A 60948-nucleotide genomic window follows, 5' to 3' on the forward strand; every position below is an offset into this window, starting at 1 on the left:
TGGAGAGTGGCAGTGAGGAAGAGCTTAGCTGAGTACAAGCCCTCGGAGAAGAGCTTGAAGAGGATGCTGAAGGCACAGGTTCCTCGTCGCAGAAGACGCCGAGGGTTGTCATTCTCCTTCAGCTCAAACTCTACCAGGTATCGCAATACCTGTCAAAACAAGAAAGTTGATCAAAACATCTTACCAAAAGACTATTCAACTGTCTTGTAAATGTGTAACACAAGAGACAGGAAGGGCTGCTGACCTGTAGCAGGTAGCTCTCGTCCTCCTGCATGATACAGTTGCCGTAAAGTGAGGTGAAAACTGTATGGATGACACCCTGGGTGTGCTCCTGGTTCAGCCTCTCTCCTGCCACCAGACAGGACGCTACCAGTCTGGGGTTCTCCCTCATCCTGGCCAAAAACTCCCCATAGATCGTCTCCTGGAAGCCCAGAGTCTTGTAGCCATCGACAAACTGTGTGTCTTCCAGCATTTTGGCATGTTGGCAGCATTCAGCCGGAGAGGCCTCCGCACTGTAAAACAGTGATTTCCCATTACTAACAAATATCATATAAAATCTCCCGTTCCACAATCATTCGATTATTTAACTATTTCTCCTTATGATGCCAAATGTCTCCCAAAGTACAACCACAGTGGGTCTTGGAAGAGTTTTGCATTATCTGAATGTTAGACAACACTCCATCAACATTTAGAAAAGCAAGTACATGCATTAGAGCAGGGGTTCCCAAACTTTCCAGGTCGTGACCCCCAAAATAAGGGTGACAGAAACTGGGGACCCCCCACTATTCTTTAAGGTGGTTAGTTAGGTATATAATGTAGCGACAGCCACGCACACACTAATAAACCTATCCAAAAACTAGGAACACAAAATAATACAACAATACATACTACAATAGTACATAAAAAATGTACACATTAATTTCATTTCCATTTCATTTAATGATACTGTCTTATATGACATTATATGTACTTTTTGTATATTTACAAAAATGAGTAAAAATATATGCTTTTTTATTTTTTATGGACGGCATCTCGCGACCCCCCTCTTGGTGGCTAGCGACCCCCCTGGGGGTCCCGACCCCCACTTTGGGAACCACTGCATTAGAGTACATGCTGTCTCTGCAGTCTCCTTTATAGGAAAACTGGTTGTAAATGAAGTGACAAGACGGAGTGCATTCACAAACACCAAACAACATCAAACTTAAACTTGTGTGTGTTGAAGGATTTTCACATTATTATCAGTTAAAAATGCTTATTAGAGCGTTATGTATTGCTGTATGTGATTTATTCAAAACTGACATTGAAAACAGGAAACTTTAATAAACCACAGACATGATTAACAGGAAACATTAGCTTTAAAAACTCCCTCCACAAATGTTTTGTTAGCCCACTGGAAATAAATACATAATACAATTTAGAGTTGCTATATAGATATTTTTTTTTATTTCAAAAAAGGATCCAGGCTAGTTGTTAGCCTCCTGACCCCAAAGCTTATCTTGGGCTAAAATAGCCAGCTCCTGGATCAAGATCTGTACTTTAATTCCCAACAAGGTTGAACTTATCCATTTAAACACCATATATCAAACAGTATATAATGATGGTGGATCATACCTGGTGAGAATGAGTCGATCAAGGTTGATCCTCTGCTGCTTGGCAATCCATGCGGCCCGGCACAGCCTCTCAGATGTCTTCAGCACATCGCTGTTGAGCTTTTGGATCAGCTGCTTTTCTGATGCCACGTACAGCCTCTCCTGCTTCAGGTGGTGGGCCAGAGTGTGGATGTCTGGCTTCACCATCTTCACCAGCTCACACGGGCCGAGGGCTAAATGACTGGAGCAACAATGGAACAAGATACAATGGAAACAGGTAAATGAAAGGAAGTGAGTACACAAACAATTTTGAATAAAAGTTGAAAGTCTCTAGTCTTTGATAAAGTACTCAGCACATGTTCACATCTTTTTTTACACAGCTGCACTAAGTCCACTTTGGGTATAGAGATGCTGTGCCCTTTAAGATTTCAAATCAGGAGGTTCATTTCAATATTTGTTTTATTATCATTGAAGGTTGAACATTTTTAGTTTTTAATTGTTGGGCAGACAAAACAAGTTATGTAAAATCAAGTCTTTGGAAAACATATTTTCTAGTATTCTAACTGTTGAATGGAGTTGACTTTACAGACGAGTTTATGAAGCAGAGTAGGTTACAAGAGAAGAAGCTAGTGGTTACATTTTTGCGAACTGCAGGAAAAACAAAAGTGAGAATATCACAGCCTCTGACGCATCAAACATGAGAACATTGTCATGCATCTCCTGTAGGTTCCCAAACTTTAAGGAAGTGAATAATAAAACCAAAAAGGAGTTTATTTAAGAAAGTTTCAGGAAGTAAGACGCTAGTTCACAAATGATGCTACGGTCATACAAAAAAATCATTTGCATTCCACGTGCTTCACATACTGGCCCGACAACAACAGCCAGAGCACCCTGTTCACAAGCTTGAGAAGACGCTTCATAGCAGAATATGCTAATCACTCTCTCCTTTTCCAGATATACACAGCCAAGACATACAAACCAAACCAAGTGCATAAAATTTGAATGATTTCTTGGTGAATCCTTTGCACAAAAGCCTCTTTGTGGCATTGCCACTAACATAGTAAACACAGATTTAACTGTGGAGTAACGGCCCTAGGAAGAGAATGAGACTAGACTGGAGAAAACTGCCTCACAGTGGGAATGGCTGCAAGGCAGTGTTACTGCACACAAGCTAAGGGACAACCACAACACTTGTGTTGATATGCCTGACAAATCAGATTGGTTATGCAGATTTAAACACAAACTGATGAGCTCCACACTGAATTTCATTGGCATTTCTAGAATAAATGGAGATAACCGATCTCCTTTTAATGTTATAAATAACTGTCTGTAATTATTGTAAAAACACCGGTAAGGTTTTAAATATCTGTCTCACATTAGAAGAAGAAGAAGAAGAATCTGGTAAGCTGTTAAATGTTTTGTCTGTGAAGGCTTCCTGGGGATAGAACTTCAGTTCAGGTCAAAATAAAAAGGTAGATTATGCCCAACATTCATAAGTAATAAAAGGTTGATATATTTTTAACAGTTGATAACAGTGTCAGTTGTCAAGAAAAGTCAATAACTGATCACGTTCTTAAACGTTTTTGGGTTTTTTTTTTAGTATTTAAGACCGTTAGGTGTTTATCTCTGCATAAAGCACATAAAAAGAAGCCATGAGAGCGCACACTCTTCACAAGGAGAACTCAGAATACATTTTGCACATCACAATAACTAGTACTTCTTCAGTAAACTGCATTACTCTTGAATGATAATTCATTACTTTAATATTTAAAACAAACATAATACAAAGAAAAACAATGGTTGACTTGATGATGAAAATATCAGTATACTTCACTTTAAGTTCTTCAAATGAGCTTTAATAAGCGATATACAAATGTTTATTAAATGTTTATAACAAACTACATTACAGTTATAAGCAAGTATGCAAGTTTAAGTGTTTGTCAAACACCATAACTCCTTTTGTGGAAACCCTTGAATGTAGACTTTTGTAAACGGAGTTAATGTGTAACAATATTGCTTACCAACAGATATAATTTCTTCATAGGAGAAGTTAAAATGGCTTGCAAACACAACACAATAACAAACAGAGAATGTCCTTAAGGTTCAGTAGAGTTCATTATAATGTATTACTTGTTCAAAAATACATTCATGTTTTGTATTGCTTGTGAATTCTTACTGGAGGAAGTTAGGTTGAGATGACAATATGAGTTCATTTAAGTATGTCTACTTTTTAATTTCAAAACTTCCTTCTTTTTATCGACGAATAATCTGCAGGTAATTGTCTCACTTGATCTACTGCTGGCTTGTCTTTAAAGGGAGATTTTTCAAACTACTTTCCTACTAAAAAAGGCAGACAAAAGCATCAAATATTCACATTAAAAGACTGAGAAAACACGCATTTCTGGCAGTTTCACTTAAAACATGAAACAGCCTTAGGCATGGAAGGTCTTCATTGATTTTTGGTCACATATTGACCAGTTGTTTCAGGTGTGCAATTTATGCCAATAACTAAAAAAAACCTTTGAAAGATTCTGGCATTACGAATCTGTCATTTTCAGTTAAGTACGATGTCATTCTAACTATTCTTCAGTACTTCATTGGAGCACTTCCATGAATATACTTGTGTTCTTGAACAAACACATTCCTCACATTCTTGGAAGGAAGTGAAAAAGCATCTAGCTGTGAGGTGGCTAGCAGGGATGTTTACTGCCATTTGTCGTGGCCTCCTGTGCCCATCAGCTTCAATACAATCCATCCCATTTATAGCTACCTGGTGAGTCAGACATGGAGAGAGCTGAGGAACTCGAAAGCAGAAGAGATACCAAACAACAGGCAGTGTGAGGGAAAGCGTCATCTGCAATCCTCTGCTTTCTGTGAGGGAAACAGTAGTTGCAAAAAGAAGGCCACTGACGGACAAGAAGACCTAATATTTCAACAATAGCGTTTGTGTTAGCACCATAGTTATAACAACAAGGAAGCATAAGACACAAGAGACGAGGCAAAAGAAAAGAGGATTTAAAATACCAACTACTTACATAATGAAGAATGAAAAAAAGGTCAGGATTATTTTTGAAAAGTTAAGCAAAAAAAACACTCACAAAAAATTCAAGTACATATCACAACAACTGAGAAAAAGGTATTTGGAACACAGCCCTCTCCTCCTACTATATGTTCTAAGACACACCCCCCCCCCCCCCCCCCCCCCCCCCCTCCTCCCACACACACACATGAAACTCTATACTTTTTATAGAGATCCAAAGGTTTTCACTTTCTACAAAAGGTATTCATGGTTTTGAGCCAACATCCTCTTCACACTTCCCTTTCAGATAATTTCTTACACTGCTCAGCAGTAAAATACTGTGTGTACATGAGTCTTAAGGGGCCTTTCTCGCCATGCGGGTTGGGTATTGAACCTCAAACTTTCTTACTTCAATCTTTCCATACCAATGGTGAAGGAAACTGACATTAAATGAAAGCTCATTCTGAGCATTTGTTCAGCTTTTCAGATTGGGTAAGTGGGCGAGCTGAGGGAATGACTCTGAATTAAAGAAACTGTAGTGGGGGTAAATACACAACAATCTAAGTCTTCATTGTTTCCACACCAAACTAAATATGAAGGGCGGAACAAGACCTGTATCATGAGGTTTGACCTTCAGTTGAGAACACAACGTTAAAGCTGATATTGCCACATAAACCTGACCTTTTTTTTTACTCTTTGTTAACTAAGATGTGATATCAATAACTGGATTGTATATTAAACTTTAGGGATACACATGTAATTTCAATAAACACAACACTGTATACTAGTTGTCCATCATATACTAATACTAAATATATAAGTGAAATGTCAGTACTGTCAGTACTTGTATCCCCTTGTATCCTTAACATTCATTATCTACTTTACTCCAATCATAACTTTTTGACAAGATGTGTGGATACAATTTTAACTGGTGGGAAATGTGCACATTAAGCCTGGCTTTCAGGCCCTGTGGAGGACCTATTTAGATGGGACGGACCTTGTCCTTTTGCCCAAAATATACAAAAACAAAATCCCTAACTTGTAACGCAGACAAAGTTCAGCAAACAGCACAAACAGACAAAAACACCAAAACAACATAGACTAATAAATCAGTAACTGCAGCATGGACAAACAAAGCATCAGAAAAATACAAACATTGGTAATGGGACAAACATATACAAATACAATCCATGAAGAAGTTAGTCCTCATGTGGTGAGCAGACAAGTTTAGTACTGCTGGTACACAACATGATCAGAATTAGCTTTATTGGACAATGAATTGGACTTAGACACTGTGCTCTCTATGTACTGAAGTATAACATTGCCCTAAATACAAGTGGAAGGTGGTGACTTTTTATATCTGAGTTGTAATTAAATACTATTTTCTTAATTTGAGTTTAAAGTCACTAAGCTGGTTATTTTCAGGAAAACATTCAAAACTAAAATGTACTCCATTACATGACAAAAAACTGTAATATGAAGACAGTGCAGACTTTAAAGTGTAACATTATTTATTTATTTTGTCTATGAATAATTACTACAGTAATTTGGGGAGAGACAATTAAGGTACTTGTGTAGCATCCGGAGTGAAGGGTTATATCCAGTATTTAAATATTTATGATGTTAAATGACAATGGGCTATGATTTTATTGTGTACTTAGCAACCGAGATTTATCTCAGCAGCCAGAGACACGACATGGGTTGGGTTAGAGAGTGTTTGTTACCGGATGTTAGTTTAGCATAGATTACCACCAGAGACAATCTGGATGTTACAAATAAAACACGTAAGTGACGTCAGGTTAGCTACACTTAAATGATATGAAGGAAACTGACACAACCAAACACAACCAGTTGAGTGTCTTGCACCAAACGAGTGATTTGAAGAAGGAACACAGACGTAAAGAGGTGAACTGGCTAACTTAGCAGCAGCTCGCTAACCTCACCCAAGTTAAGCGTTTGCAGGGTAAGCTAACAGTGTGCTAGTTCGCAGTTAGCCTAGCTGTAAGCTACGAGCTCCTGAGTGTTCAAATGGGATCAATACATCATGCTAACATGGATACAGTGACTTACCAAACGTAATCACCGTGTAGTTGTTGTTCACACTTTGTCCAAACACAGCTGATAATACGATTTCCTGAATCAGAGGGGTTGTTTGTTGGCGGCTAGCCGTCTCACAGCCAACAGCAGCGAACAGTGCTGTCATTTGCTGTCATCACGAGGAGACATGCGCAGTCCGCATGCGCAAAAGCTCGTTAAAGGGAGATTCCACACTTGTAAGGAAAACAGAGTTGGGTAGGCTTCTTTTAAATCAAAGTGCTGAAATTTACCATTTCATTCACACTGGAAGAATTTACTCTAAAATTCAGTTCAGCAAAAAAGATGTGTTTTTAAAATGTAAATACTTTGTTTTTAAGTTAAATATATTTAATTCTTAAAATATGAAGCCAGTGAGAAAATATAGAGCAAACTACTAAACTACTACTACTAAAATGTGATCAAAGTGATTGTGTAAATGTGATGTGAATAATAACAATCACCCCATAAACAATCAGTGACAGTGGAAAGTGCTAACAATCTATTTCATGTGCATATTCAGAATGAAAACAATGGCTACAATCTGTAGCTGTTCCCTCTGTTTACATTTTTTTTTGTGTACACCATTGTTAAAAGGCTATTCAGTATAGCTTAAATAACAGTAGAGGAACAAACCCCCCAAAAGACTAGTTTTTGAGATACCTCTATCCAAGGTAGAACAAAGCACAACCATGTTATTTCATAACTTGTATAACATGTCTAGTTTCTAACATGGATGGTTGTATAAAAAATATTTTACTTCACTTATTTTGTTGTTGTTTTTTAGGATCTTAACAAAGTGAAAACAGTGAAATTAAGTCTCCTCTGTAAGTCACACTATCCGCCTTATCATATGTATGTTTGGAAATCCAGAATAGAATGTCACCAATATTTTGAGGGGACATTTACAGAAAGTTGTTTTGTACAATTAAGCAAAGTTTTCATTTAGACCATTTTCAGTTTTTAAAATGTACACACTTAAACAAAAATGCATTCGAGGAGAATATTGAAAAATATAACAATAATTCAAAAGGTATGTATAAAAAATGTCATTTTTAATGTAAGGAGACACATCATCAACATTTGCCATTTATATTTTCTTAAAGGTCAGATATTATGAAATACACTTTACCATGGGTTTCTAACACTAATATGTCTCTAGTCTGCCTACACACGATGCAATTATAAGAAAAGTCCATCTTTTCTGTTTTTTGCCTGCTCCACTTTACAGAACATGTGTACTCAAACAGGCTGGTCTGGGGATTTTTCCTTCATGACATCACAAATGGCAGTAACCCCTCCCCCAGCCTCTCCCACAGCTAGGTGTTTGTTCTGCCATCTGAGCCTGTCTTCTCACTGTAAACAATTGGTCATGGTGCAAGAAAGCAGAAGCAAACTGAAACGGGCGTGCTCAACACAGCTCATTTACAATCTCACATAGAGCTGCTCAAAATATTAAGTCCTTTGAAACTTCTCCAACTAAACTCTGCACTGAGGATCACATTCTATATTTAATGCCACCTGCTCCTAAATTCTATACCATATTGCTCCTCTCAAGATAAAAAAAAAAAACAAAGCCTAAATCACTGCCTTGGCTTACTGAATCCACTAGAGCCCTAAGGAGGAGCTTCAGACAAGCTGAACGCAAGTGGAAGCAGGATGAGCTTCAAATCTCATATGAAATCCTAAAAGAGCAGCTCATCACTTACCAAATTGCAGTCAAGGCAGCAAGAGCAAAAAATGTCTCAGATATCATCTCAAAACATCACCATAATCCTAAAGTCCTATTCAATATTATAAACTCTCTCACCTGTCCCCCTTCTGGATCTTAGACACTCTTCTTAGTCGAGCAGAAGACTTTTTAAAGTTCTTCACTGAAAAAGTAGCTTGCGTTAAAAAAAATATCTCAGCCCCTACTAGGCACATCTCAGCCTCCCCGCCCTTCAACTGCTCTGCCCAGTTAAACTGTTTTGAGCCTATCACCTTAACCTCACTCAAAGAGACGGTTTTTAAATGAAATCGGCAACCTGCCCAAGTCATATAGTACCTACCAAGCTCCTCAAAGAGGCCTTTAATGTTACCGGCCCTTCGATCCTCTTCATTATAAACAGCTCTTTGTCAACTGGTGCGGTTCCTCCCTCTTTTAAACATGCTATAGTGCAGCCCTTGTTAAAAAAAACACTTTCCAACTACTAACCCATTCTAAGGTGCTGGAAAAGGTTATTCTTCAGAAATTGCTACCCTACCCTCAGCATAATAGCGTATTAGATACATTTAAATCAGGTTTCAGAGCAGCCCATAGCACAGAATCTGCACTTCTTAAAATCCACAACGACCTTCTCCTTACAATGGACTCTGGTAACTGTGCTTTCCTAATCTTACTGGACCTTACTGCAGCATTCGACACTGTCAACCATTCAATTTTAGTTCGCATGCAGCATTGGGCTGGTATTGGAGGCACAGCCCTGACTTGGTTTACCTCATATCTGAAGAATAGAACTTTCCCCGTAAACATGGCCAACACCACATCCTCCAAATCTGGTCTTACCTGTGGAATACCACAGGGTTCCATCCTAGGCCCCTTACTGTCCTCAGTATACATGCTCCCATTGGGTCAAATTATCAAGAAGCACAACCATTCATGCCACTTCAACGCAGATGACACTCAGCTTTATCTACCCGTCACACCAAACAACCTTGCAGAACTCACCTCTCTTACACAATGCCTTGAAGACATAAAACACTGGATGGCCTATAACTTCTTGTAATTAAATGAGTCAAAAACTGAAGCTGTTCTTTTTGGCCCCCCTGACGTCATCAAACAGGTTTCCAACAGCTTAGGACACTTGTCCAGCTACATCAGGCCCCACGCCAGGAATCTTGGCTTTATCTTCGAACACTGGTTTTACATTCAATTGCAAGGTAAATTAAGTAGTCAAATCCAACTTCTTTCAACACTGTACGATTTCAAAGTTAAAACCCATCCTCTCATTTAGTGGCTTACAGACAGTAATCCATGCATTCATTTCATCTCAAGTTGACTACTGCAATTCTTTATAAACTGGGATAAGCCAGCTGGTTCAAAATGCTGCAGCAAGGTTGCTGACTGGATCCAGGAAGAGGGAGCATATCAGTCCTGTCCTAGCATCCCTTCACTGGTTGCCAATACGATTCAGGATCGATTTTAAGATCGCAATGTTTGTTTTTAAAGCCCTGAATGGCCTGGCCCCCCTATACATAATAATAATAATTTATTGATCCCGCGAGGGGAAATTTGTTTTTACACTCTGTCTAGTAAACATGCTACACAAACATAGGCTGAAATACACAAACAGGATCCTATGGACATGCACTAATGGAGAGGTTTCGGAGTGAGGGGGCTGCCCACGACAGGTGCTCCTGGGCTTGTGTGTGTGTGGGGGGGGGGGGGGGGGTGCCTTGCTCAGGGGCACCTTGGCGGTGCTCAGGAGGTGGCCTGGCACCTCTCCAGCTACCAGACCAATTTCTGGACTTTGTCCGTGCCGGGACTTGAACTGGCAACCCTCCGATTCCCAACCCAAGTCCCTACAGACTGAGCTACTGCCGCCCACATTACTGACCTCCTCAGGCCATACACCTCATCTAGGCTCCTAAGATCATCAGCCTGCAGGCTGTCCCCCGCTTACGACTCAAGCTCAAAGGAGATCATGCTTTTTCAGTTAAAGCCCCTAAACTGTGGAACAGCCTCCCTCTTCCAATTAGGTCTGCATCCTCTATTGACTTTTTAAGTCCCGTCTCAAGAGGTATTTTTATATATTAAGTCTTCTGGTCCTGAATAGAGGGTTATTTCAGGTTGCAGTTGTTGCTTTCATTATCTCTTCTATATATTCATCTATTCAGATCATATTTTCTTTTGTGTTTTTTCGTGGATGCTATGAGCACCTGTAAATTGTTTTTAAATGTGCTTTGACTTTGACTTGACTTGCCAACACTGCCATCTTTATATTTTTGAATATTACTGAAAAATGGAAACTTTTCTTTCTTTTTATAACATTTTATTTTGCAATTTGAGTCTGTCCAAATATCCGACTGGTCAGGCCTGTGGCTGGTCAGGCCTCTCGCTGGACATCCCTATGACTGGACAGGCACTGCAATGGGCTGTCACTGCACAGGTCTCCTACTGCACAGGCCTGTCAGTGCACTGGGCCCTCACTGCATAGTCATTTCACTGAACTGTGCCCTCACTACATAGGTCTGTCAATGCAGAGGACTCTCACTGCATTATGCTTTCAATGCACAGGCATGTCTTTGCACAGCATTCTAGCTGCACAGCTAGCCCTCTCCCCAGAAATACTCTACCTTTGAAAGAAGGAGCTACCTCACATGGCTTGGCAGCACTGCACTGTGGATGCACAGGCCTGTCACTGCACAGGCCTCTTGCTGCACATGCCTAACACTGCACATGCCTAACACTGCACATGCCTAACACTGCACATGCCTAACACTGCATAGTCCTTTTACTGCACTGTGCTCTCAGCAAACAGGCCTGTCACTGCACAGGCCTATCACTGCACTACGCTCTCACTACATAAACATGCTACTTCACAGGCCTATTCCTGCACTGTGCTGTGGTTGCACAGGGCTGTCAATGTACGGCGTTTTCTCTGCACATGTCAGTCACTGCATAGGCCTATCCCTGAAAAGGCCTATCCCTGCAATGCTCTCTCTCTTCAAAGACCTGTCTATACATAAGCCTGTTAGTGCACTGTACTCTCACAGCATAGGCATATCCCTGCACTGCACTCTCTCTGTACTGGCATGTGTCTACATAGGCCTGTCAATACACTGGGCCTTCACTGTGAAGTCCTTTCACTGAACTGTGCCCTCGCCGCACAGGTCTGTCACTGCACAGGACTATCACTGCATTACGCTCATAATGCACAGGCGTGTCACTGCACAGGCGTGTCACTGCACAGGCATGTTACTGCACAGGCATGTCACTGCACAGCCCTTTCCCGAGACAAATAAGACATCAGCCAAACACCATAATGTCAGCCGTACATCATGAATTGACATAAAGCCAACGTCATTATTTAAAATCAACACAATATTGAAATAGGGTGTCAACCCAATGTTGAGATGACTTCAGCCGAACATCATAACATGATGTCAGCCTATAGTCAGGGAATTACATTGACCTAATGTCAGAAAAGTGACATCAGCCCATTGCCTAAGATCATAATGTAGCCCACAGGCATGTCACTTTACCAGCCTCTCACTGCACAGTCCAGGCATGTCAATGCACTGCACTTAAGTTGCACAGGCCTGTCACTGCACTCTGGATGCACAGGCCTGTCACTGCAAATGCCTCTTGCTGCACATGCCTCTCAGTGCACAGGCCTGACACTGCATTGTGCCCTTACTGCCCATTCCTTTTAGTGCACTACTTCCCCTTCTGTTCTCAGCAAACAGGCCTGTCACAGCACAGGCCTATCACTGCAGTACGCTCTCACTGTACAAGCATGTTACTTCACAGGCCTATCCCTGCACTGCACTGCAGTTGCACATGCCTGTCACAGCAAGTGGCTGTCACTGTAAAGACCTGTCACTGCACTGCGTTTTGTCTGCAAATGTCAGTCACTGCATATGCCTATCCCTGAAATGTGCTCTCACTGCACAGGTCTGTTACTGCACATTGTTATATCCCAACCGTGTCTGGTTGCCTGTATAACAATTAATAGTTGTACTCCAACTGCACGTGTTACCGTTTATTGGATAACTACAATAGCATGGTAACAGTGGCATTACTCTTAGTAACAAGGTAACATAGCCCCAGTCCCAACATTCAATGCACGACTCTTCTACGGAGGTCAAAGTAGGCCAAAATACATAACAGACATGCCTGCCAGTGCACTGTAATTTCACTGCATAGGCATATCCCTGCCTAGGCCTATCATTGCAATGCACTCTTTTTGCACAGCCCTGTCTCTACATAGGCCTGTCAGTGCAATGTAATCCCACTGCATGGGCCTATCCCTGCACTGTTCTCTCTTTGCACAGGCCTGTCTCTACATGTCTCCAAAAAGGTGTGAGGCACAAATTGCTCCAGCAGGTGTCACCTTTGGGTTCAGGTAATGCACCGTATACCAAGGGACTTTCTCAGAGGTTTCCGATGCTGGTAAACAGAGGAGCACAAAAACATTTTTACAGCGTGTTTTACAGAGTGTTATGTGGGTGATATTTGTATGGATATGTATGGACAATGTTGGAATCAGACAAGGGACTGTCTCGCTGCGAGGCCACAGTGCCAGCTCACATGATAGAATGATCTATCTCCCCAATAACCATTAGTAAATGATAATCTAATGGTAAACTATTAGTTAGTGCCTCAGTCGTTCCTCATTTGTCCCCCAATAACTATGCCAAGTTTCTTTTTCATTCAACAGTTGATGTGAAAACATTGTCTTTATCATATGTTGATAAATACATTTTTAGATCCGCAAAAAAAGTTCAGAATAAAAAATGTGGCTGGGAATTGCTCCATGGTCTTGGGTTAGGGTTAAGTCTCAGTCAGTCAGTCTTGGAGCACTCTGGTCTCGGATATGTCTTGGTCTCGGTTTGTGTGGTCTTGACTGCAACACCAGCCCAACATCATAAAAATGTTGTCATCTGAACGTCAATAATCACAGTCAGTCAACACATTGTTGGGATAGGTTGTCAGCCCAAGGGGGGTAAGTGAATTCAGCCAAACATTTTTTTTCTGTGTTTCTCTAATTTCTCGTCTTCTCTTTTCCATTCTTTTTCACGAGAAATGTTGACACCATAAATTGTTGCATTTTTGTGTGCCTTTGTATTCTCAATAATGGCAGCATCATGAATAAAACTTTGTTATAGTATAGTGTGTGTGTTTGTCTTTGTGTATTCCTATTTAGTTGTGGAGTATTGCTACAGTGCTGCATACACAATAAGTGTAACACTTGAATAATACCACTAGGTGGTGATCCAACACATACAACATTAAACTCTTGAGTGACAATCCTGAAACAGGAACACTAGTTGGCAATTAAAGCTCATGAATTGAATTTATTTTATTTTTCAATGATTAGGGAAGTTTTACAACTAAAACCACTCCCTTAAAAGAATTAACACTAAGTCAGGATATGGGGGGAGAACATGGGTTTTGGAGATATGATCAAGCAGCAACTAATAATTTGAGCAACAGAGTCAGAGTGAATCAAATGTATGTTGCTTTGCCAGTGTTGTTTCTCTTTGCTCTCCACCTCATTCACCATAAATCAAGTTTTCTGGAAAAAATGAGATCTGTTAACAGGAATAAAAGCCTACTTACTTATTCCAAAGAGATGTTTCCATGCCAGGCACTTAAGTATTAACGCAAAGTGTCAATACTATGACATCAGTTAGATCATCATAAAATAATAGTGCTTTTAAGATTTCTCTGCTTGAATTTTGTTTTTATACAGTTTTGCACTTTGATGCAAAGTAGTTATTCTATAATTTTTTACATGTTTAAAATGTTTTAAAGAAAGTATTTTAAGGGAGTGGATTAAGTTTTCTTTTTGCATGCATGCCATGAAACAATTTTTGACATCTTAAATATCCAAGGAAACTGGAAAAATACGGATGTCTGCAGATGTTGATCAGGATGTATTACTCTTATTGACGGCACTCCTTCACTCTATAATTACATCAAATGCCAGTAATCTGGAAGAGAAATGCAAAACCACAAGGTCACTCTTTAAATTCCATTTATTATATATTTTATATGGGTTATAAACATCACAAAATAGAAAGTCGTGGAAGGTCTTGCACAAAGATATATACCATCAAGTAAAAGAGCAATCTTAGATTAGTTTACATAGGCAATAGAAGCAAGCATATATTCATATCATCATATCTGTGTTCAGTTCTGCAGCTGTGTTAAGAACATTCTCATTTATAATTTAAGTTTTAGTGCAAACAAAGTCTTTGCAGCTCTTGGCTCCAAGGGATTATTCAATATAATAATAAAATAGGTTTTTAGAATATATATGGTAAGGTTGCTCTTTTATTGCATATTGTTTAAGAACATAATGTAGTACTATAGTTACAATAAGGTCTCATGATTTTCAAATGATCTTATATTCAATATATATACCTCTTACATTTCTAAGCATCAAATTCATAAACATAATAAATGTAATTTTAAGCAATATCAATATTAAAATACCTGAATTTAATAACATGCTTTGAGCAAAATAATAGTTCATTTACAATGGTATTTCAAACAGCCGAAGTCCAGAGCTCTCAATGCTTTAGAATAAGCTCAACATCTACATTACTTTGTGTCAAATGCATTTTTTTTTCGACTGAAGGCCACTTTCAAACAAAGCATTCTACACAAGAATGACATCAAAGTCTTATGATGATATAGTTTGAACTTACATTTTTATGAATTGGGAAAACAAAAGGTGTTTTGATTGAACCTCTTCATCTATCAAACAATAACTTATATATATACAATTAAAAATATATCCACACAACTACAGTTTGCTTGGGAAATAATACTTAAACAGTATGTAATATTACAACCACCGCAACATGGTATAATAAAAATCTCTGGTATAACATCTTTTAGAAAATCAGTGATGGTTGTCTTGGCTGTGCCTGTGATCATTCTGTGTCTGCAATGAGATGTTTTCTTCATAAATATTGTGTGCTTCAAACATTGTTTGCAGAAACTGAATAAATCATATATATCCACATGTAAATCACCTGGATGGGGTTTGTGCCTAATCTACATGCAGGCTATTTACTCTTCTGAGTGCAACAGGATCAGAATAAGCTACCGCGAAATATTAGAGAAAGAAAGAAAGAAAGAAAGAAAGGAAGACAGAGAGAAGGAAAGACATAAAGAAAGAAAGAAAGACAGAAAGAAAGAAAGAAAGAAAGAAAGAAAGAAAGAAAGAAAGAAAGAAATTGGTCACATATTTCAACATAATTCCATATCACTTTTCAAGTTTGCTAAACCACACCATGTATATACAGTATGTACATTTAATGTAGCTGACATCATCATCATCATCATCATCATCATCATCATCACTGATTAGTGCTCTACTATATAATATCATCCAAGAGATGAGGGGTGCCCACCCAGTCCAGTGTTCTTGGCTCTGAAGCAGCCATGATCATGCACATAAACTGTTTCCCTGTTCTCTTATCTATTGGGTAAATCGTAGTCGGAGTGAACCTTTTGTTAGTCTCAACAAACGCACACAGCTGATTATAGATTATGGGGTACTCGTGACGGAGGAACACTCCCCTGGTCCTGAGCTCACGCTGGATATTGACAAAGCAAACCTCCCTTGCTTTTCTTCCCTCCTCGCCCTCCTTGTCGATGTCTGGTGTGCCTGGAGGTGGAGTTAGGATGAGAGTCTCCATTTCACTGTCCTTTTTGAGCACCTTTTTGTCAGGGCTTGAGGATGCCAAGGACACCTTTGCATATTTGCGAACTGTTGGTGCTTGGACCCTTGGTGAAGGTCTATTAGGCACTAGTTCACCAACAGCTACAGATACATTCAGAAGAAAACATTCATTGGGGTCATACTCATTGCCTGCCAACTGTAGTTCCTTGCAGTATTCACCAAGGTTGTCCTTGAAGCCATCTAGCTCTCTGAGAGATAGGTACGTGGGAGACATGAGTAGGCTCTCAAGCCCTACATGCAGGAAGTTGTCAGCTGTCTCTGGATTAGCAAATCCCAGAAAGAGAACACCTCTACCTCTGGAGAGGTAGCCAGCTTTAGCAACCCGAGAGAAGGCTTTGTGGATCTCTGAATTCTCCCTGCAGAACTTGAGTGAATGTCGACACACACTGTTGACACGCCCGTACACACAAGTCTCTTTATGGGTCTCCCAGTCGTCCCTACGGCAGTTTCGTGAGCAGTAGAAGGTGTAGCAACTGTGACAGGATTTGTAGTACAAGCAGGCATTGAACATATTCTCAGTCCGGTTGCACTTGTTGTTAGCACACACCATAGTGTCATCTTCATCTGTACTGTGGTCTGGAGAGCATTCTTCTGCACTCCTTTGTAAAGCATCACATCCACTATCAGGGTCTTTGAATGTGTCAGGGCTGGATTTAGAGGATGGGAGTGGTGTGTTTGGACTCCCTAAGTTTTCAAGTCCAGAGGATCCTCTGTCTTTGTCATCGTCTTCAGAGATTAATTGTTTAAGCTGGTCTAAAAGGTCTTCACTTGACTTTCTGCGAGTTGGTGGTTTGTAATCAATGACCAAATCAGCTAAGAGTTCGTCTAGTTGCTCTAGACTCTGCTGAAGGGAGAAATTGTTGTGTTTCCTGTCTTTGGTAACTTCTACTGTGTTAGATGGCTGCTTCTGAGGCATTACTCTAGGAGGAGGTGTCCTTTCACTCTCCAACGTATCCCAGCTGACAGAGTGCACATCACGCCGCTTGTTCTTACCCGCACTCAGGTCATTATCAGTAATGGTGATCTCAGGAGTAACAAACCAGTGCCCACTCTTGGTATTTCTCCAGGGATTGTTTGAGCTTTTCTCTAAGGAGTTTTCAGAGAGCGAAAGGGCGGCATAGCGCCTTGGTGAACTTGAGAGATTAAGAATAACAGGTTGAGATGTGACATCGGAGGATGCTCCATGCCTTGCTTGGTAAAACAGATTCTCATAGCTTCGTCCACGAGGCACTGATTGCTCTCTGTCATGCCTGGGATATAGAATATTGTCCCATGACTTCGAGTGGTTTCTGACCTCTGATCCTAGTCTGCTGTTCTCCAAACAGCTGTTAGTAAACCAAGGGGGTATACTGGGGTCTCGCCCAATTCTTGGAGGTGTTATCTGAGAGGACTGGTTAGAGTAACCAGATATGCTTGAGCGATACCAGTCGTCAGAAAAGGCCTGGGACATACGAGGGCGACGGCGACCCTCCGTTTGACATGGCCTTGGAAAGTACTGCTCCTCAGGGGAACTGTACGTTTTAGGATAGAACAACCTGGAACTACTCATGGAATGGTATGGATTAAACCGGCTATCATCTCCATAGTAAGATCTAGATGGTGGAGCTTGAGAAAAGTATGATCCTGCCTCACTTGTGGAATAAGGCCTACTATATACAGAGTCTCTGTTGGAAAGTTGGTCTGTGTAATACGACCTGACAGGAAGGGTGTGCACCCAGCGAGTCCTCGGATCATACTGACCAGTTATTGTACTACCATGGCTGGTAAGACTAGACCGATCATCCTGATAGTATGCTCTAGAGTAGGGATGAACTGAATATCGCACAGGGTCCTCTGTATAGAAAAACTTGGTTGGTATATTAGGATTTGAGTAAGCTCTTTGTTCTTGACTGAGAAATGGTGCTGTTGGTGACGGCATTCTGTGCATGTCTAGATGCTGGTAAGAGATTGGAGACATGCTGGTGGTATAGTGGTATCCTTGTCTATAGTCTCCACTGTAGCATTCACTCGGAGTGGGAGTTGGTGAGGAGACAATCTGTCGTGGTACATATAATCCTCTACTGCTGGCCTGGGAGTATCTTTGCCAAAGATGGTCAGTCCGCACATTGGGAACCTGCCTTGATGTGTGCTGCAGAACAGCAGCATCTGGTTTAATGTCCACACGGCACCTGACATGAGGGGTTGTGGCTGGTTTATCTGGTTTGTCCTCCTCAAAACAGTCTGAGACATAGAGAGGAGTATGGTGTTGCAGTTTGGAAGGATGCACATCATTCAAAAAAGCCCTGTTGGATGAGTACGACTCTCGATGTGTTTCAGAAGTCCTCATGGTATCTGACGCAGCCTGGGGTGCATCCCTCCCCTTCCCGGCCCCTGGAGGGGACACTGAGATGGGCACGGGAGTGAGGGTGGCCTTGATTCTTGGAGCACTTTTAGATCTTGTTCTCTTTTTAGAATCTGACCATGTTAGATGGCTAGTTTTGTCCTGGCCAGGCTGCTGCTGGAACTGCCTGGTGTTGAACAGATCAGGAGATGAAAAGCGCAGGTGCCCAGATTGATCTAGGCCATTCCACATTAGATCTTTGTTCAATGTCTGATGCTCAGCCCTCTTGTAAGGGTACTCCATTGTTGAAGAGAAGGACTGGGGGTCATCCAGTGACTCGATGAAGTCAAAGCTGCGGCAGTGTCTTTTGTTAATGATTTCTGGTTTGTCAATCATTTTTAAGTCACATTGCTGAGAGGACTGGAGAGAAACTGAGTGGTCAGTGAGGGGATTTAAAGTAAAGTCCTGATATAGAGTCGATGCAAGTATATCAGGGGGATGTGTTCGTGTCATCTTAAAGGAACATCCCTCTTCTCCATTCAGTGTTATTCAAGATCAACGCAGCCTGTGAAAAGAGATAAATGAAACAAATAGAAATCAGTGCAATGTAGAGATCTATAACAAATGTTGACTGAGAGCGGGAGACAAAAAGATCCCTTTAAATTTGACTGGTCTGTGAAATAAATCTCCATGAATATTATGTTTTTACATTATAATAGTAAAATGTTTATTATTAAAGAACCTTATTATTTGTATCTGGTATTTTATGCTCCACTTGATTTGTTCGTATTGTTGTTAGTCTTTTGTGCTAGGTTTGTTTTTAATGGTACACTGAGTTGCACTGAGCTAAACGTTACTTTTGCACAACTGCCCAAGGCAAATTTCCCCTGGCAGCAATAAAAGATATATATTATATAATATACTCTAGTCTAGCATTAAATCAATGTAAATAAATCTGTTCAACGACTTGATTACATTGATTGCAGAAACCTGTAATGATTGTCATGATATATCCAAAAGATGTAGTTCCTCTTTTTTTAACAAATTGATTTCAGCCAAACTGTTAGAATAAAATTTTTAGATCTGAGGTGTGTTAAAACCAATCATATTAAAATCCTCAGTTAATTTGAGTAACTTCAGCATATTTGAGGAGATATTTTTTACAAAATCAAGACTTAAATTAGGTTTCACAGATATCTATATAGGGGTTTTCCATTTAAAAGCAAATGCAATATACATTTGCTTGGCATAATGCCTGTTTGCTGGTGGGGAAACAAAAAGTCTGAAAAAAAAAAAAATTGATGACATAATCTTAGTAAGAAGTAATTTTATTGCATTACTCCAGCATGTCTTATTTGCCAGGAAATCCTTTAACCTATAGATCTTACTCAAGAAGCAAATGTTGTTTTAAAAGTAGGTTTGAGCTTATGTGTCTTTGTTTTTATAATAAAACAAATCAGGACAACAAGACATTTCTATTGACAAGTGTTTGATATATTTACATTTAATTCAATCTATGCTTATCGATAGCAGAATTATTTTTTAGGACTTCAAATTATAAAAAATAATAAAAATAAATAAATATCATGACCAGAACAATTCCTTTTCAACAATGGATTTATGTGTCATAAACACATGGGCTTTCTTGTTGGCACCCGACCACAAGCTAACCCTGAGTTACCATCTGTTCACCGTGAAGAGAGAGGACTGACCAGCCGTCTCTCTGTCATGTCTCCACAGCACACCTAAATATCACTTTGGTTCACACACGTTCAACCTTGACAGTCAAAACAGCACTAAAGATGATTTTTAATAGTTTTCTTGTTGTATTAAAAAGCCTTCTATATTCCTGGATTTGCATTTTTTGGTTATCGGTTGATAAAAAACATTGCAAATAAATACTAATTCACTGTTGTTGTTTGTTTTTATGATAATGCCTTTTCATGCCCAGTTTCAGCTTTACTTGTTTACTGCATGTCTGGGAAATATAGGCAAAAACGTTACTATTCAATACAAATAAATAGGCTTAATTCAGTTCAATGCTTATCCATTTCACAGCTACCCAGATTTATTACAGGATATGAAAAATAGCTCCCACTATAGTTGTATAAAAGGGTTTGCATTGATATTGTTAAACATTAAGCCTTACAAAGCCATAAAAGACCCTATAGGAATGCTATAGTACATGAATGCATCAAGAGGTCGATAAATATCAGAATTAGTTTGTTAGATCTACAATAGGTCCCTATTGAGCTTTTTCTGCATGAAAGTGTTTGTTGCATTGATTTAAGATGGAAAATAAAACACCTTTTTTTAAATAAGGAGACAGAAAAGATGTTTGAAAAACCTAACTACACATTCCTTCCTCTGTTCATCTTCATGGTCAGAGGCTGCTCTTCAATAGGGGAACTGCACTTTCTAGCACAAGTAAGAGACCACATGCCATGTACAGTCTCCATGGCTACAGCAAAGAAACCATGAAACACTCCTGGAGTTACACACACAGGGCACAATTTTAGTCTAAAAAAACATGGGCCTCATAATCAATATGAATGGCTTTAATGTTCTCTGCTCTGGGCAAACAAGTGATGTTGAACTTATCAAAGAATGTACCCAGTGTCAGAAGCATAATTACAGAGATTAAGGCTATATATTTGTGTGCAAGGCTATAGGGTATATTAAGCCCCTCATTATGAGATCTTTGTTCTTGAAAAACTCTAACATCAATACAGGCTTAGCCTACATTAATTTGTTTGCCAATTTTTCCTTAAACAACTTGGACAGGGGGCATATTTCAGCTTCTAGGCTATGCAAGGTTTTCCAGACAACAACAAACATAATGCAGATTCGCCTCCCCATGGGGCCAAACCGAGGCGACGCATTAAGCCTGGAAGTGTTACAAAATTCTTGCACTAACACAGTTGTGCACCCCTTTTTGTTTTGGTGCTGCGGCACGAGCGGCCCTCCATCCTGTATGGCTGACCTGACGCCTTTGAGCGCTGAATGACATCATTTGCGGTTAAAAAGGGAGAACGAGACAGCGGGTTCAAATGAGGACAGAGAAGGGAAAAATTAGTTCGACTTAGTTTGGAAATGTCAGATTTCGGAGAGTGAATGAGTGGGGGGGCCTTACCGTCTCGTCAGTGAGTGAATCCGCTGCGGTGGACATGATGAAGCGACAGCCCCGTTCCTGAGCAGCTTCACCCGTTACCGCACCTGCCGTGATCCTCCCGGAGTCCATCCGTCCTTCATTCCGTCTTACATGTTTCCTACTTCACCCAGCAATGCGCACACGCTCGCTTGTGTCTTTTTGGTATGCGTGTTTGTGTGAGATGAAGAGGAAGGAGGAGGTGTGTCTGAGCCTGCGCCTGTGCGCGTTCCTCTGGAGGCGTGGTTGTGCGTGTTTTCATGATGGGGTTGGGGGGGTTGAGGAGGCTGATGGTGGGAGGTGGGTGTTGAGTCCCGAAGCAGCAATGCGGTCTCATCTCAGAACATGGTGCCCTGAGGACAACTGCATGGGCACCAACGGGGCAGCTGCTGCTCGTTTATCTCAGCCTGCAGTGAAAGGTGCTTTGCAATCCGGTTTGTTCATCAAAAGGCAAAAAACAGTTCTGACATTTACATTTAGGCCTATAGGGAAAGTTTGCAGACAGGCTTAAACACTGGCTGCAAACTTAGCCCTCTCCTGCACGTGTCAGGTCACTTCTGGTCCTTCTCCCACACTTCAGATATGCAGTAAACTTATTGATTAGAAAAGTCAGTCTTGTGCCAACATAGGCAAACAAAAATGAAGGAGGGAAATGCATGATGTAGGCCTAAGGGATTGGCTTGATACAATATGCCACTTCGTCAAGTAATCCTTAAATTATAATATTTTAAAATGTGTGCACGTGTTGGGGGCTGTTGTAATTTCATCTAAAGTTCAAGTTGACATATTCAAATAACTTGTACAATTCTTTACATGTAGGGCTTTAAAGAATAGTACTTTAGGGCTATTCTGTCCTTAAACCAGTAACAATCACGTTTCCATTGATGGATGGAGTTCTATTGTTGTTGACTGATTATCTAAACTTGACCTTTATGACCTTCAGTCGCTCCTTTAATAAGAACCAGGAATGACGCATTGTCTTGTACAAAATGTTTTGTACCACACAGAGAAAGCAAGATTTCAACTTTTCCATATGTTGCCACTGTTACAGCTGCATGTTAAAATATTTTTTTATGGGGTTGTATACTAATGGACCAACACACAATGACCTACAATTTTGAACTGCCAAGGGAGACTACAATATTCAAATCTTGTTTTTCAAAAAGTTAAAAGATTTGAGTGCTTTAAGCTTCTCACTTAGAACAAGTGCAACACATTTCCTTCGTTGTTACTGGTGCATCCAACAGATTATTTTTAACTACTCTTGCATAAAAATTAAAGTCCCAAAAAAGTTGGAGTCGGTTGTAAGAGTGTAAAATGTGGACAAGTTGAGGGTAAATATTTATGCAAGACATTGTATTCCATAATACAGCATGATTATGATACAACAAGTGTTTCTTCTTCCCTGCACACTATCTTTGTTGTCTTCACTCTTCCAAGGTTACAGATAAGTTACATTATGTGCTCCCCCTGTGCCACACACATCTGCCCCAGTCTCACCTCTCAAGTCTCACCTCGCCTCTGCCTCCTGCGTTGTCTGAATTGATGATGGGGACAGCTGGCTGTGAGCCTCAGCCCTGCCCGGCGGAGCATGTGACTGCTGCTGGAAAACTGCTTACAAAAGCACTTTGAGGGCAGATAGAAATCACCACAGACCAACTGTACTGATGATGCTGAAGATGGTGATGATACTTTGCTTTTGACAGAACCCGTTGTTAATGAAAATCTAGCGCAGCACCGCTCAAGCACAGACAATGATCATCACTCTTTATTATCTTTACTCCTGTATCTCAGTTACAAAAACCCCTCGCCTCCATCTGTGACACACCACGTGTATTAGACATGATTCAGACCGACAGTACAGTGGATCTCACATTGTGCCGCATCCAGCCTCCCTGAGAGTGGGATCTATCTGAGCGTGTGTGACTCACCCTCTTCAGCACGGTGCATTGGCATCAGTTTGTGTCAGCTGTTGGTGAGCAGGCATGAGTGTCTGTCAGCTGGCTGCTAGCAGGTGTCTTAGGCACCTCGTATAGGCTCTGCAGAGAGGAAATCAATAGCTCTGTGTTGATTAGAGGCCCCTCTGACAGGAATCAATCAGGCTTCTACCACCACAAAGTAACAACATCACAACACAATGCTGCCTCCACTGCTCAAACAAGCTACACGCTACTCTGACGTAGCAGCCATAATGAGCCATAAGGAAGAACCCGGACGTTCTGCTTTGTTCCTACACTCATGCTGGCACAGTAAACAACCCTCAGCTGTCGCCTATTAACTCCATGTTAGATTAAGCGATTCTCTACAAACTTTCTCTCTGGTCTTTCTGTGTTCCCATCCAAGGGAATTACATAAGAGATGCGGGGATGCACACACAGCCAAGGCCCCTGCTTACAAAGTCCGGCCTAAAATAGCTAGTGTGGCAGCCTATTACAAAGCAACGTTCAGCCTCAGTTGTTTTGGATTGTAATGATATGTGAGAGGAAGCAAGGAAAGCACATTAAACAGGAAAGAGTGGAAATCGCATTTCAGAATTTTTCGTGTTTTACAAGAAATCCCCAGGAGAGCCAAGGATGTTTCCTTTTGCTCCCTACGATGGTTAATATTTCACACAGCCAGAATTAGACATACATCTACATGTGGGTGGTTCCTTCAGCTCTTAGAGGACCCTCTCATGCCCTGTATGAAATATGTAGATGCTCTGATTCAGAGAGGAGTTAAAGTATGGAAGCCCTAAGTGGACATGCATCCATGAGTTTTATTTACTTTCCTGTGAAAACCTTGAGACCTCCATTTATCTGTCTCTTATTCCCAGAGTTGCAAAAGCACAAAACAAACATAGAAATAGGCTTCACTTACCTCTTACCTTTAGTGTGGGCAATGGCAGCATGTCATGTTCTGGTCTGGCCTTTCACAGTGACCAGCCTATTGTTTTTTTCTACTAGATCGCCAGAAAATTGTAACAAGAAAACAAGCTTTGTTATCTCAATATGATGATATGACAAATGAATATGTTATTATGGGAAAACTAGCTTTGTTGTCCCGAGATAATCATAAAAATAAGCAGAGGCCTCGATAAAACAAATTAACTTGTTATCTTGGAAAACCAGCGTTGTTATCTCAAGATACCAAGATAGAAAACTCAAGACCTCTAGAAAACAAACAGAAATGACTTGTGATCATGGGAAAATGGAGTAAGTAAAATGCATTGATGCATGTCCATTTAAGGCTTCCGTATTATAGGCAGTGGTGAATCCAACGACTCAGAGGGAGATGCACCCAGTCTTCCCTTAATCCCAAATGAACCCTGATTAAGCCCTCAACAAATTAAACCGCTGAATCCTTTCCTTCATCTTTCCAGACCCCAGACGCAGTTTACAGTTGTGGCAGTTCATGCAGGGCACACGCCACTCAGACCGCCTGTTTTTTTTTTTTTGAGGATTTAGATGCAGCCAAGTGAAGTATTTGGATGCTCTTTTGGCTCAACGGGGCAAGTGAAGAGCAACACTGGTGCAGCTTTGATTCCTGGAGGATAAGACTAGATTAAATTCAGCGGATTGTTAGGTTTTTTTTTTCCTGCATGCACTTGACTTCTTGACAACTCTTACCAGTGTCCTCATGTCGCTGATACTGCATGTTGTAAAGGTGTGTAATAGTAGGGATTTCATAATCATCCCCTGAAGAGGTGGCCTACATCTCAAAAGAGAAGAATAAAATAGAACAAAAATGATAGTTGAATTGTGATTTCCCCCGTGCTTGTTTTGCAAATTGTGCTTGCATTGGCTGCAGACACACAGAAAAGAACGTTTTAGGCCACTCCGAGTAACACTCAAACAAATTCATGTGCACGCCAAACCATTTGGGAGAAGTATCCATGGCAACCCACACTGAGTAGGAGCAAAAGAAACCGAGCTGATTTCAAAGGGAATGAAGTAAAGTGCTGATGGGAGTCTTCCATGGAGACCGTAAAAATCTACGTCATGAGGACAAGACAAGAGGAGGTGACATTGTTCCTGGCAAATGGTCATTCTGCAGACGCACCATCAGGAGGGATGTGAATGTGTAGTTTTTTCTATCAAGTGTTGGTTTATTGGAAAACTGGCAGTATGGATGTCTCTCATGTCCCAGATTTCCTCCAGCAGAGATTGACAATGTAAAGTTAACATAAGGTTTGGCATAAGGAGAAGCCCTGCAGCAGCCTCACGGTGGAAATGAGACTTGTGTTCACGTGGGCTCACCCTCACATCCTCCTCTCCGTGAGCCTCATCTAGGTCATAGTAAGAATAGTGTGGATATTATTCACAGCTGCAGCGAGCAAACACAAACTCCTCTGTACCCGTCTCTGGAGTCACAGTAAGACATCCCATGGTGAGTTTTAATTAAATCTTTACTGTACTCACTCCTCTCTCATCCCTCATCATCTGCCATCTTGGCTCAGGAATCACTCAGTCATGTGTGCAGGTTTATTAAAGGGGAAACACATTTAGAACAAGCCCTTTGCTGCGTGCACTTTCTTTCCTCCACTCCTGGTGGTGTGAATTATTTGTGGTTGAGCATTGTGACAATGATACAGTTACGTAACTGCACAGAAACAGAACACAGGAATATTACAGTCAGAGCAAACTGCTCTGGCTCAGTTTCATCAGATTTTCAAACAGTGACTGAGGGCAGCAGGAGGTTTTATAATGCAGGACTGTCATTAAGAACAAGCTATTCAAGACTGGACGGACAACACATCTTTTGTGCCTCGCTGAGGACGAATCAATGAGGTCCTTCTGGATATCTCTCTGCTCTCCATCCCACAGAAGCACAATGCAAAGCAGTACTGAGTTGCACTAATTGTGCAGGGCTGTATGTTGTGTATAATAGCTGCAACAGCCAGTGTTTCCCATTCAAAGATCCATCCATCATGTGAAAGCTGAATAAACATCTGAATTGTAGACTGACACTGGCATTTCTTTTTTTTCTTAATTAAAGAATGACTCTCAAACACTTGGTTATTCCTTTTCGACGAAGAAAACAAATGGGATTTAACACCACTGTCATTAAGATCCTGCATAGTTTGCACTTCCGTCCATCAAATTGCATGTGCAAATCAGATTTGACACTTAATGTATATAATTACGTATGCACCTGTGCTTGCTGCTTCTCCAGGCTCTTTAAATGGGTCAGATCTCAAAATAACCAGCTCAGAGAAGAAGTTATGAGGCCCCCTCCCTTCTGTCCTCTGTCCATAACAGAGCAGAACTATTGCCTAAAATAACATTGAATCCTTTAGTTTTTACCTTCAAAGTCAAATGAGTGGTATTAGAGTGATTATACCAAACATCTATGGCTGTAGAGGAGGAAAATCACATTGTCTGCTTTGAGCGGATGGATTAGCTTGTCAGATAGTGATTGACTCCATCCAGAAACAGATCCTCCATCTTTTAAGACACTTAACTGATTCCTCACCTCTGAATTTGAAGTGTGAATGATGGTGTCTTACTAATATGATAAATTGCCTGGTAAGACCAGCACCTTAACTTAGCCTAGATTTGTGCCGAGAGAATAGAACGGCTTGCTGGGCAGCTAGATAAGAGATGCAAGCACGCATAGAGAGTTGTAAAATCCCGCACTGACCTTTCATGAGCTGCTATATAACATCCTGCCCGCAAATTGGATTTTGCACTCTGGACACTTTACTCTGCAATAAAAACTTTCGAGGGAAAAAGACATTGATCCATTTGGTGATTAAAATTGAGCTCCCTCCCTCACTGCAGGAAACCAACCAGCCAAAATATTCAGACAGGCCAAGCCATTTTATGAAGTAAAATATCTCAATTTTAGTGTTTTTGTTTCAGCTGTAGTCATACTCATTGATTTATACAAAACAAGCCGATGAAACACAGTCATCCTTCTGACTGCGGGGTGCATAATACTACTGGTCTCCCTCAGCTGCAGCTGCTGCATTCAGATTGGAAGGCCTAATGAAAGCCCGAAAGATACTGAAACATAATACATGTGTTTTTCCTCAAACACCATGAATTAGGCCATTCTGCCAAGAAGAAAAGATAGACTGGACTGTGATGAGTGGCATGCAGGGAGCCATTTGGTAAAATGTGCCAGATTAGTTTTGTTTAATAGGATTATGTACACGTTGGTATTTGTGCGTTCTCTGTGATTACGACTCAGCATTGTGTTATTAAAATGTGCGCCTCAAATGAAACAATGAAAATGAAACCTCTCTGGAGTTAAGAAGAGAAAAAAATCAAATAAAGCACCTATCTCTTCAAACAAATCAGAAAAATTCAACTGCAGAATAAAATGTTTTCTGCACTTTCATTTTTTTTTCTTGGAGGTTTGAATGCACAGATTGTAAGTTGATTTGCACAAAACATCTGCCCCATGAATATAATGTGATTTCATATAGAGCTCTGATCATTATATGGTGTAAATGAGTTATATAACCTCCATAATGTTGTGCAGAACTGGAGTGTATGGTAGTCAGACTGCAGGCCCACACCCCCTTGTGGTCACAGTTGTATGACTAATAAATATTTTTTTAGCAACACACTGATCAAAATGTTCAAAAACTATATTCTACAAAATGTGACTTATCCATTTTATCAGGTTTTTTTTAAAAGACGTTTTGTGGCTCTTTCCTGGGCTCAAATCTGTCGTTGTTTTTAGATGGTTTACTATCTTACACAATTTTTGTTGGAAAAAAAAAACCTTTATCTCAGAAGGCTTTTGGATCAAGACAACATAAAACATCATTAAACCTGATTTTTTTTAAAAATAAATTCAAAGGAGAGTCCCTCTTGAAGGATTGACTGACACTTCACTGCACAGACATAATTAAGTCAAACTTTTAACCTGAAGCTGTTTTACTTTCTCTATTTTCAGTCAATAATAACAAATAACAGTCACTGTTGGTCATAGACTTTATTCACCATGTGCATGTTTTTATAACATACGCATTTCCACATAATATAGCTACATTGCATATAACATCAAATATTTTTTTTTTACATTTAATTCAAGATTCCACCGTGATTTAACATTATGCAGTTTCTTATTTTTGATTAACAAAAAACCTCAGCTGTTTGATTCTTGCACTTACATTGAAGATAATCCGGCAGGCATTGACTGACAATCAGTTCCACTCAAAAGAATAGAATTTCCTCTTTTTACAATAGTTATTCAATACAATTTGAAAACAGTCAAACAAGCTTTAACAAAGAAAATAAAGTACATTCACAGTCAAATATATCTACCATAAATAATGTAAACATTTCAAATGAAAAGATCTGTCATTTTTTTTTAAACGTAAAAAAACCCCACAAAACTTCTTTGCACTTCAGTCGCAGCTCATCCTGTCACTCTCAGGAGTTGCCATGGTGATTGGTATGTCTTAATATGGCCTCTGAGTGACATCATTTTTCAAAGGTAACCATCCGTGGTGGTTTTTGATGGCTCATTTTCATAATTTACACACTCGGTGCAATGGTTACACAAGGCTGCTCATTCTGCTTCTCTTGGCAGTCGGCTGCACCGCGATAAAACTCACACTGAGTCATTGCAAAATTAAAAAAAGAAGCCCTGAATCACAAATGCATAAATTCTACAGCCCCAGATAGTCCTCATAGAAAAATATGAAGCATAAACAAATGGCTGAAATAAAGTATAAAAACATAAAATTTAAAGATAGGAGATCCACAATATATCACAAAGCACAAGTAGCAGCAGGGGAAAAGGCGACGATCTGCATCACTCTGAGCTCTGTACAACACATCTATTTTGGTTTGACCGGTTACAGAACAACATTCATACATTTATGCACCATTGAGCACAAGGGGTCACTGTGGCTACACAAACAGACTGATAATCACAGGCAGCATGGAGAATGAGCAGGGGGACCAAGACTCCTTTTCACTTTTGGCTATTGGGTCTTCTCTAAAAAAGCATGTTATTGCCATACGACGTCCACTTTCAAATGAAAAGCACTCCTTCTGGAAGACTTTTTTAGTGCCTGGAAACAGAATTGTTTCAGATTTTTAGAATAGCGAAGATGTCAATGCAAAGGAAGGGTGACGGGGAGTGTCAAATCAGCTGCAGAGGGGCATCCTACAGGTGATATACCTTTGCTTTTACATTTACATTATATCGTTTATTGTTTGGACTCTTGCTTACGTTGAACCTGTTGACAACCAGGAGGCACACGTATGAAAGCAGCATCTGCCTCTGTGCTGAATTATATAGTGCAATAAAGTGCAAAAACATAATGCACTCACAAACTGTTGAACCCTAAACCAGCCAGACAAGAAACCACAAACTGATTGTACATCCACTTAGTCTCAGGCTGGTTTACAGTCGCAAGTGTGTTCATTACATTGCTTTCAAATAAAGGGAATATTAAATGAAACTGTCTGTAAATAATCCATTTGTTCCAAAAAATGTTCCTCAACCAAACCCACCTACGCTGTACAATACTGCACCACACCTGTTACTGACACAGCAGCACTAAAGCTCTGTTTACACCTGGTATTAACATGCGTCCTGGGTGATGGGATCACCTCGAGCATTAACACACATTCATTTCATAGAAAGCGTGTTTACATAACACGAGACTTTTTCCTCCACAGGTCTGTGGTTTATCAGTAAAATAAAGACTCTACTCTTCGACTGGAGTCTCTGTTAACGGTTAAAGTATCCAACAAAAACATGTGGATGCTTCACTCACACATCCTCAAACATCTGGAGCCTTACTTTACAGCATTGTTACGAGCTGCAATGATCGGCTTGTGGGTCACATCTCCAGCTCATGTCATTCCAAGCATTGGGAGATGTAGTTTATGCATTCAAATGGGATGTTAATTGAAAAAGGAGAGGCGTTTGCGTCGGGACAGGAGGACACTTTCATTTTTTTCCATCCTGGACAATCTCGTCCAGGCACCATCTCACCCTCATCCCCCTTACCCTAGGATCGTGAAGTATTGAAAATCAAATTCATTGTAAATGACTGGCTCAACACAAAACACAACATTTCCTGTTGCTTCATGAAGAGCACATTTTGATGCATACACTAGGTCATCATTTGCTTAAAATGGCATGAAGGTAATCAAGCCAACAGGTCTAAAACAGACAAGGATGAAAGAGGAGTGGTCTGTTCCCGAACATAATCTTTGCTATACCTCCCAGACATACTCTAAATGTGGCTTGAGTGATCAGATGCAATCAGTATTGGGTGCGTCCACACTTGTATTAATGGCTCTCCACTGCTGATAGATTCAAGAAGTCTGCATGTTAGTGCCAGCTGTACACAGCCTCTGTGATGCTGCCTTGTCAAGAAACAGAGAAATAACCCTGAAAATACAGACTTACATCAGTCAGTGTCTCTCTATTCAAGTATTATTCTGCAATATACTCTGTTTGCAAAAGCTTATGAAACAATAAAAAACACTCACCTCATCATAATGCATGCTTTTCCTTCATCATTGGTTAACAACAACAACAACAACAACAACCATAAAACTATAATGGAAGACCCTCACCAACATACAAGTGTCACAATCAACTGGACATCCCTGAGACAGCTCCATTTGATCTGACGCTCTTGTCTGTGTAAGGCATGCTTTCATGGTGAAGAGCTTTCCAGCTTTTTGTTCTTGTGCGACAAAATTAAAATCAGAGAAAGTGGCAGCAACAACATCCTCACAACACCTAATAGCTTACTGCAAGAACTAATTCAACTACGTGTGACGACACAGTTACAAGCGCCAATGTCAGGGGTTGGAGAACGCAACCATTGCCTCCTGTTGACATGCAGCGAAGACATCACCATGAGCGGTCAACAGCTTGAACAGATCTAGCATTAGCTTAAGAAACAGACATCCTATGTGCGCGGCTGTAATGAGTTAGGGACTGTATATAAATTATTAGGGGGCTTAGGGACAGAAGGGGGGGAGGGGAATATATCTTTACATGTTTCTGTAGGGAGAGGAGTCAAATGTTTGTTTATATTTGTGAGTTTAATTTGGATAAAAAAGTTACATCAAAGATGATTTTTTTTTTACAGGTGTAATCGAGGGCTATTTTGCCATGTATAGAGGATTTGGGGTTGGGGGAAATAATGAAGTCCATAACCACTTTGCATGTTCAATTTTGTGGCTATAAAACAGTTCATATGCAGCTATTAATTCAAATACAGTGGGGTTTTTTTTAAAGCCTCCCATTTAAAAATTTATTTTTCATGACGTAAAGTTTCAGAACTAGCTATCCAGAATAATTTCCATACAGTCCCTTACTTCATTTGGTTGGTCAGCAAACCAACTTAAACTCAAACGTAAGGGTTACAATGACTTAACGGCACCAGCAAACAAGTTGTGTGTTTTCTTGGGTCTTATCTCTGTACGAGTGTTTGTGTGCTCTTTTAGGCTATATACAGGCTTTTGTGTTGTGTGTAGCATGACACAAGTAAATGTCTTACTTTAGCTTGAAGCGACGCAAGGAATGTTTCAGACATTAGTGGTTAAATTTACTGTGTAGTCTACTTTTTGCTTACTTTAAAAGATTGAAACATTTTAGGCAGTGGGTGTCAAGTGTGTACATTTTCATATTAGGGTCGGAGTTTTGTTGGTCCTTGTTGGGGGGAGGGGGGTCTAGCCTTCGGTTTTCCTGTCCATCTTTCTGTCAGAAGGAGGAGGGGTGGGTGAGGGGGGCTTTTACCATCTCAGTCTGAGAAGAGACTGGCAAAAGATTTGCGTAGGTTGCGTATGGTTTCAGCCTTCACCTCATCCTGGCTAAGGCTGGCTCGTGGCGCCGGGGTTTCTGGAATGTTGAAGGTATTGGTAAGAGACTGGGATTTGCTATAAAGAGAGGAAAATGGCAATAGAGGAGAGGAAGAGGCTATTAAAGTCATGCAGCAAACCAATGGAGTGAAAAAGACTGAAGCAAGGCAGGAGAGAGAGAAAGAGAGAGAGAAACCTCAGAAGAATAAAATAATATGAAAGCGCATTCATCAATCGTTCTCAATGGTCATTCACTATTACCTCATCATTTCAAGGTAGCCTCAAAATTATGTAAAAAGTGAATGATGTTTTAGGATGTAAACACATGGAGGTTTTTTTTTTACAGACAAGTGTTTTTTGTGTTTTCTGAAAGTTTTGGAAACTTCTGTGCTAGTGCTTTAAACCTGCATTCTTTCTTACGGCCAGCAGGGGGGTTTATGTTGGCGCATAAGAGGCAGATTGTATAGAAGTCTATGAGAGATGAAGTCTTCAGCTGACTAAATTTACCACCTGAGAAAACATCTGTGTTACAAGTTTAGTCTCACCAGTTCATCTGTCTCACTTAGAGCTTATTAAACAGTAGAGCACAGTCTTCCTTAGGGTGTGGCAACCCTGTAGAGACAAGTCACAAATTGTAAAACAAGATAGATGCCCTGCTATTCATATCCTTCCCCAGCTCCCATCCCTATTCCATATATGGTAATAGGGTAACTCATCTGATCAAATGAAGGAATAAAAAAATACTGTAGATTTTTATAAATGGTATACTTTAGTATGCCAGATATAGTTGTTAAATACTAAAAAAAGTTCCACTTGTGTAAATCTGAAAACAGTTAAGATCGGTTAATGTAACATTTTATGAAAAATAAGAACGTTTATCATTTTTGTATTCTTGTCAAAACTTGAGCAAAAATGGTGTTTCAGTTTCTAATACTCCTCCCTTTGTAGCACAATAACAGAAGAAATTAGATTTCAATTAACTGTTTTTTAAACAACTTAAAAGTTGAAAAGATACAGAGCAATAAGCGTTAATAATGAGTTCTTAAATGTTTCTGCTGATGCTTTCTAGACAGAGGAGACTAATGCAAAGATAATGTTTTGAGATCTTGTTCATCAGTGTCCTAGAAAGTGATAGCGACAGATGTGTTTCATTCATTACGGTCATCAACAACCACAGGCCAGCCTTCGCTTGTTGATGTTTTTATTTATGAATCAGCATCTCAAATGTTTTGTGAAACTGCTGCTGAAGGACTGAAAAATGTAAGAACCAATAAATCATGCACATTCAGGTGGATAATTTGTCAACAAAGAGCATGAATAGATTCCATTGTGTCATGCACATATCAAGGCAAAAAGAAAGAGGGGATCTTCTGTTCAGGTCAGCTGCGTTCTGCCCTTCATAAAAACATGAAAGGAAACAGATCCCACATCATTTATCATGTACAGATACTTACTTCAGTTGTGGCGAGTTGTCCTGACTTGGCTTCTGTGGGGGCTGAGGCTTTTGCTGCAGGGGGGGTCGTCCACCTGGGCCCCCTTGGCCTTGAGCAGCGGGTCGCGGTTGCTGGGTGGTGGCTGAGCCAGGACGGCCTTGCTGGCCAGGAGCCCTTTGTTGTTGTTGCCCACCCTGGGACTGCTGCCTGGGGGGCTGGGCAGGCCTCTGTTTCTGCTGTACAGGGACGGACTGTTGCCTCTGAGTTTGAGGTGAACCTCCTTGGCTTCGCTGAGGAGAGCCCTGACCAGAAGAAGCTCTCTGGCCTTGAGTAGCTCCCTGACCTGTGGGCCGTGGCTGGCCTGCAGTGCCCTGGTTTGCTTTAGCACTGGGATCAACAGCAGGACTAGCAGCAGGCTGCTGCTGGGCCTGTACAGGAGGTTGGCCCTGAGGCTGAGGTCGCTGCTGGGATGGGGGACTCTGCTGAGGGCCACCTACAGAAGACCCTTAAAATCAGCAACCAAATACATATACTCAGAATTGGAAGAAAAATAGCAAAAAATGTAATTATTATTCCTAAACAAACAAAAAAATCCATCAAAGTTGTAGATTTTTGTAAACAAGGTAAGTCCTCACCCTGAGGCGAGGGGCGCTGTTGAGCCTGTGGTACTCTTGACTGTGAGACCGGCTGAGGAGACAACGCTTTCTACAGAACATATAGCAAGGTAAAGGACAGAAATTAAGTTTTAGTTTAAAAAAAAACAAAGTAAAAAATAGTAAAGGTAATGTTAAAACAATGTATGCAGAGAAAAAAGTGATTCTTGTTGCTGTAATAAATATCTTAATTATATCACACAATATTTCTAGCCATTTGCACTAAGACTCATTAGATCACTCTCATATTATTCTAGAGGGCCCCAGAGGTCAATAACTCTTCATATATTTGGCTAAATTACTAAATATGACGTAAATGTCCACCTCTAAGCTAATGACACTGTCTGACATCAAAGTTTGAAACTAATGGGTTAGGTAACTCTGATCCCTTAGGAGCGTAAGCTTCATCAATGCATCTGTATGATACCAGCTATTGGTCTGGTCACATTTAAGCCTCTATAACTAGAGTTCTCTTGATTTTGTTGGCTTGGACATCACAGAGACTGGGTGCTAGAGAGGTGGGGGTGTAGGGTTTATTTCCATCCTTTGAATCAACAATATTAAAAAGCTGAATTTATAATTTTTGTAGAATTTCTAGGTATTTGCTTTGCCCTTCAAAAAAAAAATTATAGAAAAATAACCTCGGCCACACAGCATCAATTTTACATTATAGGAACTGCAAAAGCAAAGGTCTATTTTATTTCTGAAGCCTAGCATAGATAGACATGGAATACACATGTACAGTATGTGTTTCAATATGTATTAAGTCATTGAATTATTTATAAAGGTACTGTGTGTATCCATATGCATTTATGTTAATAATTGATCTAGTACTCTGTTGCTCTTTTAGCATAAAGCATGCTCTTACTAGTATGTTCACATGTACTATTTTAATTTAAAAAAATGTTTTAAAACACTTTTGTGTAACTGAGCGACCAAAAGCAAAAAACAAAAAGAAAAGCAGCATGCACGGAAATTCTGTGGTTAGAGCACCTGTGCTGGCTGTGCTGCTGAGGCACGCACTGTTGAAGGGCTTGAAGTGGGAGGAACACTCAGGCTCATCTTTGACACCACCAGCTCTGCAATCTGAACCCGATCCTCATCCTGCTGGTCCCCAATCAGTGGCATTGAACAGTCATCTACCTAAAAAAAGACAAGTTGATAGATGTGATTCAGCATGCTTTCAGTCACATACAGACTATCCCCTTGATATGATTGTCTTGCCTTCTAGTACCTCTATAATGTAGTCCTTGCCATCTTTACCATGCAGAGCCTCCACAGCACAGATATCCAACCCTCCAAAGATGTCAGCACAAGAGTCCACCCACATTCTGTACCTGTAATGTGTTAAACAGAGCTATAATAGAGCACTGAGTCATTTTAGGGTTAGCATCCTCATCTCGTCTGCATTAATGTGCTCTTACTTGTCTGACATGGCCACCTGCTCAAGCATGGATGAGCCAGTGTTGGTTTTCCAGTTTCCAGAAATTGATGTTCTCCTGTTTCAAATTGTATTGTCATGTTAAGCCATTTCAATCTGTTTCACGTTTAAAAGTCTGAAACTTAATGCATTGAATCCCTAATTTCACTTACATGTATGCTTTGTAATTGTCCCCTATCTTCTGGATGCGGACATCATACTTAGCGTCAATGAAGGGCTCAGATGTGGCATAAGTCTTGGTCAGTGCTACAACACTGGCAATATCTTGAAAATCATATTGATTGTCCACTTTAACCTGAGATAAGAAAAGGTCAAAATATATATATGCTGATTTTCGCGTTTCCACAATGATAGTGTTCACGTTGAAATAGGTGAAATCCTACCTTTCCCATTCCTGAGTGAGCGTGGCCCATCTTTACCACAACAGGGAACCGAGGGCAGGTTATCTGAAACAAGGAGCATTATCACATATTCAGATTTATCACTTCAAACACTAATGTCCATCCATTCCAAGCCAATAGGAGTGATTCATATTGATGTCTTGAAAGCAAGCCCAGTACTGTCAAGACTACTGTATGTGTGGAGTCATCTGCTCTGCTGCAACACTGATTTAACACACACACACACACACACACACACACACACACAATAATCTGCATCCACCCAGACCAAAAAAAAGGACACTCCTAAGACAAACATCTGGGCCTCAGCTGCTGCATGAGATAGAGTATTGACATGGAAGTGAATGACCTTCTTAAAATGTGTCCTGTGCAGAGAGATAGCCTGTCTGTGTTTGTGTGTGTGTGTGTGTGTGTGTGTGTGTGTGTGTGTGTGTGTGTCTCTTTAAGGGTTGTTAGCATGGAGTCATACCTATCAGCACAAGTGGATAAGGGGGAGGAGAAAGAAAGGAGGAGAGCAGATGGCAGAGAACTCACCATTTCCTTGTGGTTTGGATAGTAAACCTGTTCAATCAGTGGGAACTCCTCTGGGCCAAGTTGCTTGAAGACTCTGGACATCTGAGCGAACTAGAATAAACAAAAATGTTAAGGATGGAGAATTTTATCCAATCTATATATAGATCCCCCTTCAACAGGCACTCCTCCGAAAATATCGGCAAATTTCAGACAAGCCTGACCCTGACATTTTCCCAAGTTGCCCTTGCACATATGTCCCTCACAGCAGGAGATTTTTGCTGTCTGACGGGGAGAGGGGGCGAAGGTCTCGGGAGGGGAAGACATGACGTAAAAGAAGACACTGCGAAAGTCACAGTGTAATGTTTACAACATATTCAAGAAGGCTGTTGGGATGCAACGATTAGAGTTTTGATTGGAACAATTATCTTGATTATTATGCATTAATTAATTTCACTACATGACCAATGTATGAATCATTTAAATGTCCTTTAGTAATGTGAATGCGTTATTCATTGTGTCCTTTTGAAAAATAATTTTGAATTTTGAATAATGAATCTTATCTGATAATCCTGTCTCTCTTTGTTTTTTGTTTGTCTGAAGTTTTGATGAAAAATTACAAACCCACAGTAGAGTGCTGCAAGTTTACAAGCTCCTGATGTTTTGTCACTGTTCCGAAACTTGTTCCCTCTACACAGATTGGAGAAGGGAAAAGGGTCACTGATTGAAGCCCTTTAGAGGACAAATTTGTGTCCCATAGACTCCATACTGCCTTATTGATGATTGCTGATGTTGCACTGAAAGCCAACGTTCACTGCTACGAATGATTGGAAGTTACACGTTTATCTTTAGTTCTCTACTAACTCGATGTTTGGTCAAGTAAAGTGCCACTAACTATGTATATATGACAGTTATTATGTATAATCTGTACTTGGGCGTGTAGTGCTAAGAGATGATCTTGCAGATGCTACATCAAGTTTGATATGTTTGACACTTACACTGCAACTTTTTCTAGCAGGTTTTGCAAACAGCGAATCTGTCTTCTGGAATAACTCTCTGCTCATTCTGAGTGTACCAGAAATTCACCCCAAGACAGTCAACTTCACTTGTTTCTTCGGTGGATACAAACCTTTCCTGCTTGGTCCCACCGTCTAAGTAAATCTAAAATAGTGTAGCCCCCATGTCTCAATGAGCATGACACATGAAACTGCTGCAACATACAAGCCCCTTTGTTTCTATTCTATGCAGGTAGATCCAAAAGTACCAATAGGCCCTTTTTTGACAGTGAGAACACCTGTTGCAGAGCTTTTACAATTGAAAAACCTTAAGGATTGTTTTTTTTTTTAAATTTTTGAGCTTTTTATGCCTTTGTAAGAGTAACAGTACAATGGATAGAGTCATAATCAGTGAGAGAGAGAGTGGGTCAGATTCAAACCTGGGCTGCCCTATTTGAGGACTGTAGCCTCTGTACATGAGGCGTGCAAATTAACCATTAGGCCACCAGCGCCCCATAGCCATGAGGGTTTTAAAGCATGGTTAATAGTGGAACAACATAACTGCTGCTGCGCGTAATTGAAATGTATTCACAGTTTAAACAAATGAGTTGGAAAAATGTGCTGGTAAGTAAAAAAGAGTAAGAGGCAGCTTCGTTATGTGCACAAACATTCCACTGGTTTTGCATATAACATCATCATCCCCACCCGCTCGCTTGCAGGGAATTGCCCTCAGTTTCCTGGCTTACTTCCATGTGGAAATTTGAGTTGCAGCATGGCAGGAAAAAGTCCTGATAAAGTCGGGATGCAAACTTCAGGCATTTGCGTTCCCACATGCACCCCACCTCAACAATTTCAGGATATTTTCAGGAGTGCGGTGCTTGTGTGAAAGAGGCTTGAGTACGTTTTTGTTCGTACAAAACAATGAATTACTGAAATAATCCTTACCACCCATGGTTTGTCACAGAAGTTGTAGACAGAGTGTAAAGAGTTAACACTTGGCAGTCCTGCATACTGCAGGCCGATAACCATGTTCCGGTGGTCTCCGTTCTTGTCCATGCTAAATGCATGCTGTCGGATCAGCACAAAGTCTGGCTTAAAGGACCTGGGACAGAGGACATTAGCAAAATATTAAACTGCATTCAAGACAAACAGAGCAGTGGCCTGGAACGTGCTTGTAATTTCTGCTATAGTGGAATTTCAACACTGAGGATTTTTAGAGTCTTTACGAGAAATACTTTGCAGTGTACATACTTGTTGACCTTGTGTCCATTCCTAAACGCATCAATGTTCACATTGTAGGTTCCTGTTGCATTGGCCACCAGGTTGATTTCAGAGAATTCAGCCTAGAGGGAAAACATTCACTTCAATCTCTCATAAAGAATACCTTGTAAAACATGATATGGAGGAGAACATTTAATAATTATATTTTTCATTCTATTCCAGCCAGGTTGAACAGGGTACAGTACACTCAAGTGTGTTCTTCTTTTTAAGGAGCCACAGGGGAAATAATGGAAACGCAATCACAATGTGAAGTAGAGGGACATAAATAGGTGGGAAGGAAAATGCCTCAGGCAGAGAAAGAGATTTTTTTTAAATCTTCAGACTCTCCTGTTTGGTGGATTGAGGACTAATTGTGAGTGACAAAAAGTAGATCACTAAATATTCTAATCAGGCTACATGTTATGATGCAAAAACTTAACCGAAAACATGAATTGGTAAGTTGCTATAGGATTCACAGAAAACCTTTTTATTATCAAGGCTTAGAATTAAACGTTGCTTAATTAGAATGGCTTTATGGATACATCTGCCACACAAAATATTGATGAAAGACAATGAATCAGCAATCCCCTCCTCTGTCTAACTGGATCCCTGGGGAATTTAGCTTTCAAAGGGGTCTCTGTTTTAACACAGTAACAGCCATTGACCTGAATGAGTCATCTGTTATTTAGTGAAAAAGCATAAATCCGTTTTAGACGGTGTCATGTAGTGGATCAGTGCTCTTTAAATACACATAATAGTAAGAGTGACAGAATGACTCAACTTGTGCCTTACAAATTTATTTTGGCTTGGTTAAAAACCAAAATAGGATTAGAGTGAACACATTTAAAACAGACCCGGCAGTATTTTCTCGACACACATAGATGAGAGACTGTGCTATTCATTGGCTAAATGTCTTTTTAAATAATGATGTAATATCCCCCCCCAACTGAGGTTAACAGCCTGGGCCAGTTTTTTTTTTTAACTAGTCCAGTCTCTGCTCTTTATTTCACATGTTCTCTGTCATCCTGTTGGGGGGGAAATAAAAACGTACCTGTTCCACTTTGATGTCAAAATCACCGTGGACCTTTCTTCCCTTGAAGACCTTTACCCTGCATGTGAAACGAGGATTTCAATCAATGTTGTTTGAATCCAGACAATCAGCTGAACAGTTCTCTTAAAATAGACAGCTCATTTGCTCAACACTAAAAAACTGTATTAAAAAAATCAAACCAAAACATCAGCTGACATCAATGGAGCATAGTGTCACTTAAAACTGATAAAGTGTGGTTTACAGTATAATTGCTGCAATGGCACAATGCATCATAAACACAAGGAAGACAAGAAGTAAGCAGCCATTATACCTACCTGGAACAAAAGGAAATGTGAATTTGACCTAACAATGGTTCTTGCATTTAAAATGCACCTATACACATCCAATGGCTGTTATTACTGTAGAGAGGGGGAGAACCACTTTGGGTCAGTAATGTTGGACTGGAGGGTTCTGTTGTCTTGGTGCATAGATCCATTGTGTTTATGATCCCCTACGGTAAAGCTCTAATAAGCAAGCAGGATTATTTGCACTGATGGAGAGGCTGGGTTAAACGTGGTGCATGCATGTTTCCTGTGCACTGTCCTTACATGCACTCTGTGTGAAAACACCTGCATCATCATGGTGGCAACAGCCCACCCAGTGCGCTGGTATCATCTTGGGCATTTAACAGGCAGAATGGAAAAATACTTGGGCTCATGCAACAGCCGATCGTCTAATGAAAATGGCTTCTCTGCCTGCAATCTGTTGCGCTTTTTCCATGGCACAATTTCCCATAAGCATGTTTCTGATCTGAACAAGACGCCAGCAGGCTGCTACACGTGATATACCTCACTGAGTGAATCATATGACCTTCTCGATGTTAGGCCACTGCAGCCCACAGTCTGGCACACATTTCAGTCTAGACGATGCACGGAGCTGGCACTGCGCACTGCTCTTACCAGTCGGTCTGCTGGTCATCGATAACCAAGAGGACCTTTGCGCTGCTGGAGACCCCTGCGCGGTCCGCTGCCTCGGATAAGGTCGCGGCAGCTGCAGCCGTGGTCTGTTTGACAGCGTTGGAGATGGAGGAGAAGAAGCTGGAGCCGGAGCCGGAGCCGGAGCCGGAGCCGGAGCCGGAGCCGGAGCCTGAGCCCGAGCCTGAGCCCGAGCCTGAGCCTGCACCTGCACCTGCACCTGCACCTCCTACAGGCGGCTGCTGGCTGGTGGACTGGCGCCTCTCCGTCGGCCCAGGCGACACTGCGGGGCTCTGCTGCGGCGGGTCGGGGCGTTGAAGATCCGTCATGTAGCCATTGGGCAGGTTGGACATGAAATTACTGTCCGAGAGTCGTCGACGCAGGTAGTTCATGATGGAGACTTAATAAAATGACGGAGAGGGGTGTCCAAATATCCTCCAAGAGGATGCAGATTACAACGTGGTATTCAGTGAGAAAAAGGGATGACTAGGCTACTTTTCCATGGGCAGAGGCGGGATCAATGTTACCTAAAGAGAGACAACTTCGTGTTATCATCAATAATGTGCACATTTTTTAATCGGATAAACAGTAGTGGGGAATCGTGACTGATTAGCCAGAGGAACAAGATATGGTAACATTAAAGCCAAAAAAATCACACGCCCCTGATAAAAGCTTAAAAATAAGAGTTCTCGCGTCAAAATCAAGTCAAATGGTTTTTACATTCATATCGAATTGAAATCAGATTTTTTGTGAATAAACTCACCTATCAAAACAACCACCAATCAGTATAGTAAATGTCATAGCAACCTACCTTGGAGTGTATCCTCAACTGATCCGCCCCACAGCTGAAGTGATGATGCCTATTAGCCTATTATTACTCTATCTCACAGGAAAGACTTGACTCTCGTGTCCTCGCACGCGGGCATTGGGCTTAAACCTGTGAAATCAAAGCTACAGTCCACCCTGCATCACCGCCGTTCATCTGTCCTTCCCCTGAAAGCCCCAGTTTTCTTCTTTTTTTTTTCCTGTCTGCCCTGCGTCACTCCCAGTCATCCTGAGGGAGAGGAGCCTGCGAGGTTGGACCAGTGTCAAGACAGACAGGGTGAGGAAGAGGACTTCTGGATAGTGCTTTCAAAATAAGAGGTTACGTTTATAAGGATATTGATTTTTTTTTTTTTTTTCATTCATAAGATTTCAAGCTCAAGATGAATTTATAAGAAGACATAGGCTACTATCTTGACGTGTGTGCTAATAAAAAAAAGGTAGGCTAAACATAATTATAATCACTCAGGTTTTTTTAAACACTCAGTTTGCCAATAAAGGAAGAAGGATAAATCATTAAGCCTATTAGTCACTCTGATATATGAATACTTGGGCTAATCTATAATAATTTCATTTGACATGTTTTTTTTTTTTGTATTTGTGGGATAGGAATCCTACTTTCTGTGGCCCGAGTAGTATAATCCACTCGCTTTCAAATAATACATTACACAAGTTGTTAGTCGGAATGTAAACAATGCAGCCACTGAAGGGAAATATTGACCGGAAGTCATTTTGCTGTGGCCCAGCTACACCTGAAGCGTTGTTCTTCTCTGGTCTCCCTCTACCTATATTCAATTTAGTTGATCTACTAGTCTATGATATGATAGTTCCACCTTCTTTGTAGTGAGAAACGAGTTCATACTTAAGTTTTAGTTGAGTTCTGTCTTTGTTTTTCTGTTGTGTTATGGCTGCACAAAAGCAGGAATTGTCAGTAGGGTAGGATGTTTTTTCGTCGTTGGCCCTAAAACAAAAGCCTTGAAAGAGGCGACAAACTTCAATATTTGAAGTTCGTTTCAGCTTTGAACTTCCGGTGTTGTCCGCCCTGTGTGTGTCTCACTTGACGCAGCTGTGTGTGGGATGTTTTGCTGCTGATGAGAGCAGGGTGACAGGGGCGTCGCTCACTGTCAGACATGAGCCTGCAGTTGACTCCACGGGGGGCAGGTTGTTGATGTGATATTGCATCCTGGTGAGTTCAATAAACCTGCAGTGGCACCCACACTGTTTGACTTTAGCTGACACGGGGTGTGACATTTGATTTTCTAGCAGAGTCAATACAGGTTTGTCAGTAATACGACATCTGTTGGTGATACGAAGGGCCAATGATTAAAACAGAGCCCTGGGGAGTCTGACAGTCCCAGACCCCCACTGCAGTCTGTGGTGACGACCGAACTAGGTTCACAATGGACACTGATAAACATCACTGTATGCATGTCTTACATAAAAAAGTAGAAGAACACCTGGTTTGGAGGTGCTAACTCTTCATTTACCGATAATCAGCATGTAGACACATTTATAGGCTGTACACAATTTCCTCTTAGATTCTGTAAGGTGATGAAACAGTCCAGCAGAACAACATAATATGTATGTTCCAATTTGCATGTTTGTATGGATTGCAGGAGAAGCTTTTTAAATTAAATGTGCGATGACCTTTTCTGCATCAGCAAATAAGTGACTTAATGACTGACTGATTTATTGATTCTCACTTAATCCTGCTTCTTCAATTTCAGCCCAAATGTTCTCAGTCCTATACGCATCAACACTGCTGGAAACATCTAAACTCAAAGATAAACCCCCTAAAAAAACATTTTGCAACATATGATAAGTAGAACCATTACAGGGCCTATGTTTTATGTGCCTTACAGTTTGAAAGCTACAAGATACCAGGGTTGGCATTTATTTAATATGTTTTAAAATGTACTTTGTTTGAAGAACAAAAAACCTAACCAATTAATATCAGAGGACGGATGTTTCAGAGTAATGGTTCATTGTTTTACACCAATTTAAAGATACAGCTGCACCATTTCAATTTCTCACGTGGGACTATGTTAAGCCCCACAATAAGACGATACACAAATGTACCCCTTAAAACACTTACAAACACCTTAACCAAACCATACCAATGGATTCATTAACAGACAAACTAAATGATTAAACACAGATCAACTCAAAACTAATGTAACTAAACACACAATCCCTGGCTGAGCAGCCGTCCCAGCTCCAAATGCCTCTCTCTCCTGAAGCCAGCACTGGCCTTTTAAACACTGATGCCAGGTGTACCTCGTTAGGTAATCAGTAGTTTCACCTGGGCAGAGCAGAGAGCAACAGGAACAGCAGAGGGAAACATACAGCCGTCACAACTATGACATTTATCACTGTGTAAAGTGCTGGTTGTAACAAGGTTCTATTTCCAGTGTATTTAAACAAAATACACCTACACCCACCCACACCGATACTTAAGAATAAAGAGATGGATATTCAAATAACAAACATGTTGCCTGATGCCTCCTCTTTGTTTAAGCAAGATGAGCCATGCAAATTGTAATAAATATAGAAGAAAAGTCTGTGGGGGGATTCTAAGTTGCAGATTCAGAAATTTAAAGCCAGACTGTTTAAACTGCAGAGAATCTGTCTGTGAGCAAACATATCTTTCCACTTGGTTATGTCATGAACAGCACTTCAGTATTCCAGATTATTTGTGATGCATTTTCATAGGCAGTACATCTTTTCACAGCATGCCATTACAGTGCATGACCTAGAGGGGGCGCTGTTGAGCCAATATTGTATTTTACACAACACTTCATTTATTTATTCACAGCAAGACCTTCAAGTGTACAGCTTTTTCTCATTTTCAGAAGTTCTTTATCAACTTTTATTACACTGCAAGGACGATATTTACCATTAAATATATAATTAAATAGAACTACCTTATATTTCAGAATATTATTTTTGTTTACTAAGTACTCTAATGTGTAAAAAATGATTAACACAATCTATTTTCTTTTTTCAGATGTACCTGTGCTAAATAGTGTCTGAGTGCTGGCCTCTAGAGACTTTCTACCTGTGTCCAAACTCCTCAGTGTTCTCATGGCAGCGGCATTTCCAGGACTTAAGAGTCTTTGTCTGGCCATCAACAAAAGCCTTTGGATTACTGGTAAGGCAGGCTCACAGTGCAGCTGCGTGCGTGTACGGGCAGGTCAGAGGAATGACTGGAGCTCCGGTGGGCTAAGAGCTCGAAAAAATGCTGTTTGGTGAGATTGCTGATTAGGTGGGAAGGAAAGGAGGGGAGGGGAGGGGAGGGGGGCAGGTACTGGATCATGGAGGGAAACAAAAGGTACACATTACTTGCTTCAAGGGTATGCATCTTAAGAGTTGTGTAAAATATAACAAGGTGATGTATGACCCCAAATCTAAAAGAAAAAAACAGCAAAAAGAAAACAAGGCTCTCTCACTTATTTGGGATTGGTGGTTCTTTAATATTAAGCAACTCCACTTTCTACCTTTTAGACACTTTCCTCTGAGCTCATCCCTCTAGGACAATAACAACACTGACAGAATGAGGCTTCTTGATTGGCCCAGACAGCAGCCAACCAGAAGACAAGGACTGAGTCACAAGGAAGTGACTTCACCTATCTGCACTCACCTGATCCTTTACCTGGCCGAGCTCAGACGCAGAATCTCATTACCTTTCCATTACAATCCATAACTGAAGTTCATTGTGTGTCAGTACCTGCAGTCAAGGTGTTTCTGTGTGTTTGGCTTCACAAAGACAAAGACAAGAAGACATGGCAGTCGCTAACTTCCACTACATCACCCGCATGAGCAGTGGCTTCAAGGTGTACATTTTAGAAGGTAAGGTTGATTTTTGCTATTCTTTGAAATGTACTTTATAGCCGCATGTTGTTCAAAGAGAGTGGATCCTTGAGTTGCCTTGATCAGAAATATGAAATGTCATCATATTGCTTTAATAGACACTTTACATGTAATGCCTTAAATTATATCAGTGTACATCAAAGTATGATTTCTCTCTCTTAATGCTTTACTTTAAGTGGAAATTTAAATGGAAAGAACCACGAGCTGTTACAACAGTCTCAAATAAAGCTTTAAACACTTTCAACTCCTTAAATATACTAGTAAATTAATATGTGTAGCTTTTTATCACAGAGAAAGCAACGACATATTGTTTTAAAGGAAATTTACTTTTGATTAAAAAAAAAGTTAGTCTTCTTATTTATGATTATTGGGTTGAAAGGTCCTTAAATGGATGTAATATTCTGTAAATTGTGCTTGAAACAATGCAGTGTGTCTGTTCCACATCCATGATAATGATTAAAGGCAGGGACACAGAAGGTCAGGCAGTATATTCCCGCTGATATTAAGGAAGAAATACCAATGCCTCAGGCATTAGAAAATCAGTATAGGTGTGGTTATACCTGCCCCCTCCCTCCCCTCCACAATGGCACTCTGTGTGGAGGAGCCGCTCACAGGTGTCGGAGTGTTCAGACACTAGGAAATGTGTAATGGGTGAGCACTCAGGGTGTGAATTCAACAAGAAATCTTTTGGGGTTTTTTTGGAAACAATGGATCTCTTCCACTGTTTCATTTCAATGACAGTAGATGTTTATGTGACTCCTTTAAAGCACTGAATGACACATTTGAATACAGTTAAAGGAGCTCTGAAGACACAATCAATGTGGATTGTAAGTGCTAACTGAGCATACAGTCAAACAATGGGTTGGTATAATTATACTGCCATCACATGTTAAACAATGCTTTTTGTTTTTGTCTGTCTTGGACATGTGAGCTAACTGATGCACAACACTCAAGATCAAGTGGATTTAAAATGTAATTTAAAATGTAATATGTGCCTTTTTAAAACCCCCTTAAAATCCCTTTATGAGTTCAACTGACAATCTGAATATAAAGTGAATTTTTCTCACGCTCTGTCATTCATTCATTCGTTTTTGTCGATGTGTTTCAATTTAGTGTTGCAAGAATCCAGTGTGTGTTCTCCTTAATGGCCCGTTCAAATAATGGGCTCCACCCAAATCAGGGTCCTTGAACTCTTAAAGCAGTGTAATGTGTGCCACTCATCCATGACAATGAGCTGTTGATTGTGCCCTGTTCACCATGTGACGCGGCTGAATGCCAAACAGCATGCAGAAAAACAAAATTTACCGTTAGCATTGAATCAGCTGTGTCTTCTTGTAAGCCTCACTGATCAGGTAGATCGAGTTCAACGAGTTAACGGAGTTTACAATTAACGGCGACAAAAAAGAAAAAAAAAATATTTTCCCACGAATTGCTGTCATGCAGGTCGATCAAAACGGATCAAAACAAGAGTGAGTCATCACATGGTGACACAAACTACTATCAACGTAGTAAAATCATCAATGCCAGTAAATGACTGAATCGTCGATCTGGATTTCTTGTTCCCGCAGATGAGCAAAGCCAAAGTCAGTTGTGCAATCATTGACAAGCCTTTTATTTAATTCTGCACTTTTGTTTTCTTATTCAGGTCAGCCTCACCTCAGAAGTGAAGACAGATACAGACACATCACAAACGACCGCGCTCGAGCCCCAGCCGTGTATCCAATCAAACGCAAGCGCAGCCACGAGAGAGGCCTGACACTGGAGGAAAGGTTTGTGAAAACGACTTCCAGTCATTATTCAGCATGACAAATGTTCTACATCCAAAGAGAGATCAAGGAGATTTGACATTGTCCAATATTTGATTGTTTCAGGCGAGAGCGGGTGCTGAGCAGAAGTGTTGGTAAAGCCGCCCAAAGAGCAGCACCAACACCAGCCATCTTTAACAAGCCACAGAGCCCCACATCCACCTGGAGTCCAACCCCCAGCCCCACCAGCCCTCTGCCCTCCCATGTGTACTACACACCAGTCATGGATGAACCACTCGCCCTCATCAAGAAACCAAGAAAAGATCCAGAGAGCACAGAGGACAAGGCTAAGAGGCCTGCAAACACTCAAATCCAGGTAATTCACCCAAAACTCTCCAATGTACCGAAAAAATGATAGATATTTGGGCCCCCATAATTTGTGTCAGTGACGGGACTGTATGTCCCTTTGTAATCTCTGTAGTATAGCTTCAGGCTACCCACAGCAGTGGTACATCTCCCATCTGTAGTCAGAGTGTCAACAGGCCTAAGCTTGTCCCAGCTATGCAATCCAGCCAGATTCAGGGAGAAAATGTGAGCGATGGAGGGAGGAATGTCATCAACAAGACCAAACAGACTGTTTTTCTCTTTGACCCGCCATGCTACCTCCCTGGGAGGGATCTGTTTTTTCCATGGGCAAACCCAACCTGTTCCATTGGTTTTTGAACTATGTTTTTTTTTATGATGGGATGAAGTGCACAGTCAGGTTCAGGAGGTGTTTAACACTGAGATGGAAAGAGAAAGACACCCATGTTTTTTTTGTGTTGTAAATGCAGCAATGTTTTTTTTATGTCTTAAATAGCAACCCATTCTTGTTTTTTCAGATGCGTCCCTCTGTGATCACTTGCGTCTCCTCATCAAGAAATCCCTCCTGCAGGTCTGATGTCCACAGGGACCCCTCATCAGGTCAGTCTGACACTTTGTGAATTAGCTGATCCATCAGACGGTCACTCCCTGATCGTCATGCATGTCTCATAATGAATCTATCCTGCTCACTTTTACTGACTCACTTGTGTGTCTAAACAGTGTCCTTCATGCTTTCTCTTCTAGTGATTTCAAAGTCAAACTATGACCACGTGGTCGAGGAACATTTCCAGAGAAGTCTTGGAGTGAACTACCAGAAAGCCGCTCGCTCCCAGCAGCTCTCAATCAGCGTTTCAGTCGACGACCACTTTGCCAAGGCGCTCGGAGACAAGTGGCTGCAGATCAAGTCCAAGTCCTCCTCCTGCTCCTCCACACCTCCCAGCAGCCCGAGTGTTACTCACTCTCCCACCTACAAAGAGTGCACTAGCAGCACATCACCAACCTCCAGCCACTGGTCTGTCAACTAGAACAGACATCTTTGAGAAGAAAGTGGACTTTGTGAATTTAAACATTTCACTGCGTGCAGCCCTGCTTGTTGGTCAAGAGAAAAGCCAGCGCTAGTATTGAGAAGGGCGAGCTTTCAGATGCTGGAGTGCTGTCACTTTGGACCTCCGTGTGTCAAAGTTTGAGACACATTGATGCAGACTGTAATGTAGCACCAATCAAGACGTCCTTGTTTGTTACATTTCTCTCCTTATTGCTTGTGGATAGCATCAGAATAATGAGATTCTGTAGTTGGTAACGTGGGATGGTTGAAAAATCATCAGTAATCCTTTACATTTCTTCGGTGTGTCATTCTTAAGTGACACAACTTTACTGTATTATATTTATGTTCTGATACACCTGGGTTCCTTACAGTCTAAATGACTTGCCTATCTGCTGTATAAAATATGCTTATAAGCTGTACACAAAACAAAGACTTTTAAAAAAAGACTTTAAAAAATAAAAACGTCAAAAAAACATTAAATGTTTTGTGTGTTTGTTAGTAAGAGTTGATCTGCATTTTGACATCTGTTGGGCAACAAGTTAAAACAAAAACTAAATTTTTTCCTCAGAAAAAGATGCTAAGGAAGTAACAGAAAATGATCAAACGTCTTTAAAACTCAAATGTCAAAATGCACGTACAGACAGTAAAAAGTGGACAGGGTGGTGCACCAGACAACCTAATTTCACAGGTGAGTCAGTGTGTGTCTGCAGCACGTCCGGTGCACACATAGCATTTTACATGTAGACCTGTTGCCACACACTGAGTGGAAATTAAATGGATGTATGAGCAACACGTTTGGGGCTTTTTTTCCTTTCCAGTAAGTCAGGGGAATGCAGGATGCATGTTGGAGCAGGCAGTAGGCCTTGTGTTCTGACATTCCTGCCTCCTGAGAAAATGACTCTGTAAGATCCTACAGATCCTGTTTGACGAGGCACGGGAGGGAGGGAAGAGGGGAAAGCAGGGTTGGGCTCACATAGGCCTGAGCATGAGAACCAGCAGAGCTCTTCGGTTACTTATTTGCATGTCCTATCTTGTCCAACCTTAAATATGATAAACAACACTGGAGAGAAGTCCTAAGCTTCTGTCTTTGAAAGTACAGAGTTGGTCATTTTAATGTAAGTTGGGAAAAAGCATTTATGTTCTGACAAGATGAAAACCATGGGAAAGAGTTGTATATGAGGGTGGAGAAGATGAAAAAAAGCCATCTGAATGAGTTTTTTTTCACACTGAAATTGTTGGAGTAAACCAGAAACATAAATGTGAAGTCTTAGATATTAGTGCCAAAAAATCGAATCTGCAAATTATAACAACACATAAGATATATGAGAACAAACGCAGGAGCAAATTGTGATCTAACTACTTTTTAATGCCTCTCCTCATTTACTGTCTAAACTGGTATTTCCACATGGAGCATTATTCATCAGTCGATGTAACCTGAACAGGGGCATTGATGCCACCTAGAGGCCCTGAGGTACACAAATCTTTAAAACAGGCAACACTGTCAAAGACAAAAGAGCTCATGTTACATGATGAGCTGCAAAAAAAAAAAAACAGATCAAAACAAAACGGGTGAACTGGTTGTTGGGTGAGCGAGCTCGCCTGACAAAATGACCTTTAGAAATGAAAGACAGATGGAAAGTGAGAATAAATACATTGCTTAGTTCACCACTAGAGGGCGACTTGGTGACAGGTGTGTAAAACTGCATCACGCTTCATTCATAAAATGTCAATCCACTTAAAATGCTCTAACAATCATTAGTTGTTTTATTCATTGATAATATGCTGTGTTGACATTATTCTTTGGTGAGTGAGTCTGTTAGCAATTATTTTGTTTATTCTAGTTAGAAGGTTCTTTGGTTTAATTACAGGCTATATTATAAACACATATATCTTTGACTAGATATAATGAGATACATAGGTACATTCAAGTGTGTAGGATAATTTGATTTAGTATGTTTAGATACTGGGCAGGCTGAAAGAGAAAGAATGACTAGATCATGAGAATGTAAAGAGAAACACTTCTCAAGCAGCTGCACAAATGCACATTATTGCTTCAGGCAACAATAAAAGATAATTACAATCCTGAATAACTCCAACATGACAGAAAACATCATTTAACTGAATTTGACTGAAGCAGTAGTAATTAAGTTTTTCCACTAAAGTACAGATGATTGGTTGAGTCCTTGGGAAAGTTCTTTCTCTTTGTTTTGTCAGTCAGAAGTTTGATCACTGTCAACAGAGCAGGACGCATTTAGTAAATAATCCAAATGACATCTCTAAGCTCATGAGAACATGATTGTTCTGAATGACTGTTGTGGAGCAGCATGATTCATTGTCAAGCTTTGTGTTCAACTACTCGGTATTTAAACGAGCATGGGCAGCTATCTTATTGTTTGACTACTGATTGTTCAGTTTCAGAAAGCTGGGTGTTTCCCAATCCCAAACTTATGACTGGTGTTTAATGATTTGAAAAAGAAAAGCCTTTTGATTTAGCATTATGCTAATACATGTGCTTTATTGCTTTAATACAGATGTGTTTCATAAAATCATAGACAAAACACAAAGATTGCTCTCAAACATCAGAAAGAAGTTATTCAAGTGACTTACTATAAAAGAAAGCAACTTTTCCATGGGGTCAAAACAATTCTCACAAGGAGCGCCGATAGCATAGTGGTTATGTTGCACGGCCCATGTGAGGCTATAGTCTTTGTTGCAGAGGCTTTGGGTTTGAATCTAACCTCCTCCCTTTGATGCATGTCATCTCTTACTCTCTCTTCAGATGTCCTGTCCAATGAAGGCAAAAGGCCCACTAACAACTTTTTAAAAATTGCTCTCAAACGTCAGGCTGAAGTTATTTAATTGACTTATACTATAAAACCAAATTAACTTTTCCAGGGGGTCAAAACAGTACTCAGGTATTTGAGTAAATAGAGCAGTACTGTAGTTTAAAAAAATCTTACTTAAAACAAAAGGACATACGTGTTGGAATCAAAAGTCACCAACATGTTTAAAGGTAAACATATTCAAAAAGCAGGACTTTGGTGTTTATTTAGCAGCCCCCCTGTGGACAAAGTGGGACAATCACCTCTTTGCTAATCTTGACCAGTACATGTAAGTAGAGTGTTCTGACAGAAAAAGGAACCTACTTTATTTTAAATGACCATAAGCTATTATGAAAATATTAAATTAAATTAAATTAAATTAATTCAATATAAAGAGGCATGAACACTTTTGATTATTGAAATTTTGTAGGATTGAACTTGTTGAGATTTTGTGAATATGTTGAAAACAATAAATAAATAAGTCTATAAATAGTCATAACACCTGTAACATCATTCATCACTAGACGAATACAAAAGTTAATATTGCTAACTATGGCTTTAGTTGACTAGTTAAAATGTCACAGAATGTGCTCTTTGCTGACTTTTGTACATCTAAGGACCATAATATAAGCTCATATAGTACATGTTAATCGGGGGGGGGGGGGGGGGGGGGGGGGGCGTTCACTTGTCACATGGTTTGGAGAGGTCACAGTTTTCCACACAGGTAGCATATGTGGGGTTGACTTGTCGGAACTCATCAGCAGATTTGGAGGCAGTGTAGCAGCTCGGAAAATAGCCTAAATATGCTGAAGTTTCTCATTTTAGTGACTGATTATGTTAAATGACAAGTTGATCAGTAACAGTGTCTGTCATGGTTGTTTCAGTTCTGCTAAGCAACACTTGTTCAGGTGGTTATCCATAGCATAAACTTAAAGTTAGTGGGATGATAAGGTATCATTTTAATGTTTGATAATCCTACACCCAGAAAAAAAAAAGATAGACAGAGATTTAAGACCCCAAGAAAAACTCTACCTGCAGGATGAGAAATGCAGAGACGGTCCTATTTATTTACAATCTTAATATGCATCGATATAAAGTTTGTCCAGCAGGTGGCACCAGAGAGGTCATGCTGTTCACTGAAAGATCACACGTGGACGATTCAGCACCTATTTTCTCCTCATTGATAGATTTTCTTTTCTTTTTTCGTCCTCTTAATGATTTAAACCACACAACGAATTCCACAAGAGAATTATGGGAATATTACTCGGGTTTTAGGAAAACAATTAACCCTGATTACTGTCAACAGAATGTAGCCTTAAATACTTTAATCGTTTTTCTTCAGGCACAAGGTGAAGATATATTTAGGCAAAACAAAAGACATTTGTCTCTCCATGGGGGTTTGGGGGAATTTTTGAGGATCAAAGGGACATCATCATTGAAAACTGTAATTTTCCCCTCTGTCTACAAACACGTTAAACATTAGCTTTTAGGCAGCAGTGGTCTCATGACCGGCTGTGAAGGCGTGTACTCTCTCAGCCCATTATATAAACCAACCTCCATCAGGAGCATTTTGAAGTGTCTGCAGCACTAACAATTTCCTCCGAGATAGAATAAAGTTTTCCCTGACTGGTTCCCCACCTGTTAACCAGACAGAGAAGTGGACCCCAAACACTGACAGCTTCACTTCGGTCTCACCTGTAAGTAGAATCATTTTACTCTATTTTCTTTCTCTCTCTCTCTCTCTCTCTTATTCTTGTTCTTTTGTCTTTTTTTTCTGCTCTGTCACTCTATTCGAGTTATGCAAGGGCAGCTAAACAGATTAACATACCGCTATTTTCCATGTTCACGGTGAGTTTGTGGGAAATGACTGACTGCTTGTCTACCCTGAACAGTCCAATTATTCAGAGAAGTTATGAGCAGATGTATTATCATGGCATTACCATGAATTGGGCTGCTATAACGGTCCCGTTGTTATGCAGGCTTCATGTTTAAAATACATTGTTTCCAGATACGTAAGTCGTCAAAATTGAATTAAATAAATTGATTTCGTCCCGTTTAAGTATTCGCTGTTACTGGTCCAACATTGTAGAAAATCCTATTAAAACGCCACAGATAAAAAAAAACAAAAAAACATTTAATGTGCTTTAAAAAATGTGTTTAAAGTCACTGTTGTAGCGTCTGCAGCATATTTCCAGCATGTGTCTAAGGACATGATCATTTTACATGGTACACCTAGAGTGGTCTGAGTCTTTCTCTTGTTTAAGTTGTGAAAACAAATCCACCCTCAGCCTAATTTAAAGCGACGTTATTGAATTCTGACTGACACTGACTGTGACTATAAGACGAGCTCAGCTCTTCACAGCCTCCTGTTTAGACCTAAAGGTTACACAGATAACTCAACAGTAATAATGAGGCCAAACCCGTAATGTGGCTTAGCCCACTAATGACTTTTAAAGTGATATAAAACACTTCATCATAACCACTTCCCTCTACCACAAACCCTGCTGTAAATCACAGCCAGCCTGTTTTGTTAATATGTAACTTTGCTTTGTCTTTGTTTATGAGCCAATAAATAAGAAGCATTAACCACCATCTTCTGTGTTTTGGCAGTGTGTATCATCATCAGTGCTCACCGTCACCATGGACGTCTCCTCTGGCTCTATATGCTGTCATTCTATGATGAAGGCTACAGACAAACCTTACATACTTAGCTCACAATGTGATTCTAGTTTTCCCTTTAGCACTTTAAACTGAACCGACGAGGTTATCTCATTAGTTTTAGTATACATTTATTTATATACACATATTACCTCAACTCTTATTGTAAAACCTCAGTCAATTGGCTTGATTTCTTTTTTTTTTTGCTGATTAAATTGAAAAGTAAGTAATAATGGAAACGACAACACTAGCATCGCTGGCTGCTGCCACCACAGTGGCTCTGGCCTATCAGGCTGACATGTCAGGATACTTGTGGCTGCTGGTCGTCGGCTTCATCATCGCCTTCATCCTGGCGTTCTCCGTGGGGGCCAACGACGTGGCCAACTCCTTCGGTACGGCAGTGGGCTCCGGCGTGGTCACCATGCGTCAGGCGTGCATCCTGGCCTCCATCTTTGAGACGGTTGGCTCAGTGCTGCTGGGGGCAAAGGTCAGCGAGACCATCCGACAGGGGATAATTGACGTCCGGATGTACAACGGTTCTGAACACGTCCTGATGGCGGGATCGATAAGTGCAATGTGGGGTAAGAGCTAACAACAGTTCGATGGATATTGCTTTTTAATCTGAATTTTTAAAATGAAGGTTCATAGGATGTTTGATGTCAGATTATGAGAGCAGGCCATGTTCATGTTTTTGTCCTGTAGGCTCAGCTGTGTGGCAGCTGGTTGCGTCATTCCTGAAGCTTCCCATTTCTGGAACTCACTGCATTGTGGGGGCCACAATTGGCTTTTCCATGGTAGCCAAGGGTCATCAAGGGGTCAAATGGATAGAGATACTGCGCATTGGTGAATATATGTTGTTATTTCCTAGCATCTTAAACCAAAATGTGCAAAATCTAAAACACAAGTGAAGCAGAACGTCTTTTAATCCCTCGTCTTTGCAACTGTATTTCCTAAAGTGGCTTCCTGGTTCCTGTCACCTCTGCTGTCAGGCATCATGTCAGGAATCCTCTTCTATTTTGTTCGCAAATTCATTCTGAACAAGGTGAGCCTAATTCACCTACCAGTGTACAAAGTCGGTTCAAAAGTCTGTGACGAGCCTTTACATGAGTTAAAAGAGCAGTATCATGATATAGATGGACCACATACTGAGGAAGTTATTGAAAACCAAGCAACTCAAATCAGTGTTGAGAAACAGTATTTAAAAGTGTTTCCAAAGCAAAGGGTCACTTGAAAGGGTCATGAGGTTAATCTAAAGGGTCCTTGGGTGATAAAGTAACTTAAGGAGATTACGTCCTGCTACACTGATCAGTGGATTTTTTTTTTTTGTGTGTGATATTGGGAAACATGAGTCCCTTGGGCTTCAACAAGTTCATTTCCTGAAACCACCAAATCTTTTTAGATGTTCAGATAAAAGTGACCCAAGAAGCCCCAGCTAGACACTTTCTTTATGAGGAGTTTCATGCCACAAAGGTAGACAACCACAGGTTTCATTTTTTATGATTCATAATAATAATAATGGTTGTTTTTTTCCTACAGGATAGTATTGTCTGAAGCAGTTATTAACTGCAGCTGCCAATAAGAATAGAAGACTTAAAAGTAATAAAAGTGATTAAATGTTACACTGCCCTCTACAGGTGGACCCAGTACCCAACGGCCTCCGAGCTCTCCCAGTCTTCTACGCCATCACGATGGGCATCAACCTCTTCTCCATCATGTTCACAGGAGCACCATGTGAGTAACATTGACATACATTACACACATGCTTCTTTGATTGATTGATTGATTGATTGATTGATTGATTGATTGATTGATTAAATTTATTTCAGACATATCAAATAAAATCAAACATATCAAAAATACAAAACAAAATGAAAAGCACGAAAATACACTAAACAAAAAACAATGTTCAAATTATTTCACAAAAAAGAAAAAGCAAATTACATATATTCAATTGATATGCCTGAAAAGGAGTAGGAAGAAGTATAAAACTTATTTAATCCTACCCCTTTTCCACAGCTCAATAATGAATATTTATTCAATTAACTTCCTGTGTTCCTTCTAATCTCTCTATATATACAATCTACTTTCAATTTTCACTAACCACACAACTCCCTGGAGTGAGCTGAGATCTGAGTAAATGTCACCAGAGAAAATGAAGAAGAGTTGATGACCTTTGTAGGAGTCTTTGTAGGACTAAATAGGTGACGAACAAAAAAAAAAAAGACAGATTGTTGTGTTTATTGTCATTTTTTAGATCATTCATGAACCAAAAGTGTGCACAACCTGGCCTCTCTCTAACGATCAAACGCTGTGTTGCCAGCTAGGACATGACTGCAGAGAGAAAAAAACACCTTACACAACAAAAAAGTAAAAACACGTGAGCAGGAATTTGAGAGGGATACAACTATTAGATAGAAAATGTCCACTCCTTTTTGTTTCATTGACAGGCTTGAACTTGTTGAGAAGTCATTTGGCCTGGGCGCTTCACTGAAGGCTGCAGGCCGGTGTGTGTGTGTGTGTGTGTGTGTGTGTGTGTGTGTGTGTGTGTGTGTGTGTGTGTGTGTGTGTGTGTGTGTGTGTGTGTGTGTGTGGGATAGTATGATATTAACACACCACATCTCCTGCTGTGCAAAATGACTGCTTAATGCAGCGCCTTTGTGCACACCCCAAACCATAACTGCACACATTTTCCAGCCAACTTATTTTTCCCAACACGGAAAACCACATTTTTATTTAGCCTACTGAAAAAAACAGCAACAAATATTTACCAGCACACTTTATGCAGTAAATGTATGCGGCTCCTATTACCTCTCAGAACATTATGATGATAATAGCTTTTACTGTGTGGCCTTTATTTGTTGGTTACCTCCTGTCGTCTACAAGATCAATCATTCTATTTGACGATCGTATTCTTTAAGGTACTGCAACAGCAAGGTGTCAGTTTGTGTTTGTATTTCTGAAAAACTGAAAGTGAATTGTCTTCAGCAGAGTGAACTCTACATTATCACTTGGCTGCAAGACTGGTCTGTTTCTCACTATCTGTTCGGAGGAGTGTGTAGTGTTGCTGATACTGTTTTCTGTTGGAAAACTGAAACTCTAAAACAGTCTGTTGTGACATTTTGTATCATCTTATTTATTCCTGTTTTTTACAGAGTTTTTTGGGGGGGTTTTCACAGAAAAAAAACATGTAGGAAAAGTAGAAATGTTGTGAAAAGATACAAAGATTCTTTCAAAGGAGAGAGATAAATAAATCCTCTTTTTGTCTAGACACCACAAGGTTCCTGCTCCTAAAATGTCACAGCCATTATCATTTAGAAATGTTTATGACGGTATGATGAAATGTTCAGGAAGGTATCATTATTTAAACTCCTTTTTCCCCAATTTATGAAGGAGCATGGAATTAATAAAGATGCTGTTACGTTTGTGTTTTTCTTAATCTGAGACTTGGTTCCCTCTTGTGTCTCTGTCCTGTGTGCACAGTGCTGGGCTTCGACAGAGTGCCATGGTGGGGAACACTGTGTATTTCTCTGGGATGTGCCCTAATAACAGCTTTGTTCGTTTGGTTCGTTGTTTGTCCACGCCTGAAGAAGAAAATCAAACGTGAGTACACGGCAAACTAGATTTTTGCCAAACTTTGAACCATTTGAAGCATTCCTCCGTAGTTTGCATTTGTTTTCAACTTTTTCACTGTGCAGCTGGTCCCTCCCAATCAAAATTGGTTAAGCATTTTGTAGTTTTTTTGCCCTAGTCGGCCACTATAGTTTTCGAATTGCACACAAGATAGTATGAAATCTCAGAACATGAATGAAAAGAGAGGGATTTTCAGTCAACAGCTTTGGGTAAAAACAAAGCGTTGCCTAAAAAGATCTGATCACTTTCATGTTCTCCAGGAGGAACTACTCCTGCTCCCTGTGAGACCCCTCTAATGGAGAAGACCTCCAGTAAGCCTGCGCCTCCAGAGCAGCCCTCAATACCACAAGACCCCCCACCTCAGACTCCTGCTGTGGACAGTCAGAAGGTGGCTTTTAAACTCGGAGGCTCAGAAGAAACTGATTTGGACAACAATGACATGGAGACCAAAGATTTGGATATCAGCAATGGTGAGATTTTAAGCCTACATTTTTTTTTTAACTTGTATTTCTCAGAATTCATTAGACCCCCATTAGTTATATTTGTGGAGATAAAACAAAAGTCATTCTGATTTAGTTCACCAACTGCCTAACAATAAACATTACATTTCGTAGGACTGAACAGCATTTTTGGCCCCATGATGATCACTGATCCTCACAGTGGACGCTCCCACACCATCCACAAAGACTCTGGTCTTTACAAAGACCTGCTGCACAAGCTCCACATGGCTAAAGTAGGAGACTGCATTGGCGACAGTGATACAGAAGAGCGACCCATCAGGAGGAACAACAGCTACACCTCCTACACCATGGCAATCTATGGTATTCAAGGAGACCCTAAATACAAGGAGGTGGACGGTGGCGGGCTGCAGAGGATATCCAGGGTGGACAGTTACAGCAGCTACAGCTCAGCGGTGACCGGGGGGAGTGCGGTCCAGGACGGGTGTGTGACACAGGAAGCAGACAAGGATCTGCCTTCGGAGGAGGATGAGCTGGAGGTCGATCAGCCGGCTGTGTCTTTGCTTTTCCAGTTTCTGCAGATACTTACAGCTTGTTTTGGCTCTTTTGCTCATGGAGGGAACGATGTAAGGTAGGCAAGAGGGGTTTTCTCTGAGGATATTTATGTATGTGCTGTTCACTCAAAGAAATTTAAAACAAGTCATTTTTTTAAATCTCTAGCAATGCGATTGGTCCACTTGTGGCTCTGTGGCTTCTGTATGACAGCGGCTCTGTCGTTTCCAATGCACCAACACCCATTTGGTTGCTTCTGTACGGCGGAGTAGGCATCTGTGCTGGACTCTGGGTGTGGGGAAGAAGAGTGATCCAGACCATGGGCAAAGACCTCACACCCATCACACCCTCCAGGTATTCTGCTTATTTAAATCATTAAAACGTTTTTTTATCCAAATCTTGCCTTAATGAAAATGTAAACGGTCAAAGTGAATTAAAACTTTTTTTTCCCAATTTAGTGGATTCAGCATTGAGCTAGCTTCAGCACTCACAGTTGTTGTGGCATCCAATGTTGGCCTCCCTGTCAGCACAACTCACTGCAAGGTAATGGATCTCAAAACACTTCAACTTCATACAAGGAAAATAAATATTAGACTTGTGCTGGTACTGAAACCACTTTCAGTATCGGCCTCCAATACGACAGTAGTGCAGAAGGTATCGCTGAGAATACCAGTCCATGAACCAATCCAATAACATAACCGCAAATTATTCTCTTTATAGATTCTTCTTAAACATGTAGAATCTGCAAATCACAAGAAAATCTGCTTCTCTTTCGGGTTCACGTTGCTAAAGTTAGCCAGAGTGAGGCCTCAGTGTAACTTACTATTTACAGTTAAACTGAGATTCAGATGAAACGGATGAACGGGCTCTCCTCGGGAGGAAGTAATCAACCAAGAAATTAGGGCGTTTATTTTGCAGAGGTATCTGGAGAGATTCAGTTCCTTCTTTACAGTAGTTACCAAGCTAACAAAAAGTAATCAACCAGTGCTTTTCAACCTTTATTATGTTTTTTTAATCAAACAAGTATTGGAGGGATACGTGAGAATTGGATTGAGGAAAGTAAAAAATGTTATCAGATTAAATCTAATACATAAGAATCTACAGATGGTTCAGTGTAATGTGATGAAATCTGTTGATTTATTTGATATTGTGTGATCACAGGTGGGATCGGTGGTGGCCGTGGGATGGCTGCGCTCCAGAAAATCTGTTGACTGGCGTCTGTTCAGGAACATCTTCATCGCCTGGTTTGTTACAGTCCCCATCTCCGGCCTGATCAGTGCAGCCATCATGGCCGTCTTCATTTATGTCATTCTGTGAGAGTCCAACTGTGCAGCTACACTGTTACATCGACTGAAAGACTGCTGAGAACCGCTAATGATGGCTGACGAGTGAAACTGTGCTCATAAACATGCTCCCTTTGGTGATAGTAAATGGTGTTTATTATATCACTCACTGTCAGCTCGAGGTCAAATAAAGATGACATTTTAATGGTGGAGTGTCATTCATTGTTAAATATCCTGAAGTCTGTGATCCTGTATATCACACTGTACATTTGTATAAAAGCAATGATGTGTTGAAAATCAAAACATTAATTCGTATAAAAAACTTCAATGTTTGAATTTTTTGATGTAAAAAAAATATGTATGAAATAAAAGAATTAAAATGTATTTTACTCACTATTTACATGTTTCACTTGTTTCTATTTACAGGGTAGGATAATAATAACGTTATTATTTTATATATATTAAATATTTATTTATATAGCACCTTTAAAAACAGATGTTCACAAAGTGCTTCGATAGACAAAGTAAAGGCATAAACTCAAGAACAGACAGACATCAACAGTCAAACACAGAGTACAAAAGTCATTAATGCTAATAACTGGAGTAAAAAAAAGACAC

At 40.4% G+C, this 60948-nt stretch overlaps 5 protein-coding genes across 14 annotated transcripts in view; 2 read left to right on the forward strand and 3 right to left on the reverse strand.

The window, feature by feature from the left end:
- Positions 1-6824, reverse strand: part of gapvd1 (GTPase activating protein and VPS9 domains 1) — a 26799-nt gene extending 19975 nt beyond the window's left edge. For all 6 annotated transcript variants that reach the window (XM_061037699.1, XM_061037698.1, XM_061037694.1 and 3 more), the window contains exons 1-4: positions 6679-6824; positions 1612-1830; positions 245-512; positions 1-149 (exon numbers count right to left, since the gene is read on the reverse strand). The exon at positions 1-149 is cut by the window's left edge and continues 424 nt beyond it. In XM_061037699.1, the coding sequence (XP_060893682.1) occupies positions 1-149; positions 245-512; positions 1612-1796 (602 nt within the window). In that variant the 5' untranslated portion in view covers positions 1797-1830; positions 6679-6824. The remainder of the gene's footprint in view (positions 150-244; positions 513-1611; positions 1831-6678) is intronic.
- A 7585-nt stretch (positions 6825-14409) lies between these two features.
- On the reverse strand, positions 14410-21847 carry unm_hu7912 (un-named hu7912). Its single transcript, XM_061037700.1, has 2 exons — positions 21599-21847; positions 14410-19030 (listed from the first exon to the last, which is right to left on the reverse strand). Exon 2 carries the CDS (start codon positions 18976-18978, stop codon positions 15778-15780), a length of 3201 nt encoding a protein of 1066 aa, XP_060893683.1. The 5' UTR covers positions 18979-19030; positions 21599-21847; the 3' UTR covers positions 14410-15777.
- Positions 21848-28521: 6674 nt separating this feature from the next.
- Positions 28522-42188, reverse strand: syn1 (synapsin I). 5 transcript variants are annotated; one of them, XM_061037704.1, is made up of 15 exons: positions 41894-42185; positions 41303-41609; positions 41068-41254; positions 40130-40187; positions 39070-39161; positions 38764-38920; positions 36848-36937; positions 36296-36358; positions 36065-36207; positions 35896-35970; positions 35706-35808; positions 35465-35614; positions 34454-34523; positions 33840-34323; positions 28522-32463 (listed from the first exon to the last, which is right to left on the reverse strand). In XM_061037704.1, exons 2-15 carry the CDS (start codon positions 41472-41474, stop codon positions 32328-32330), a joined length of 1980 nt encoding a protein of 659 aa, XP_060893687.1. In that variant the 5' UTR covers positions 41475-41609; positions 41894-42185; the 3' UTR covers positions 28522-32327. The 5 variants fall into 5 exon arrangements, with proteins under 5 accessions (XP_060893687.1, XP_060893686.1, XP_060893685.1 ...); XM_061037703.1 differs by having other exon boundaries at positions 41291-41609; positions 41894-42184; XM_061037702.1 differs by having other exon boundaries at positions 33840-34311; positions 41068-41609; positions 41894-42188.
- Positions 42189-45283: 3095 nt separating this feature from the next.
- vgll4l (vestigial like 4 like) lies at positions 45284-49415 on the forward strand. Its single transcript, XM_061037707.1, has 5 exons — positions 45284-45753; positions 47420-47543; positions 47646-47895; positions 48401-48482; positions 48627-49415. Exons 1-5 carry the CDS (start codon positions 45687-45689, stop codon positions 48905-48907), a joined length of 804 nt encoding a protein of 267 aa, XP_060893690.1. The 5' UTR covers positions 45284-45686; the 3' UTR covers positions 48908-49415.
- A 3884-nt stretch (positions 49416-53299) lies between these two features.
- Positions 53300-60726, forward strand: slc20a1a (solute carrier family 20 member 1a). The gene is made up of 11 exons (XM_061037714.1): positions 53300-53446; positions 54360-54988; positions 55110-55250; positions 55364-55449; positions 56042-56138; positions 57888-58007; positions 58298-58507; positions 58652-59126; positions 59216-59401; positions 59506-59590; positions 60209-60726. The coding sequence occupies exons 2-11, from the start codon at positions 54640-54642 to the stop codon at positions 60362-60364; spliced, it is 1905 nt and encodes a 634-aa protein (XP_060893697.1). The 5' UTR covers positions 53300-53446; positions 54360-54639; the 3' UTR covers positions 60365-60726.
- Positions 60727-60948: the final 222 nt, after the last annotated feature.

The sequence above is a fragment of the Labrus mixtus genome, chromosome 5, assembly GCF_963584025.1.
Source record: "Labrus mixtus chromosome 5, fLabMix1.1, whole genome shotgun sequence".
Classification (NCBI taxonomy): domain Eukaryota; kingdom Metazoa; phylum Chordata; class Actinopteri; order Labriformes; family Labridae; genus Labrus; species Labrus mixtus.

Bases quoted from the DNA above. Each gene is read 5' to 3' on its own strand.
- unm_hu7912 (XM_061037700.1), bottom strand. From the start codon at position 18,978: ATGACACGAACACATCCCCCTGATATACTTGCATCGACTCTATATCAG.
- syn1 (XM_061037701.1), bottom strand. From the start codon at position 41,474: ATGAACTACCTGCGTCGACGACTCTCGGACAGTAATTTCATGTCCAAC. The intron at 38,921-39,069 runs GTATGTACACTG...CCTCTGTCCCAG, and splicing joins AATGGACACAAGGTCAACAA to GTCCTTTAAGCCAGACTTTG. The intron at 36,938-38,763 runs GTAAGGATTATT...TGTTTATTCTAG, and splicing joins TCTGTGACAAACCATGGGTG to TTCGCTCAGATGTCCAGAGT.
- vgll4l (XM_061037707.1), top strand. From the start codon at position 45,687: ATGGCAGTCGCTAACTTCCACTACATCACCCGCATGAGCAGTGGCTTC. The intron at 47,544-47,645 runs GTTTGTGAAAAC...TGATTGTTTCAG, and splicing joins GGCCTGACACTGGAGGAAAG to GCGAGAGCGGGTGCTGAGCA. The intron at 48,483-48,626 runs GTCAGTCTGACA...TTTCTCTTCTAG, and splicing joins CCACAGGGACCCCTCATCAG to TGATTTCAAAGTCAAACTAT.
- slc20a1a (XM_061037714.1), top strand. From the start codon at position 54,640: ATGGAAACGACAACACTAGCATCGCTGGCTGCTGCCACCACAGTGGCT. The intron at 56,139-57,887 runs GTGAGTAACATT...CTGTGTGCACAG, and splicing joins CATGTTCACAGGAGCACCAT to TGCTGGGCTTCGACAGAGTG. The intron at 58,008-58,297 runs GTGAGTACACGG...CATGTTCTCCAG, and splicing joins CCTGAAGAAGAAAATCAAAC to GAGGAACTACTCCTGCTCCC.